The 71,136-nt window shown below is 46.7% G+C and overlaps 1 protein-coding gene across 1 annotated transcript; it reads left to right on the top strand.

Moving 5' to 3' along the window:
* Positions 1–15,009: 15,009 nt before the first annotated feature.
* On the top strand, positions 15,010–57,781 carry LATS2 (large tumor suppressor kinase 2). Its single transcript, XM_084288835.1, has 8 exons — positions 15,010–15,152; positions 19,455–20,035; positions 43,456–43,588; positions 47,082–48,622; positions 51,222–51,804; positions 52,390–52,572; positions 54,264–54,370; positions 55,144–57,781. The coding sequence occupies exons 2-8, from the start codon at positions 19,697–19,699 to the stop codon at positions 55,636–55,638; spliced, it is 3,381 nt and encodes a 1,126-aa protein (XP_084144961.1). The 5' UTR covers positions 15,010–15,152; positions 19,455–19,696; the 3' UTR covers positions 55,639–57,781.
* The last annotated feature ends 13,355 nt before the right edge of the window (positions 57,782–71,136 follow it).

Here is a 71,136-nt window from a genome sequence, read left to right as displayed (position 1 = left end):
CACAGCTCCTCTGGGCAGCCTGTGCCAGGGCCTCACCACCCTTACAGTAAAGATTTTCGACTTGCTCCAACAGCCCCATGTCCTTCTGGTGCTGGGGCCCCAGCCCTGGACGCAGCACTCCAGGTGGGGCCTCACCAGGGCAGAGCAGAGGGGCACAATCCCCTCCCTCCACCTGCTGCCCACCCCTCTGTTGGTGCAGCCCAGGACGCAGTTGGCCTTCTGGGCTGCAGGCACACACTGCTGGCTCCTGTTGGGCCTTTTGTCCACCAGAGCCCCCAAGTCCTTCTCTGCAGGGCTGCTCTCAGTGAGTTCTTCTCCCAGTCTTACTCATGTTCAGGATTGCCCTGACCCAGGTGCAGCACCTTGCACTTGGACTTGTTGAACCTCATTAGGTTCACGTGGGCCCGATTCTCAAGCTTGCCCAGGTCCCCTTGGATGGCATCCCTTCCTGGTTTGGTATCAACAGCACCACTCAGCTTGGCATCATCTGCAAACTTGCTGAGGGTGCACTCAATCCCATCGTCTACGTCATTGATGAAGACATTGAAAAGTGCCAGTCCCAAGACAGACCCCTGAGGGACACCACTTGTGACCAGTCTCCACCTGGACAGAGAGCCCCTGACCACCACTCTCTGGGTGCAGCCATCCAGCCAATTCCTTATCCACCAGAGGGTGGATACCACCTACCCTTCAAATCCATATCTTTCCAATTTAGAGATCAGGATATCATGTGGGACCATGTCAGAGGCCTTAGAGAAGTCCAGGTAGATGACATTGGTTGGTCTTCCCTAGCCAACTGATGCAGTCACTCCATTGTAGAAGGCCACCAGGTTGGTCAGGCGTGATTTGCCCTTGGTGAAGCCATGCTGGCTGTCCCAGATCACCTCCTTGTCCTGCATGTGCCTCAACATTGCTTCCAGGATTTGTTCTATGATCTTCCCAGGCACAGAGGTGAGGCTCACCGGTCTGTAGTTCCCCGGGTCCTCCTTTCTACCCTTTTTAAAAATGCCATAGCTTTTAAAGGAAGACTCCCAGACAAGATAAACCCTGCTTTCCTGGGTATATAGCAAACAAACAAACACGTTTAATGCAAAGCCACCTTTATTTACCGTCAAACAACAGACAACCCATCTGAGGGATCTCCTCTGGGAGCCTGCAAAGTGGCCCCAAGGCGCAGACCAGTCCTGCCACACCAGGGGACACCTGGGGACAAGCTGGAACGGAAAACTGCCCTCGCCGAACAGACCGTTCAGCTCCCGTGCTGTCCTCATTAAAGCAAATAGCACGGTTTTTCCACCTGAAATTATTTCACGTTTCCCTGAAGGGTTCTTAAAATATCTGTGACACAAAGCCTAAAGGAAAAACTGCTGAGGATAAGGTAACAATATGAAGGATGTGAGGCAAGGCACCTTTTCATTGTGCGTACTAGCGCTCATAATTGACATCTCATCAGCTTCAAGGCCTCTGCTGGTAATATTTCCTTCTTCTAAGAATAGAGGTTGAAAGTATTTTAAGAATTCTAGTTGTCGTGCAATTAATAGCGTAACACTTTGTTCTGAGTAACAAGATTTGCTTGTTTGGAGTACTAACAGTATTTTGCATGTAAAAAAAGGGGACTGGGGGATGTTTTATTGCCAGCACTTTTCCTTGCAGGGGGATGAATCACTTAAATTCTTGGCAACCGAGCTTAAGTTCACAAGAATGCTCAGTTTGATCAACTTCCTTCAAAACACTAAGCCCAAAGTAAAGAGGAAAAAAGAGAGAAAGAAACTTGGATGGGCTTGTATGCAGAAGACATTACAAGACGGACATCCAAGCAGGAAGACAATAAATCTAGTGTACAAATTGTTTTGCCCAAAGCAAGTCACTGACTTGCTGCTAAAGGATGGTCTAGCCTAAGTTAAGAGAATAACAGTGGAAGAAAAAAAAATAAAATAAAAAAGGAGGAAAAGAGCCAGAGAAAAGAAAGAAAACCCTCCCGATCTGGCAGACATGGCGGATGTTGTGTCAAACCTTAGTTTATTTGCTAACAAAACAATGTGATTTTTCAAAAAAATTGCCACCCTTCCCTTCAGTGGAAGGCTGCGCTGAGAAATTTAATGAGTGAATATGGTTAATTTGGGCGTGAAGAGACCGCTGCTTTCGGGCTGTGGTTTCACACAGTGAGGCCTTCATCGCAGCACCCATCTACAACACTTTTGTCCCAGCTCCTCGCTTCTGCTGAGAGGCAGCCAAATGGCAGCTTGGGTCAGACCAGCACAACTGCTTGTTGGCTGGGCTAAAAGCAGCCCAAGCGAAAAGCAAAACATTATTTCGTGTGGAATTCCCCTTTTTCTAGGTCGCCCTGAGGTCATGCAAAGAGCCGTGCCTTGGTATAAAAGCGTAGCCGTGAGGGATGCTGGAAGACAAGGAGGGAAGTACTGCCCCCAAAATCACTCGTTCTTCTGCCCATCTCACCTGGTGCCTTCTGGTTTTCCTCCTCTGCTCACCCCAGAGCTCTGTCCCCCCACACCAGTGGGGCAGCAGCACTGGGACCAGTACATCAGGATGCCTAAGGTGAGTGAGTCTGATATGGGGAGGAAAAATAATTGGGGAAGAAAGCAAAGGTTGAGGCCCCAGAGGGCTGCAACAGATGACTGGGGCTTGAAGCAGGGCACAAAACTGCGGTAATGTCAGCCCGTAAGACCCTGGGCACCACAAAACTGGTGTTGCACGTCTTTAGGATCGCAGTTTTGGTATATATTGCCTGCTCCTGTCAGGCTCTGCAGTGTCCACGCAGTAAACCCAGTGCTTCCCCTCGGATTCTGTACTCAGATTTGCTGTGGGGACGCCGTGAATTTGCCGTGTTTTCATCAAGCAACTGCATCGCGTAGAGTCAGAGCAGTGCTTCCTGGTCGGGTTTCCTGCGCACATGTTGGACAATAGGTCAGCACAGATCCTGGGGAGATGTCCAATTTTCCCAAATGCGTGGCCTTCCTATTCCAGCTACAGCACAGACAATCCTCAGAAATCTGTGCAGGCATTTTTTATTTTTTTTCTGGGCAGAAAAAGAACCCCCCTAGATATCTGTGCACGTAGAACCCTCAAACACAATGTGAAACACTCGACCGAGCTGCTGAGGAGAAATGCAAGGAATCTCCAGCGCTGGAGTTTTTAAGACCAGACAAAAATCTGCCAGGGTGAAGAGGGACAGCCTCCACTAGATCCTTCCCAGCCTGACATTCCTGTGATGCTCTGCGGGGAAGGACTGCGCTGACTCTCCCCTGGCATGAGGAACGGCAAGCACAGGCTGTTCTGGGCTCCGCAGCCTGCCCTCTTTCACCAGCCTCTTGCTGGGACCGATACGAAACCCAGGACAGGCACTGTGCTCAGCCCGGTGGGGCTGGGCATGGAGAAAAGGGAGATTTCCATTTCATTTCCCCCAAAAGGGAGATTTCCCCTTTATTCATGCACGAGGGAAATTGCGGCAGCAATGGTGTTCGCCCATGGTAATGGAGAGCAGGACGGAAACGCAACGAGGGTTGGGGTGGTTTGTTGTTTTTTTTTTTTCAGGATTAAAATAGGCAGAACAAGAGCCAGTTGTTGTTTGGGGGAAAAGGAAAGCAGTCGCTGTCAAAACGTTTCACCGACTTGGCAGAGCTGCCAGGCTGGCCCTGCCTGCAGCGTACACGCACTTCAAAGGGCTTATCTGGAATAAGGATTAGCGGCAGCCAGATCCCCGCTTCCTACACGCAGCATTCGGCCCGATATGCAAGCCAATCCCCAAAGGGTGTGTTTTCCTTCTGAGGCCAGCCAAGCTGCTGACACCTCTGGCAGGTTTTGTGGGATGGATCTAGCTTCAGCTGCATCTCCCCCTCACACACCGGCGCTCCGGGAGTGGGAACGGGCCGAGACGCACGGTCAGGCCCCTCACCGGCTGCTCAGGAGGGGCGTGTGGCTGGCAGACAGGATGCAGGCTGAATAAGCCTCCATTCCTGAGGAGGGTGGTCCCCGAAGGTCAGGGCTGCCTTCAATGGCGTGGCAGCGGGAGAGGAAACTGCCTCAGAGGGCGCTTTCATAACGCCCGGCCCGGGAATAAGTTCATTCCGCTGAGCTCTGGGTTCCCGAGGGTTAGTCACCAAAAACGTGAATAGGAGAGGATAAGGTTAGGGGAGGAACAATTCCCCGGCTGAACTTTCATGCCGGGATGAATGGGGTTCCTCCTGCCCCCACCCTGCTTCGACTTCAGACAAAGGCCTCTGCTGCCCACGTGGGAATTCTCTGCTGGATGGAGGTGCTGCAAAGCACGGCTCCTAGAGCCACGGACTATCTGAGGGGGGAAGGACCTCTTGAGATCAGCTTCTTCTAACCCCTGCTCAAGCAGGGTCAGCTCGAGCAGGTGCTCCAGGACCAGGCCCAGTCAGGTTTTGAATATCTCCATGGATGGAGACCCTACAGCCTCTCTGGACAGCCCCTTCCAGCTCTGACCGGGCAGGCGGTGACCAGAGACCTGATATCAGTGCAGATCCCCTTTTATCCTCATGGTAAATTACTGAATTGCTGTACAGCCTCACTAAATTTCCTTCATATTCGCTCACTGACTCTGGTTCTGGTGAGTCTGGGTATAACAGTGTGGGCCAAGGCTGACCCACACTTTGCTTAATTATGAAAACAAACAAACAAACAAACAAACAAAAGCAGCCAAAAAGAAGGCCGGGTGCTACCCGGGATTAACACACCATGGCCCTTGGGACCTTCCTTGGCTCGGGACAGAGGTGACCATTACCCAGCCAATGCTGTGTTTAATTCAGTGGAAGGAGGCCCAAGGGCCTTTGAACCTGTCGGAGCAAGAAATACAGAAAAAATGAGAGGGGTATTTCAAACTTTAGGACACAAAGAGCTTTCTGGAAACATTCAAGGCCCCAGAAGGTGAGGGGACAGACAGGGCCATGCTTTCTGTTCCTGCGCTTCACCATCACTGTTACCGAGGCATCCCGTCAGCTCTGGCAGGAGATCTTGTCTGAAATCTTAACCGAGGCCCATGTAGGCTATCCACGGCAGTTTGATATTGCTCAGGCTAAAGTCACAGAGATGTTTTAATTAACGAGCAAACACAGCCTGTCGCTTTCTTCTGCATGACGCACGGAAATCTGTCTGCTTCCTCCCCGAGCACAGCACGGCACGTCTGAGCTGCTGGCTCCTATAATTATGATGGGATAAGCACTTACACGGCACTATAAAGGTGAACTAATCTCATCCCCAAAGAATTCGGAGTCAAACATGGTCAAGAAAAACCATGAAGCAGTTGTCTTGGGAGAAAAAATAGATCCTGCAGGGACCAAGAATCAGCAGGGCAGGAGGCTGGAGGACGGAGCTGAGGAGGGAGAGAGGCCGGGGGCTGAAGGATGGGACGCTGCTCAGAAACACTGGGGTGTCTTTTCCAGCCTGCTGAGGACCTCAAAGATGATCTCAAGGAGTCGGGGAATCAACCTGTGCGTGAGTTCTCCTCCCTGTGAAGCTGCTGCTATGTCCCTGTATCCACACACAGTGACCAAAATAAATGCAGGCTGCCGAAGGGCAGCCGAGAGGAGCCGAGAGGTGGGGTGGGAAGTGGGCACCGGAGGGGAACAGGAGAGGAAAACTCAAGAGGAGAGAGCTCCCTGTGAGCAAGGAGGCAGGAAGCCAATGAAAGGATTAAGGAGGGAGACAGTGTCCTGAAAGTATGGGGGAGAAGGGTGCCGATTGCCCCCCTCTTGGTTAGGCTACGGGGACTCCAAGGGAGCCTGCGGCGCAGCGACGTGCGGATCACAGCAGCTGCGGCAAGGAATGGCCGGAGCACAGGGAATGATCGTAGCCATGGTGATCAGAAAGCAAGGGCCACTGCAAGATGACAAAGATACCAAGGCAGAAACGACAAGCTTCAGATCAGATCTGTAATGAGGGGCTGGTTATACGCAATGAAATGAAAGAAGTGAAAACAACTTGAGTACCAAGAGCAGATTTAGAGAGAACTGATACTTTTATACTATGAAAAAAAGACATTTGAGGCAAAATGAATATGTAATAGCAACAGGGACTTCAAGAGAAGAAATTAAAAATGAAACAAAACAGGAATGTGAGAATGGGCAGTCATGGACAGGATACAAAATCATTTCCCCACTAGAAAGACACAGCAGAAATGCCGGGGTGTGCTGGGCAGGAGGGCAATGGGCAGCCAAACATCTCCCGCTGCACTGATACAGCCGGGCACAAGGCTTCTTAAAAAGTGACTTGAGGTTTTTACACCCCTATTGCTTCGTACACCGCAGGCAGTTAGACAGACCCAGCGTGCAGAGAAACTCACAGCATTCTGAGCCTGCCCTGCTGCAAGGATTTGGCATTGCGAGGTGTTATAGAGCACTTGGAGTTAAATGTGATCGTATCGGGAGGGGAAAGTAGATGAAAGAGCAATTAGACTGAACTGGTGGGCTAAAAGGGGCACAGGGAGCCTGCAGAGTGACTGTAAACACCTGAATTCACAGCACCTGGAGCAAGAAAAGGCTGTGGCAGAGAGTTGTAGTCATGGTGACAGCAAAGTAAGGGCCACTTGAGGTGTTCTCACGCTGTCGCGAAAAACAACTTAAAACAACCCGTTGTGACGTGTGTCACTATGCACTGTGATTTACAGTACAATAACTCCACGATTCCTGTGTTTACGATATCCCAAGCCTCACAGAGGACTACTCATTTAAGTTACAGAGTCGGGCAAACGGTAATTCTCATTGTTAACCAAATTCTGCATTTTAATTATTTGCCAATCCCTTCATATCCATCCTGCAGTTTCGATGACTAGTGATGAATAAAACCACCCCTGCCATTCAAAGCCTTTTTTTTTTTTCTTTAATCACGGACTTCAGGTTTTACGAGCTCTTAACACAGTATGCAAAGGTGACGTACAGCACAGACTGAGAGAAAATAGCAAAAAATGGAAAGTCTGCCCAGGACTGCTGCGGAGCTTTTTGATAAGCCCGTGCGTACTCCTGAAGCGAGCTAAAAGCAGCGGCTGGTGTGGGAAGCGAGTTCAAAATAGATGTAGGTTGAAAGACTGGGTGGAAGACCAGGAGACAAGCGGTGATAATGACAGTCAGCAAGTGGGAGCCCGCGGCTCTGAAGCATTTTTAGAGTGAAATGTCTTTCGGTTTGGGCACTGCTTTCACGTTACGTTATCCTGTGCTGATATTCTAGTCAGGCATTACGGACAGTCGGGGATTTTTCTCAGGCTCCTATGCAGAAGTCACTCAGAATTTCCCCACAACAACATTTTAGGGGCCGTAATCCCAGGCCTGATTTCCATAAAGCTTTATGTTTTGAAGTGGAGGACCAAGTGCCAACATGCAATGTTATGTTTCTGTCGCAAAGGCCGTGGAGATTGTTACCCCCACTCATCCCAGTTGTGATTATAGTAACCGATCTGCAGGATTCAGGCCAAGGCATTTTATTTTTTATTTATTTTATTTTTTATTTGTGAGCAGAGCTCGAGCAGGGCAGTGCTGCAGCCCCACAGTGAGCTCCGGAGATGCTGGCAGCCAGCAGCCAGGCCTCGCCCCGCTGCACGGTACGGCTGTGACGGGTATGCCAAGGCAGGGCCAGCTCGCTGGGCACAATCTCCAAGAACAGCCGGTTTATTTAGGCAAATGAGACGCAGCGCTGGGCTTACAGCACACCTGGAAAATTACCGTGTGTCAAAGAGGAGAGGAGGATCGGAATTTCTACAGGCTGCCTAGGACAAGAGCTCAGCCTTACAGGTTTCCCCTAGAGCTTTGTGTCCAGGCAACAGCCCGGAACAGAGAGGCTGGACATCCCCTCTGACTCCTCATGCTTGGCATCCTTTTGTTGTTTTTTTACTGACGGTACCATCTAGTTGCTGGGCACAGAGATGAGTTTCTGGGTCCAGCTTTGCCTTTGAACTGCTGTGCTCCTCGTGAACGTTCATATAGACCAGTCGTGTTTCTCCCATCAACTTCTCTGTCCACCTTACCTGTAGAGATGTAATCTCTGCTCTGAAGAGGCGGTCTCCTATTATTTATTTTCCAGGAGCAATTGCTGTAATCACTTATAGCAAGATTAACTGATCCTTGACCCTCACTTGTCGGCAATGCTCTTTAGTAGCTGTTCCCGTGTGAGGTTGCCTTGTGGTAGCATGGTCTTAATTTATGGTCACTTCTGTCACCTATTTCCCACACGCTTTCATACAAAAGCAGACTTCATAAAAACAGAGACAAAAATAGTTGTTTGTTTGTTTGTTTGTTTGTTTTTAAAGCTCACCACTTCTGCCTATAGCTGACCTGTATCCCTGTTTCCGTGGTGGTCTTACTCAGCGTGTATGCAATATCTGAGTGCACATCATTCAACCTCTCTTACAGCTGAACTTTCTGCTTCTATATTGGCTCACCCTCTTTCCATTGTACGTTACTGATGTCAATCTGCAATCTGTCTAGCTCTCTTCCTCTGAACTGTGTGTCTTTCTCTTATCCGTGGTTGTACTTCCTTGCCCATCTGTACTATTATTTTAATTGTCTCTGAATACTTATTAATAGCACTTCACAACACATGTCCATGCCCATTTTTTTTATCCCATCCCTTCCTTTACTCTGTTCCACGTCCAGTTTTCTTTCAGGATTTAATCATTTGAAATTCTCTGTCTTTTTTTTTTTTTTTTTTTTTCTTTTTCTTTTTTGAGCTGATTTAGTCATAATAACAAGGCTTACAGGGAAAGATCCAAGTCTTGCTGAAAGATCTGATCCAACGCTCATTACCATGGTCACTATTTTTTTGATAATCCTCCAACTCCACTTCCCTGCTTCTGTAGATTCTGGCTGATCCAAGAGCATCTCAGAAGAGGAACGCTTTCCTCCAAGCCCCACATCTAGCCTAAAATGTGCATTACATTGGGAACCCAAAATGTGTTCAAATGATATCTGATCTGGCACTTTCTTTTTGGGATGTCCTTTTCTGCAGTGTTGCTTTTCCTTCTGATAAGACAGCCTGTTGCTTCTGATAAGACAGCCTGTTTAAAGCCTATTGACTTCTGACTCAATCCTACCCTTTAGCTGAGAGAGAACCATTTATGTGTTTGTAAGCTGAGGTGGTGGTAACCTGTCTAGTTTTAATTTTCAAGGATACTGGACTGACAGTCCTCGCTGTTAAAATCCTTGGTGAGTACCTTTATTCTCTCTAGCAACACCTTCAGCCTTGTCTTAGGACAAGGAGGATCTTACCAGCTTCTAAGACGTCAACACCGTGAGGCTTTCTGAAAAGGTCTTGGTGTTTTGCTCTGGGAAGGGTTAGGAGTAATCGTGGTTTAATGCCCGTGACTCAGTCCAGCTTGCAGCCAAATGGATGTGGGTTCCTAACCAACCCCGAGGATCTGAGCCGTGTGGTGGTGCGACAGCTGCATCTGTAGGACATTTTGCTGAGAACCTCCCTGCTGGCAAACTCCTGGCTGGTTTCTCTGGTGAGCCATCTCGTAGGTACCTTTCTGGCGGTGCTTTTGGGGAATGTGATGTTTAGCTTCACTGATTGGGCATTAATTGCAAGCAGCTAACTAACGGAAAGTACCTGCTTTCAAGAAAGTTTTGTTCACTTCTGTTTGGGGCTTCATTTGTGAAGATCACAGCCTCTGCCTCACGTGTCATCTTTGTCTCTTCTCCAGGGTCCTACCTAAAAACTCTCAGATCTCTCCTGTGTGTGTGCTGTTCAACAAAGTGTGTGTCATTGCATACCGACATAATAACTCGGGTCTGTATTCCCAGGGGAATGAGGCACCATTTTTTCTGATTTCCAGATTTCATGTTTCCTGTAAACCAAATCTATCACAGGGATTCGGAGGTTTCTTCTCCTGTACTCCAAGTCGGTAACAGAAAACAACAGAACACTGGCTTCAGGTTAACAGCTGAAAAACATCAAAGACATCATTTTCTTGATAAATTTACTTGAAGTAAGTGCTGTTTATTGCAGAGGTGGCAATATAAATTCCCTTGCAGTCAACAGTTTCCAAATTCAATCATTAGATCAGTCTAATGCAAATGGTAGTAGATAGAAACTTTAAAAAATGTATATTTTTCCAGTGGGTAGTGCTACACAGGGCTTTAATACCAGGCTTCTAACTAGGTACATGAAATTATCAGAGAAATGAGCACAGCTTTCTTTAAAATCAATGTTAAACTACGCTGCTGGGCTTTGAGGCATCAATTTAAAATAATGGTAGCTCATCCAGAGATTCCCTAGCCCTTCCAAGACGTGCTCATCATCCCCCTTCCCATACAGACAGGGAAGCTGAGGTGCAGAAGCGAAGCGGTTTGCTGACAGTCCTGAAGCGTGGTCAGGTACTGGAGAAGAAAGGTTCCTCGTTCGTTCCCCCAGGGCAGGCGTTTCTCCCAGCTCCCTCATTTTTCTCCTGCTCTCTCCCTCCCCACGCAGCCACTTTGCACGGCTGCTTTTGTCCTCGCTGGTTCCAGAGTCCCTCTCTTTCTGCACCAGCCCGGGGCCTGCATTCCTCCCACACCTCTTCTTTCTGTCTCGGGTGTGAATCATTCGGGTATCTGCGGCAGGAAGGGCAGAGCCCTGCTGGGGGTATTGTTATGCTGGGAGAAACTAACAGCTACCGTGCCAGGCCTCTGATGAAAAGATAATTACAGGCCAGATTGATGGCTGCTGGATGCCCTCGCCAGATGCCAGGGCTTCATGTGTCCTGCGTTTCCCCCTTCTCGTTTTCTCCAGGATCAGAAGGGCACTGCCTATGGATGCCTGAGAACATTTCCTAATGTTTTTGGAAGTGGTTGGCCGTGGTGCTCGACAGCCATCTGGGCTGCATCCGAAGGAAGGAATTGTCACCAGGCCAACTGCAGGGACTTGAAAATTTGGCTGATTGATTGGCAAACGGAGAGCACAGCTGGCTGGTGCTGGTGAAATTCCACACGGAGCCACGACATTCCTGCTGCCCTCCCAGGCTCCGGCCGAAGTCAATGATTGATACCAAGTCTGGGGGCAGAGTACGCAGGAACGCAGGTCCTTGTGAAATTCAGAGGAAATTCAGAGAAATCTGCATGAGGGCTGTACAGGCGGTCTGAGCATCCACAGTGCCCTTCCCAGTGAAGTGAGCCTGGGTTTGCGTTTCCTCTGCAAAGCTGAGTCAGTTTCAAAGCAAGATTCGTCCTATTTCACCCATTTTGTGTTGAAATCAAATGTGTTTCCAAAGAACCAGCTCTTAGATTTGCTACCCCCTTGACACCCAAAAGAAATGCTGTGATGGATCTCATAGACACAGTCCTGACTGAGAAGAAAAAAGGAAATCTAAGCTGTAGTTAGAATTTATTTTTTTTTACACTCCTAATTACTGAACAAATAAACCTGATTTTGCCTGTCATGGTTGTCATTTTACATCATCAGTAAGCATATGCATTATATTTACATACGGGTTGCATTGTCTGTGCCGTGTTGGACTTTGAATACCTCTTTCTAACTGGTTTAGCATTGGAGATTTGGGAAGAATGATTCCCCAGTACCCCTCTGCAAGCAAAATAGATGTTCTCATTTGAATACATTTCAGTGATGTTTACCTCAGTCTTCTTTCCCTGCACATCGTTCCCTGTGTATCACGGTGGTTTGTTCTAGACACATTGTCCTAGCGAAGGGTGTCACTGTCAGCAAATTCTTTGTCTGTCTGCTCGCACATACATGTTTACATGTTCCTCATCGTTCTGTGTGTGTGCTCCTCTGTTTGAAACAGACTGCCAGAGAACTAGTCATGGCTGATGATCCTGCTTTATCTTCCTTTTCTGTTTTCTGAATGGGTTCAAGGTTTTATTGACTACCGGTACTGTGCAGAGAAAAGTTCATCCACCCACATCACAATTATTTGGTTGCTAGGAGTATTTTTAGCAGCACAATTTGGTCGTGGGTTCCAAATATAATAGCTTAGAAGCTCACACCGTGGCCCAGCTAGCGGAGATACAGGAGAACAGGGAGGGGATGAGGAGAGGAGACTCACTGCATTAGAGGTGAGGGGATGGGAGAGAGCTGCACAGAGCTCCTGCCTCCCTTGCTGTCTCAGGTGGGAGCAAGAAGAAAAGATGAAGCTGTGGAGCTGTGCAGCCTCTCAGCATACCCACACAGTGGGGCAGAAAGCTGCTCGGGTTAGGGCTGGGTGCTGTAATGATCACCGAGCCAGCAGAGTAACTCATGCAAGTGGAGCCATGAATAACACTCTAACCCTTACACATGGCAGATTATGATCTCATGGTCTAGCCTGTAAACGGATTTGCTGGTGCAGACAAATTGTATTGTTCTCTTTACGTAGCATCTTTCCCTGCGGCAATACCTTGCACAGGCTGGGAGGAAAGATTTGACTGATACAGAGTCATCTCCAAAACCAGAGATCAAATCACGTTTTAACAGAGTTGTATCGTGCTACAGCCCAAGTGAATCCCATTTCTTTAGTGTTTTCAATGAACTTGATTTCTAATAGCTTGAGTTTCTAAAGGCAGAAATACTCTAAAGAGTCTCCTCATCTGTGGTGGACCAGCCAAACACGGGTACTTTGTGGGAGCAGATGTAACCTCTCTCTCTTGTACCTGCTGCTGCTGGTGGGAATTCAAACCCAGCAGTTCTGTGCAAATTCATGAAATTCAGAAAGTGCAGCTGGCTGGAACCGGGAGGTGAAATAGTGCAGCTGAGTTTCATTCCCAGGTGGATTGGAATGCTAAAGGAAAACAAACAGCTCCGATGGAGCAAAATAAATTAACAGATCTGTTTTACCTAGATTTGAGAATATGGATGACAACCAAATCTTACGAAAGAACGTATTAGCACAGAGTAAGCAATTTTTATCTTGATGCTGTTCCTTTAAGCCAGCCTGAACTTTGTTGGGAAAAGGTCTCAAGCCATTGAGCAATCTCTGGTTTGGGCAATCACGTTGCTATGCTTCATCGGTTAAGCACAGCAGTAATTCAGAAAATGAAGCCGTGCTGCATCTGTCGTATCATTTAAAATTTACTTCAGTTTTGCAGGTATTTGAAGATTGCAAAACGAACCACTTTACCCTGCAATACTCTGCCAACACTGGAATCTGCTCTGAGTCTAATGGGTTTCTTTAGCTCCCCAGAGCCAGAAGCTCCCTCCCCCCCTACTCCCTGCAATATATTCCAGTCAAGGACACTACTGAAATCCCGACAGTAATTTATATACAGTAACTGGCTGCCCTCAAATGAGACGCTAAACAATTTCCGTGCACCAGGCTGCATTTTTTCTCATGAAATATAGCAGTCTATTTGCAGTCACTTAACATTCACCCCCTTCTCCTTCCAAACCAGCGTCAATTATAAGCTATTGGCAGTTTGCAAGAAGAACGTAAAAAAAGGATGATAAACAATCGCAAAGAAATGTCCTTAGATAGGACTGTCCATAAGTAACATTACTCGCAAAAATAGTCCCCATGGCTCAGAAAAGCCAGTAAATATAGCTCCCATACTAGAAAGAGAGTTATGCACAGACTTCTCTTCATACATGCTCTCATTCCTGCTGAAGACAGTGGGACTGCTCATGTAATTAAAGATAACCATGCATCTTAAGTGTTCACAGGACCAATATTTCCCCTTCACACGACAGAGAAACCTTCCCAGGCTGAGCAGGGAGCCTTTGCAAGGAAGCAGGCATGGAGCTTCTACTCCCAGTTCTGCAAGAGGATTTCAAGAATTTTGAAGTTGTATTTCAAGACTGCAGTCTTCTTCCACGTTAATGATCTAACTATATACATATGTACAGAAGAGGTTATTTTCTTACTGCTCTTAATCTTTGTTAATGTTCTGTGGTTATTGCTAGTGTCCTGTCACACTGAGGGGGCCAAAGCCAGCCTTCTCACCTTCTTCCCAGATCCCAACATTGCTATATTTTTGGGGTGAGCTGTTTCTAGTTGACAATTGTCTTTGTTACAGACCACAGAGATATCTAAAATCAGAATATTCAGCCTTCCATGAAAAACAGGCTGGGATCCAGGCACTTCCATCTGTAATGAGCTCAAATATGAGCTCTGCATCCAAAAATCCATTGCAGCTTGGGTCTGAATTTTTGATCCAGATGTGAATTCCCTGGCCGTCCTCCTCTGGCACCTCATAACCCTCTTGTCTCCTCATAACCCTCTTGTCTCCTCATTGTTGATGAAAATAAATACATTAAAAATAAGCAATGTTTCCCCCCACACACACACACGCAACTAAGAGCCCACAGTCTTGAAGAAGGGAAACCTTGAAGCCCACACAACTAAGAGCCCACAGTCTTGAAGAAGGTGTTGATATTGAAGAAGGTGTTGATAGACATGCTGTGCTTTGTGTATGCGTGGAATTAGTTCAGAATGAAAGGGATAATGGTAATAATAGATCTTTACTTCAGAATTTTTTATTTAAAAGAATTTGGGGCATTCAGTGCGTTGACAAACACCATGGTGTGTTGTCTTCACACCTTTCCCAACCACCGCCATGGGCTGAGGCGGTGCCATTTCCCTCACACCTCAGCGACCCTCAAGCCCCTCTGCCAGCGGGCTGGGCTCCCATCACAGTGGGGATAACACCACCCATCGAGCCCACTTTCAGGCTTTATTTTGGGGCGGCTGGAGACGAGTGGAGGAGATGGGGGAAGCATCGTGAGGCAGGCTAGGGGAGGGGGGGAAGATGGCGGAGCGTGAAGGGGGGGGGGGCACGACGACTTGTTTGTGAGGAGACTGGAAGGGGAGGGGGGGGATAGGCGGAGCTGTTTATGAGTCAAAACCGAGATTTTGGGGGGGACAGAACACAACCGGTGCTTATAAACACAACCCCACACAGCCCCACACACGGAGGGAGCCGTAACGGCCATTCCCGCCGCCAAGCGCCTCCCCTCCCCTCCCCGCTGGTATGCGGCGGGAGGGGTGCGCTGACGCGGGCGGCGCGGTCACGTGTGGGGCGAGGAATGCAAACAATGCCGCCAATGTCCCGGCTGCGCCCCGCACTCGGCGCCCGGGCCGGCCGAGGGGGAAGATGGAGGCGAGCGCCCCGAGCCCTGCGGGACGCGCCGCCCTTCGCCGCCGCCGCCGAGCCGCTGCGTGACGGAGCCTCGGGGCGGGGGGGGGGGAAAACAGACCGGCTGCCGGGCAGCCCGAGGAGGTGAGATAGGGAGCGAAGGGTGACAGGGTGGCTTTATTTTTTATTTTTTATTTTTTTTTTTTTTTTATTTTGTAGTTTAACCGCTGCTTCGTCTGCCCCCCCCCCCCCCCCCCCCCCCCGCCTTTCCCCCGACGCTTTCTGCTGAGGAGAAAGTTGGCAGCGCCCCGCTCAGCCCCTCCGAAAAGCGCCTGAGGAAATATTTGGGATATTTGGTGTGTGTGTGTGTGTGTGTGTGTGCCGTGTCCCTCACCCCCCCCCTCCGTCCCTTCAGCCTCCCCCCGCCGCCTGCCCGACATTTTGTGCCCCCCCCCCGTGACAGGAGGCCTCTGTCCCAGCCCGGAGGTTTGGTTTTTGGGGAGCTCTCCCCACCAAAACAACGGGGTTGGGGCTGTAAGGAAGGGATTTGGGGTGTCCAGGCTGGGTTTGTGCCCCCATCCCGGCCCCACCGCCTGCTGAAGGTCACTGCCAAAATCCGGCCCTTCGGCCTCTCCCCGGGGCTGGAGGGTGGCCCCTGCCCTTCCCCAGGCACTCGCCCGAGTGACGCAAAAAAAAAAAAAAAAAAAAAAAGAAGGAAAAAAAAATAAAAATAACAGCACAAGTTGTGCGTAATGCCCAGGTCCCGCCGTGGGGTGGTTTGCTGGGGGTGAAGGGGAGCCGCTTCCCCCAGCGCTGGGCTGGGACGGGGCTTGGGGCTTGCACGGAGCTACTTTGGGGTGGTTTTGGAGTTACTTTGGGGTGGTTTTGTTACGTGATGAAGGGATGGTTTTGGGAAGGTCCTCGTTTCGGTTCTCCTCGCCGCTTACAGCGTGTGTTTGCTCGTAAAGGTTTGTATCGTGGTGAAATTGCTGAGCCCCCTTCCCTGGATCTGCCTCGGACCTTTGCTGCTAAGTGGCCAGTGTGTGTTTCTGTGAATTCACGAGCCAGAAAAACCCAATTCTATACCAATAAACTGAGCGGGAGATGGCAGCTGTGTCAGCTTCTTAAAACTTTGCTCCTTACTTCTGCAGGCATCCCTGGTTCCTCACCGCGGTGCCTGCAGAGTTGCACGCTCAGGAGCAGCTCACCAGCTCGGGCTTCAGGGCTTTGCTCTTGAAACACATCCGAGCTGCAGTTTCTTGCCAGTGTCCCAGCCCTGCCGAGCCACCAGCGTGTGCAGCCTGTTGGTGAGACTGCCTGGTGCTGCTGGGAGCACAGACCTCGGCATATAAATTCAGTGTGGTTGGTTGGTTGCTGCGAGAGCAGCTATTGCTATTCCTCAAAGGAGGGGGGAAAAAAAGATGCCAGTTATTCAAAAATTGTTCTACTGTGATGTAATTAAAGTGCTGCTACTCTTATTTGGAATATTCTATCTCTAGAGTAATGGATGAGCTTCTAATCAGCATAGGATATGTAACATTTTGGATAGAAAGCATCTTAGGAGTATCTAGTCAGAATGATTTGAAGCTCAAAAATGAATTTGAAAAATATATCTGATGATGACAAGAAGGCTACTGATATATTCATGCTGTAGGCAAGGTGAATTTTAGAAGGATTTGGAGTTAGCCAAACACAGATGTACAGTCAAATACTTAAACGCTCTGCTTCTTTTAAAGCATACAGCCCTTTTATTTGCAGGAAGATTTTTAAAAGCAGGCATCTTTGTACATCATCTGTAAAACTTTACGTTCTGTTTTCTTGGCTGATCTTGCATATCTAGTTTTACATTTTTTAAAGAAACAGACACAAAACTTCTGCAAAATATAAAGCACGCTTACAGTCAGCTCCAGGAGTTGCTGTTGTTGCTGTTCTCATTCATGCTGTCTAAACAATCCACGTTGCTTTCTGGGTTAGCGGTATTGTGAACATAAGCTGAAGAAGCTGCCAGCTGGCTTGACCTAGCATTATTAGCCTCGAGCCTAGGCTAAAGGTCAGCGAAGTTCTTTATGTGAAGCATGTGTGTAAGTGGGAAAGCAGCCCTTTGTGGGGAAAGGCTGGGGGGGCGTGAGCTCTTCCCGCACGTCCCAGGCCTGAGGATTGGCACGGGGGCTGAAAAGAGGAAGAACAACCCGGATTCCTAAGCCCAGCCATATGGTGCCTGCTGCTGTCAGAAGAGGAAGGACAGTTGCAGACCGGTTAATTGCTCTGTATCTTTTAACTCCTAGCTAGTTATGATGTCCTAAAAGGCTGCAATACCTTTGTGTTTTTTTTTTTTTTGTTTTGTTTTTTTAACATGTTACTGAGGTTGTGTACTGTCTGTTGCTGAACTCTAAGTAGATAAAATTCTGTCATCGTGATCCTTCTGTTGGTTTTGCTTTCACTGAGAATAGTGAAAACTTGATCTCTTCTTGACTAATAGCTGATTTATTATAAAAATATCAAAATATAAATGTGACAAAGCTGTTATTTCTTTAAAATAGGTCACAACCCCTGTCCAATGTGGATGTTTATGTCACTTCTAGACCTGTGTGAGAGTTAGGGTTGCAGGCAATCCTTAGTGCTCAAGATCTGTAGTACCTGAAAGTAACCTCTAGATAGCTCAGCCTTTCAGTGTTAGCAAGAGGCTGATGTGCTGTTCCCATGTGTGTGCCCTTCCTGGTGTGTTCTCTGGCAGTTTGATCCCTCAGCTTTCGGTGTAGACCTCTGCCACTTCCAGCTAAGGTGTGGTCCTGGACAGGGCTGGTGTTAGGCTGTGTGGAAACTTCCCAGTAGAGCTGTGCGTGGCACAGGTAGTTAGGAGCGTAATGTGGACAATACCTGAAGTGATTAGGCTGGGAGCCTTCATTTCCAAGTGGTGAGCTGCCATAAAGGAGCCTGGGGGCTGACCTCACTGTTGCTTTTCCCTTTTCCAGTGCTTGGTTTTAGAGGAAAGCTCGACCCCACCTCGGCAGACCCTGTGCTAGTGAGTAAGTGATGATTGGCTTCATGGCGTCCAGACCCTCAGCCTTCACCATGTTAAGCTGTTTGTTTGTCTGTGAGGGTAAAAGTATGGAAATGGGCATTTTGTTGGGAATGCTGTAGCTAGCACAGGAACGATTGTTGTGATGAATTGAGTTTGATTGTCAGGGTGTGAAAATAGAGGAAAATAGTTGCTGAAGAAGCTCTTAGTGATGCCAAAAATGCAGTGATCAGAAGTGAAGCCCCCTTCTCAAGAGGGGACGGGACAGAGAGAGAGAGATTTGTCAACTTCTGAGTGACCAGTACCATCCAGAGTTTGACCATCTTCTGCTTCTGAGGTTTCAGAACAACCGAGCAGAATTCCAGCCTTCTCAACAAAGCGGCTTGAGCAGCAGCGTAGTCACTTTGCAAGTGCTCTCAGCAGCAGCAAAAGTGAACTTGTGGAAGCAGCATCAATAGCACGTGCTGCTTCTGATGAGCTCTCTTAATCCTCTTCTGAAACGCATCCCTGGTACCTGTGCCACTGTGTGGTGATGCCACAAAGACTCAGGGAATAAAGGATCCTTTCTGTATCTTCATATTGCAGGGATATCACAAGCTACGCAGCAGCTCAGCCCCGCTGTGTGGTTGTGTAGCTGTCCTCTGCCACACACCAGAAGAGATGCGTGCAGCTGTATCTCAGCCTTGCCTTTTGTGTTTTAAGCTTAACTGAGCCGGCTCTGCCTTTCCTGCTGTTACTGAATAGCTCCTTCTCCATCTTCTCTTTCTTCCCTATTAGGCACAGCTGAGGGAAATATCACAGTCACGCCCCCCACCCCCTTTTTCTCCCCTCCTTCCAGTTCTGGGGAGAATTCTTACCTTCAAACGTCTCCAAGATATTCATGTGGAGTGGCAAAATATCTTGTCTTTCTGTTACTCACTTTGTTATTGAAATACTAGAAGTTGCTATGGTTGGAGTCATCAATATTTCCATTATAAATCTTTTTCATAAACTTCTGAAACTGAGCTCAGCTAGTGTAAAACAAACAAAATGTGAAGTGTGGGGGGAGATGTTTCATGAGCATACTCTTCCCTAATTATGAAATCGGATAGGCTTGTCCAGGACTTGGTTATGCAATTGGGTGGGAATCTTGCCACGGTTAGGTAGTGTATGAAATTCCTAAACTTTGTAGTTTCTGAGGTTTTTATTTTCCTTTATTTTCAAAATAGAACTTTAAAGACAAACGCTTCTTTGATTATGTTGAGAAAGCCTTTTGAAATCCTATTCTTGCAAACAGATAAAGTGATAATAATTAAAGGGAATCCAGCTGTGACAGCTTAATAGGTTAACCTGATTCACTTTCACTTGATTAATTGTCATGCTGTCCCTTCAGAGGCATTTACAATATCAACTTAATTGCATGTACTTTCTATTTTCTTTTGTTTCAGACACTGTCAGTCTGCAAAATGATGATTCCAAGGATTTTCGTTTTCTGTAGGAAACGTGAAGATCGTGAGCTGAAGTAAAACGTTGGCAGAGATCTCTTTGGGATTTTGCCTTTTTTCTTTTTCTCTTTGAAGGATTATGTTTACAAGAAATTGATACCATCAAGCGACACTTTGTAGAACTGAAGTAACTAAAAAAACTAAGAATAAAGCTGTATTTATGCTCAGAGAAAACTGGATTAACAATGAGGCCAAAGACTTTCCCTGCTACGACATACTCTGGAAACAGCAGACAAAGGCTACAAGAGATTCGAGAAGGCTTAAAGCAACCATCCAAATCTTCAGGTCAGGGGCTGCCTCTCGGACCGGGCAGCGAAACTTCTCTGGACCCGAAGCTTTTAGTAGGGAAGGATGCTGCAAGGCAGCAGCAGATGAGACAGACGCCCAAGTTTGGACCTTACCAGAAAGCTCTCCGAGAAATCAGATATTCTTTGCTGCCCTTTGCGAATGAGTCGGGCACTCCAGCAGCTGTTGAGGTGAATCGGCAGATGCTCCAGGAGCTGGTGAATGCGGGTTGTGATCAGGTACGTACGAGTTTGGAGAGGGGGGATTGGCACTGGTCAAAACAAGGTTATAGTTGGGGCTGGGGAAAGGGTTTTCTGGGTGACAAAATGCGCTGATGCTTCTGGCAGCAGGAGGTGAACTTGCAGCTGAGAGGCGTGCCTAACACGGGGGTGAATCCATGCTAAAGATGGCCATGGTGGCCTGTGGGAGTTCTGTGACTTCTCAGCTTGATGCATAAGGCTTAACAGGCTAGTTTGGCTTTTTTTTTTTCTCCTCAGTACTGTAAGAGGCTCTAGCTACGAGTGTTAGGGTGGGATTTTGTCTAGCACATCTAAACGGCACTCGCTGTCAGGAGCACATGGAAGAAATGACAGACACTGTGTGGTCTTTGGAGAACCTCCCTTGCTGTTTGCAAGAAGCAGGTGGAACTGGCTGGATGTCTTTTCATCTCTGCTTCTGTCAAGGGCTGGTAGCCCTGTCTCAGAGAAGAGCCTCAGCCCAGAAATACCTGGTTTTGCCATTCTGGGATTGAGAACGTGTTCCAGCACCAAGTCAGAAACCATTCACCCGGTGCAGAACACGGGCTTTTGGGGTTAAGCCGCACATACCAGTACTTCCAGTTCTGGTATTGGCTTTCACCTCTGTCCAGGAACAGTTCAGCATTTCTCTTTGGAGAGCGTGAGTGTGCTGTTTCTGGTCCAGGTTCTGCTTGTTGTAGAAATAACACTTTTCCCCCATGACTGAATGGCAGTTGTTTGTCAAGCTGAAGTATTTCGGTTCACAGTCGTAGACGTACACTGGAGAGACTTAAACCCAGCGTGCTTTCAGTGGCATTTCCTTGATTTCAAAACTTAACCTTTGTTCATTCATGGCAGCGTCTGACTCTCGTAGGTCATATTCTGAGCCTGTGTAACAAGGCTCACGTCAGGCGTTATTACAAACAGGCAGCATTTCTTTGGAGCTGTGCAGACGTTGATTAGGGCTGCTCCTGTTCCAAAGAGTTTATGCTCTGGGAGATAATCGGAGCCAGAGTAGACTGCAGATCCAGTGAAAACTGCTGCAGCACACCTGAACGCTTCCTAGCCCCGTGAAACAAGACGCTGTGGTGAATAATTCAGCTGGTGGAACTGAGGATTTTCTCTGTCGTCTTAAGCATGCCCTGAAAGCAGTGTTTTTCAGAACTCTACCCCCTGAATTTCCCCAGCCGTTGGGGATGAGAACACTCCCCGTGCGTATGAGCCAAGGTTAAATGAGCACAGCTGGATTCTGGATTGGAAATGTACATTTGGTAGGCTGCACGGACAAATCGTTCACACACAGAACAAGCTTGTTGGACTGGAGGCTTGGAAAGCTCCTTGAGCACACTGCAGCCATCAAGCCGATGTATAAAACAGAGATACCTGAGCACCTGCTAAAACGTCTCGCTGTTAAGCGTGGTGTAATGCGCTGTACGTGTAACATTTCTAATATCTTTAGCTGTTTTGCCTTGAATACTGCTAGAATGGCATTAAATGTTACAGAAAACGAGCACAGTTCTGATGTGGAGATTTCCGCAGCCTCCTTAAATTTGGTTTTGCGTTTTTGCATCTTCCCTCACTGGCTGTGACTCTTCCATCCTTGCCTTTAGCTTGCTTCCCTCGCTGTCACTTGTTGTGTGGAAATGGAGCTCGTGGGGCTATCCCTCAGGTGCGTTTTGAGTTCGAGCCGAAGCACGAGCAGGATCATATTTGGCTGGGGTCCAGACAGGGATTCCAAAACTGCAGCCTGGTGGCTAAAAGCTCTCTGTTTCCTCCTGTGGGTCCAGGCCGTGTGAAGCCTGGCTGTTTTGGAGGGCTGTGAATGAATGAATGGAGCTTCTTGAGTCGCTGTGAACAGGGCCTGGCCCCGGGGATGGCATGGGGTAGGGTGACAGGCTCGGTTACTGCCTCTAGAGTCTTCCTTTCCTCCCGGTGCCAGAGCTGTTTTGAATTAGCTGCTGAGCTGTTGCAGAGCATGATGTGGAATAAATTCATCAGCCGGCCCAAGCTCCCTCGCCCTGCTTGTGAGCTGAAACTTGTAAATCCTCGCTGCGGGGACACCTCTAGTCCAGCAGGCAGCCATCAGGTCTCTGGCTGAGCAGAGCAAAATCAGCCTCGGGTCCTTTGAGGATGGTTTTAGGCCCCTCTGGGCCAGCAGGTCCATGCAGGACCTGCTTGTTGGTTGGGTTTCTGGAAGGGTGGAGGGGGGAGCATAAACTATAGGAAATGGGGAAGAATTTATTTTATCTGTTACTCCTAGGAGCCCTGCTCACTCAGTGTACCTGCAGTTAGCTTTCCAACAGCAGTCTCTGGGTGTACTGTGAGAGATGCTCTCTCTCGGGTAACGTGAAGGCAGGGTTTGTAGCTCCCCGTTCCGCCCAAGGACTCAGCGTTGTGCCTGTTGGGTGGGGAAGGTGTGGAGGGAGAAAGGATTAAGATCAATTTGAAATTGGCTTAATTAAAGAAAAAGGAAACATCGTAACGTTTTACTGCTTTCCTCGCTCTCTATGACAGACTCACGCAGACAGGAAATCGGTTACGGGCTGGCTGCTGAACTTAACAAGGATATAAAATGCAGGGTAATTCACAAAGTAAATACAGGACTCCTGTCTTTCAGTTGCAGTCATCAGGGATGTTACAGGTGTTGGCAGACTCTTAAACTGCTCGGGGAGTCACAAGTGTCCTTTGAAATGGCCCGGGGGCCTTCACGAAGGTAGCCTGTGACATTGTGGTGACATCTGGCCCCAAAGGCTTAACGGGGACTTGGCTGTTGACCTGAGAGGATCCTGGATTACACCCTTTCTTTCTTTTTTTAATTATGAAGATACAAAATTGCACACGTAATTAGTCGTAGTTGTTCTCAAAGGCAGCAACTTGCCCCTTCTTTGCTGAAGTCATCTTTTCGACAGTAATTATTTAGCGAGTTTCAATCAAAAATAATGAGCGCGGCACAAATTGTTTTGAAACTCGTCAAATGCGACTGCAGAAGGCCCGACCTTATATGTTGCAAAAGCTGGAAGCCAAAAGCACTGCTGATGTGCTGCTCTTTAGGAAATAAAACTCCTTGGCCTCCATGGTGTTGACGCGGAGGCATCAGGGCTGCAAAATCGCTGCGATCTCCTGGGGCAGCTGGGAGATGTGCTTGTCACTTCTTTTCCTCAAGCAAATGCTCTCTCTGAGCAGTGGTGGGCATTCTGGGCGAAGCTCTCCAGGCAGCTGGCTTTAAAAAACAAGGATGTTTTAGGATATTTCACAGGCTGCATAGCTCCAGTAATGTGCAACTGCACCGTGAACAACAGTGAGAATGTGAGGCTTGGAAGTCCTCGTGCTTCACTTTTTCTAGGGGCTTTTTGAAATAAGTCTGTAATAAAACATGTACGCCCCACCTGTGCCAGTATCAGCACGTTCCTAAGGGGAAGCTCTGGCCTTTGGGCACCAATTACAGGGTCCTTGAAGGAACTGGAATGGTGTTTGTGGCTACTGTAATATATAAGAATATCAAGCTGACCATCTTCTTGTCTGACTTACGTTAAGTTCTTGGAATTGGGTTTGGAGAAGTATGTGGGTTTTTTTCTTCTTGCATTCCAGGATTCTTTTGGTCTCCTTATCAGGGATTGCATCCTCCTTGTTTAACCCATTTGGCAAGGATTCCACCTTGCTTTGTGAACTGCACTTGACTTGGGGAAGCTTTTGGGATGGGGAATGCAACATTTATCTCCATTTAAACAAATATTTGTGCTCCTTTAAGTGAGGGAAATTCTCCTACTGCAGACAAAGCTCCAGCAGAAAGCATTCTTGTTACGCATGTGGAATTAGTGTTCTGCTTTTTCTTTTCTGTATGGGGTTTTATGTCCTATATATCCTCATATAATCCATGTGGTATCCAGTAGTGTGACTTGACTCTTTTTATCCCAGCCTTGGAGCAATGAGAGGAAGCAGATGAAGCACGGCGGCGCTCTGGTTTTGTACAACGTTACAGACTGTTCCTGCCTGCAGTGCTGCTTGTAGTAAAGTTCCTCCTGCCATATATTTGCTGAAGAGGGCAAGGCTAGGAAAGGCAGCATGCCTTCAAGGTGGAGGTCAGCAAATCTCATAATTGTCCTGAGCAAATGGGGGGAATTAATTTTGTCCCACTAGGCTGTCCCATGGCAAAATTCTCTCCAGCTTGGATGAGCTTCACCTGTGCTGAGAGCTCTGCTTGCTCAGTTATGTACCAGAACCTCCAGGATGAACACTTTAGGCATCTTCTGGGTGTTTTGGGTGAGATTGAGTTGTCAGTGAAAAATGACTGAAGAATGAGCTGGTAGAAGATTACCTGGATTATTTTATGGGGCATATGTCAAAGGTGGCAGCAGAGTCATCTCGAGGTATTTTGCAGGTCAGGAAGGAGTAAGTATTTTTGGGTTATGAGGAAAAAAAGGGCCTCCAAATGAGGGCACTCAGTGCTGAATGCAGGGGGAGGATTTTATTTTAGCAGCTGCAGTAGATTTCATAATTGAGGCCAGTAGTCTCTGGTGTGCTCTTTCACTACCCTCATTCGAAGGTAGGTTGTTCCCTCTGTCTTCTCTTTGCTAGCTATGTCAAGAGCTCGTTTCGTAACCTTCTCCTTTAATTTTTCTATTTTTTTAAGTTTCTGGGAAGCTGCTGGTATCTTGCAGCCCTCTTCCATCAAGGCCTGTAAGGGGATGTGTTCTCCTATCCATTTGCCCGAAGTTGGCCACTTAAGTAATTTCAGCTTTTAGCTGCTTCGGGGAAAAAAAGTGAGTCCTGGCTTTCCAGGGGCTGAAAGCGAGAGGCAGGGGTTGCTCCTGAGCTGATACCTGCTGGCATCTCTCTCTCTCCTGTACCATTTCTCTTGTCTCCAGCCTTCCTGTGCTGCTATTACTTCTTGATGCTGCTGCCTTACTGAATCTACTGAAATCCTATAGATGTTACGAGATGGTTCCTGCAGTGTATTTAGGAAAGCTGCTCTGTGGATCTCTTCTGTGCACGTGTGACTTAGTCCTGCAGGAGGGAGATAAAGAATTTTGTCTCTCCTCTTGAATTTTCATGGTGGACGAAGCGTTCTTCAGCAGCAGTAGGTGATCGCTGCTTCTCACGATGAAATGTAGTTTCTTGGCAGCTGGATGCTAACGTGGCACTGAATAAGACCACAGGAAATTTTAAATTCTGCCTTTTATTCTTGTTGGTCTCCTTTCGTCTTTGGCAAATGACATAGAATGAATTGGGACATCCTTGTAGGGCTGCTTGAAATGACAGAGCAGGAATCAGATGTCAGATTGCAACTGTGGGTCCATATCAATCCTGAGTTACATTAATCTGTTACATTAAACCCAACTCATTCTTCTTGTCAGGTAATCATTGTAGAAGCTTGGGGTAAGTAGAACAGAAAAGTTTTGTGTTGCTGTAGCAGGGTACGGAGTTAGCTTGTATTTATGGAAATGTGATTGCTAGGAAGAGGCCGAGCAGTTAATCTTTTTAATAAAAAAGGAAATGGCTTCATCACTGTCAGTAAAAATTCCGCATAAGCATGAAGTTCAGCCTCTGAATAGCAAAGCCCCTGTGGCCAAAAGTAAAGGTTGCCATGAGTGTAACAGGAAGCTGCTATCACAATAGTACGAGGGTGTAACTGTTCCTTTCACAGGTTTTGTCACTCTCAGCTGAAATCTCTGCTGAGAGTAACCGGTGTTGATTTTATTCCGAGCCTGAAAATAAAAAATGGAATGAAGCTTTTAAACTCGGAGAGAGGTGGCAGTAGGAAGGCTGAACGCGAGGGCCTTTGCGTGCTGCAGTCCTTATGGTAGAGGTAATCTAAGGGGTTCGTTATGGAATTCATTGAATTCAAGCTCCCTCAACTAAATCATTTTTTTTGATAGTTGCTAAACTAAATGAGTTTATGTTAAAGCTGCAGATTGGCCATCAGTGGAAAGCAAATAAAAGTCCCTGGCTACTTCTCACATGGTGTACAGGAACGCGCCGGTAGCGTGGAGTCATTTTGCTACAGCATGGCTGAGTATATGTAAAGCAACTTAAAACTGCAATTCTTCTCTTCGCCCTGTTCCCCCCTCCTTTTTTTTTTCTTCCTGTATCCACAGGAAAAATATTTTGCAGACACTTTGAAGTTATTTGATCAGCAGAACTGAAACTAGGTTAACACTTAGTTGAAGGGGAAATTTCATCGGTGTCCTGTGTAGAAATGGTAATGCTCTTGCCATATTCAGTTGCATAAGATAACCTAGTACATTGAAAAGGACTAAACTACTTTTTTTTCCTGTATTTTATAAATAAAATACAATTACCAGATCTTGTCATTCTTGCCTGAGGGCAGAATGAAGTTCCTGTGACCCTAAATGTTCTGAAAACACGGTACATTACAGCTGCACGTCGATTTTCTTGCGATGCTGACCGAATTCTTACCAGGGCACTGCTGGAAGGGCAAGCAGCGAGCAGTGTGGCCGTGTGCGGGAGGCAGGGGCTGAGAACTGCACCGTGGGTGCTCTGGAGGTGGGTGAGCTGCGTGAGGCAGCAGCAGCAGAGCTGTTGTGTCGTGGTTTTGGTCACATCACTCCCCAGCAGACCGCAGCAGACCTCTGTAAATCCAGCTGCAGCCCAAACACCCCTCGGAAAGGTTGGGCGTGGTGCTTGGGGACGTGGTTTAGTGGGGGACATTGGTGGTAGGGGGGTGGCTGGACCAGGTGATCTTGGAGGTCTTGTCCCATCTTAATGAGGCCCTGATGGGGTCACCCAGCTGTGGTTGCGGTGCAGTAAAGCTGATTTTGTCCCGATGGTGTTGTCCTGCCAGCCAGGCTGGCACTGGCAGGTTGTCAGAAGCTGTTGCCGTATGGGAGTTGGTATGCAGAAATCAGATTTCACCCAAGAGACGCATGTGCTCGTGTACGTATTGTGACAACTGCAGAGTCTGCGTGGTACCAGCTGTTAACAAAGAACTTAATCCACGGGATTTGTCACTGCTCTGAGGGTTTCTTTTTCGGTCTGAGTAAATAAGATACTGATGGTTGAGGCTGTGCGCTGCTTCCCTGCAGCGCAGGAGGTGGACTGTCCCCGGTTAGAAACTTGTACTCCTCGTTTTAACTGAATCCAAGCAATTAAAAATAGTTCCCCGGGAGGGAAAGGAAGGAGAGAACAGGAGAGGATATGGAAACAGTTTTGTAAAAACTTTCTAGGTCAGTTACTTTTCAGAAGGCTGAAGCCGAGGAACGCCGCGTACCAGGAACTCTGAGCCAGGTAACAGCTGCAGCAGGACAGCCTGCGGAAGGGCTGTGTGTGCATGGAATTGTTGCTGCAACACATCATTCTCTGTGCATTTGGAGAAAAACGAATGCAACATGTGGAAGAGCGAGCACTGAAATTTAAATGTGGATTGCATAAATGACTGAGCATCTTGCAACTGTTACCCATACCCATCCTTCTTCTAATGCATGATTTGTAAGGAGGTCATTTCATCAGAAACTTGCACAGATAGTGTGTTACTCCTTACCTGCATAAAATGCTGGAAAGAAGGCTACTGGTGCCAGGTGACAATAAGGGTGAGTTCCCACCCTTCAAATCGACTGACTTCAGGACAAAGAGCCATGTAAAATTCCTGCTGTGGAAGCGTTTATGTGACTAGGTCTGGATTTTTATCCTCTATTTATGAATCGATGCACATCCACTGATTTCGGAACAAGAAAAATGTAGGTATGGGCTCACGTCATTGTTGCTGCTGCTCTGCAGCTCCCTTCTCTTGGTTTTCTTCTTCCACTGCATCGAATGTTGAATATCTTCAAGGCTTTTCAATTCTGCACCTTCCTCTACTGGTTGTTCTGCTGCATTGTTTTTGCTCGACTGGTTTGAATAGCTAATATTGAAGACCTCCCTCGTGATCTTCTCCATATACCTCTGGATACACCAAATTAATTTCACTTTTATACTTGTGAAATATCAGGAATGAACTCTTCACTAAAAGAAGACTTCAACTTTTTTAAGGTTCAATGTGACATCTTAAACAGTTGTAGATGCGACTGGACTTGCACAGAATGTCCCGTATCTTCATTTCTCCATCTTCTCTTCCATTTGGTGCCATAGTGTGCTTAAACGAGACACAGGTACTGCAGTTATTCTCTGCTCCTGCCTAATAAGGTGTCAGCCTAATAAAGGTGCATAATCTCATCAATTAATGTGGCTGGAACCTTGGGCATACTAACACAGGCAGGAGATCTTGGTTTGTTGAAACAAGTCTTTGTCCCAGGTAATAAATTCGAGTGAAGACCAGTCCAGCCTGTACTGAGCTGTTTTTATCCTGGTTCCGTGTAGCTGTTAAACAATGTGTATTCTGCTTGGCTGAAGCCTGTTTTTGGGTTGCAGAGCTCATTTTCTTCACAGTGCCTTCAGATGATCCCCTGGCTGCCTGTGTGATGCTCGCTGTCCAGAAGCAGCAGGGACCAGCTGCCTGGCTGCTGGAGCAGGGCTGAATTCTTTTCTTTCAAGTGCTCCAGCCATTGCTACGCTGGAAACTCACTTCTGCCTCCTTTCTGGGGTCGCTCCTGCCCCTTGACAGGCGCTCCCATTCAGAAGATCATGTTATATCCCCTAATGCAAGCAGGAAGTTCGAGTGCTTGCTTGAAGGTGGCTCTGAAGAACCAGCAAAACAAGTGTGTGGGGTCACAGTCATGCACCTGGGTCGAAAACGATGATGACCTCAAAGACCTGCAGCACAGCAGACACTGACAGGTGGGCAGAAGTCATCAGCTGGTTGCAGGGCACGCGGCGAGGCCGTTCCCCGTGCTACAAAAGCAGGACCTCGCCGGGGAATGCCAACAAATTCAAAAGCAAGCCACAAGAATTCCCTTTCGCGTTGGTTTCCACCCCCCTCCGCCCCCATCTCCGTTTATTGAGGAGCCAACCTTCAGGGCTTTGAACCACATGAAAGCAGCCTAGAAGAAGCATTTCTCAGCGCTGCTTTGCCGTGAAGCCTTCTGCAAGCCATCGGTTCCACTTCTCCAGGAACTTCCACGCGGCACGGCAGCGTTAGGAGCAGCTGGAGGCTGAGGAGTTGCTGTAGCAGGTCCCGCTCTGCGTTTGCAGGTGCTCAGGGAAGGGACTGTCCCCTCCTGGGCCCGGAGCACCTCCCTCAGGAGGAGGAGGGCACGGGGAGCCGCAGCACACGGGCTGTGCACAGCCCTGGTGCCAGAGGTGGCCCTGCCTTCTGGATTCCTGGGAAGGTCAGGACGTCCTGCTGCCTGCTGAGCATCTCCAGGAATGCTATTTTGGGCAATTAGCAGCCCTTCGTGCTTTACAGAAACTGAAGAATACCATGAAGGGACATTTTCTTTCCTTCCCCTCACGGAAGGGAGTGGCTGTGCCCCCGAGCAGGCCGCTGCTTGCTGAGTGTCAGCTCGGTTGTCCCCTGCCTGCCTGGGCCAAACAGCTTCAGCTGGAGCATCAGCACCTTGTTGAGGGGAGGCCGGTTGTGTTGCTTCCAGCTGGGCATAAAATCTCATTTTTCTCTGTTCTCTGTCCTTGGAACAGGTTCTCTATCCCCTGCCGCTAGCCCCCAGTTCTGAATTGTTTCTCCACTTTCACGTTGGGAGTTTTGTGGTTTCCCAGTCCGGGAAGAGCTTTGGAACTAATTCTTAATCCCTCCTTTTTTTAATTTATTTTTGACACCGAGAGAGGCCGTGGCAGCTAATGGCTAGAGGAGCTCTTACTGCTGAGGAGGATGAAGCACCTGCCTTGAGAACTGGATGCCGTTTAAGGATGAAAATCCTAATTGTGCTGAGGTCCTCCTTTGGTTTCGCAGCGCCGAGGCTGCTGCGTGCTCAGCATCAGCTCGTGCTGCGATGCTCTGGCCGGTGGGCACAGCAGGGACAGGCATCTTCCCCCACCTGCCCAGCTTTTGGGGTTTAAAGGCTCCGGGTTGCTCCCCATTTCCCTCTGTTGGGTGTTTTTTGTGCGCTCGCTGTGTAAAGTCAGGCTTACCCACTCATCCTGCCCACGTGCTCAGCTCTCGTGGCTTAATTGCTGCTTGTAATTGCGGGTGACTCCCTCCTCTATTCCAAACATCTCGCTGCCGTGCTCGTTGCAGTGGCTGCTCTGGCTTTGGGGGAAATAAAGGATTTGCTTTCCATGTAAAAATAGCCTTATTGCTTCCACGCACGAGTAGCAACGGGGGCAGGCGTGCTTCCAGCACCATGTGGAGATGGGGCTGGAGGGCGAACCCCTCCAAAAATGGGCTGATCTGGGTGTGCTGAGCAAAACGAACCGGCTGGGAGAGAAGTAGGAGCCCTTTTTTGGGTGCATCCTCTGCTGGGGAGGGGCAGCGGCGGAACGAGTGTCTCGCTCTGTCGAGAGCTTGGGTTATTCTCACGTTTTTCTCATAATCCTCTTTTTTCAGTAATAGTGGGCGTGTTGTTTTTTTTTCTTAATAAAAAGGTTAAAAAGGAGAACTTCTCAGGGCATAGTCTTGAAAACTCAGCTGAGCATCGTGCCTGTGAGTGGTGCTGAGTACCGCAGAGGAAGGGCAGTTTGCAGGAGCAGGCTGTGTCATTCCACAAACTTGTGCTCGCTTGGGTACTGAGTAAATAAACAGGCAACGTGCAAATCTTGGATAACGTTGCTCCGTGCTTGTTTAGGCAGTCCAGCTGCACTTTGGATTTTGTTCTCTGCGCTGTCTTCTGAGTCTGCCCTGGCCCGCTGCCATCGATTTCTTGGTTTATGTGAACACGATAGAGATCTTTTTCATCTTCGTGTCGCGCTAGTTCATGTTTTTACTTCCTCCAGTTGTATTTTAGGGGTCTGTTTAACGCTTTTAAGAACCAGCGAGCTCAGATTTTCCCTTTATCTTCATAAAAGTCACTGCAGCAGTCAGGAAAAAAAAAAAAAAAGCCCAGGAAGGGAATTACAGGCACCATTAGAAATGTTCCTTCGGAGCAGAAAAGCAGATTTAGCATGAATTAAAAACTCAGCTCTGTTTCAGAGTTGCAAAAGCTCTTTTATTCACCAGAGAACTGTTAAAGCTAGTCATTTTTGGCATAGCATCGGTCAGGGAAGCGTGACAAAGCGCAGAGGAATGCGCCGAGCCGCGATCCAGCTCGTAGTGGTGCGCGACTGGAGCGTGTGGAGCGCTGCAGGAAGCGCTGGGGGCGGGGAGGCCTCTGCATTTCATCAGCTACTCGAGGAGCTGCCTCCTCCTCCCTCACGCCCCACCTGCAGCAACACGGGGTCCCTGGGATGCTCCGCGTCAGGAGACAAAAGGTGAGAAGCCTGCATGAGCTGAGTTGTTGTGCCTCGAGCTGGGAAGAGCAACGTGTTGGGGATCGCAGACCTACTGCACCCATCCAGACTGGGGCTGCGTCCCCAGCCCCACCGTGCTGGAAGATTCCTGTGCTCCAGTGCTGTCTTCTTGGAAACCACTAGGGAAATCCCCTTTGATTTCCTCGGGCCGGAGGAAATTTCCTTCTTTCTTGGAGCAGTGGGAGTCCTCCTGTTCCACCAGCACACACACACCAAGTCTAATTGGAACTAGGTTTTGGTACAGATTTTAGCCTTACATGGAAATCTGTTCAAAGTCATTTACTATCTGTAGCTCGCATTTCAGATTACACAGTTAGTTACCAGCTGGAGCTATGCTTAATAACCAGTTAAGCTACTCCTCTGTTCTGAAATGTGATATTTTCCTTCTCTGAATTATGACATTGATGCCCACAGTGTTTCTGCCCAGGGAAGTGGTGGAGTCACCATCCCTGGAGGTCTTTAAAAGATGTTTAGATGTAGAGCTCAGTGACATGGTTTAGTAGAGGGCTGTTAGTGTTAGGTCAGAGGTTGGACTGGATGATCTTGATGATTCTGTGAGCTTTCCAAGCACTTGGAATGATGCATGGGAACATGATGGTACCTTTCCTGGCTGGCCAGGATCTGTGCTTTCTGACCTGCATGTCAGAAACTGGGGAAAGTTTGGTGTGGTACCGGTCACCTTACCCATGTAAATGGCTAACAGGAGTTTGCCTTCGCCTAGGGTTTTACATTTGCAACACAGAGAAAATAAAAGGTGATGATTTTTAGTGTGTTTTTATTGTTCTGCATGGATCTCTCTGCCATCCTACTCAATATGCTTGAAGTGGAGAGCTTGAGGATGTATTGAGAACACAGGAAATGTGGGGAGCAGGAGGAATAGTGAGTAAAGCAATAAATGGTGAATAAATAGGGAAAAAAAAGTAGCTGGTGGGATGTCCCCACTGAGTGCTTTGTGTGTGAAGGAATGCAGAAGTAGGTGGGCAGATAGGTCACTGGGCTGTGAGCACTGTAATTCTGATTTAAAGCCCATTTGGCATTTATGGCACAGATCCTACATAAAATGTAGGTGTCAGGTTGTTACGGGAAGGGATGGGGCACACATGGAACTGGTGTGACTGTGTTACTGCTTTCCTTGCAGGGCAGCCCTTCACGTGGACTGTTCAGAGTTTCAGGTACTGCGTATTCTGCAGTATAAATCCTGCAAGTTTTAGTTGTAGAAGTTGCCTAAATTCAGGTTTCCCCAGGTGCGCCTGTGTTTGTGTGTGCATGTGTATTCCAAGCTCGCTTACCCCCAGCTTCTGCAGTTGGTCTCTGAAGGTGGTTGCTGAGAAGCTTGGTTCACAATTAACTGTTATCGCAATGATTTTAAGAGGTGGTGGATGCCTTGAAGAAAAGGATTTGCAGTTGCAATGCTAATTGCGAGAAGTGAGTGCTGACCTTGGAAGCAAAGTGGCATCTCGGGCGTCGCTGTTCAGGGATCAGAAATCTGTAATCCTGCGCCTCGCAGCATCACCAACCACAGCGCACAGTGGCAGGAGCCCACAGTAAGACACACGTGGTGCAGGTGAGGAAAACACATTTCTCTGGGGCTGCACAAATCGCTCCAGGGTGGCCTCTTGGAGCTGACTGTGTTCTGATGGCTGAGTTCACGCCCCCAGAGAGCACTTCCTGGTGGCACTGCCGTGGGTGCTAAGCTTTGGGATTTGGCTCCAGGAGTGTGAGCGCAGCTCTTCCCTTGAACCCAGTGTGGGCTGTTCTGCTTCTGGATAGCTGAGAGGAGTTCTGCTCAGGGTGATGTTGCTGCTATAGTAATAATCATAATGAGGCCTGGAAAACAATCACTGTCTTCCTATCACGTGGCGTGGGTTGAGAGAGTTGGAAAACGAGTTTCCTAAAAGTTTGGACAACAGATTGGAAGAGGGAGGTGAAGAACATCCAGCCGCTGCCAGGGTTACTGGTAAGCAGAGGTGTCAGCGCCGAGCTCCGTGCTGGAAGGAGCTGCTGCTCGTGGGCTTGAGCCTTCGGAGACTTCAGCCGTGGAGGAAGGATGAGGGGAATCGTGTCCTCTGCTCGGCTTTCCTCCACCTCTTTCCTTGCAGTTTAACAGAGTCAAATTCAGACCTCTTAGAGCTCAGAACACTATTTTCCTAAGAAATAGAGTTGTTATGGAAGAGGTCCAATATCTTCTAGAGTCGGTGCTGCAGGGTTTTTATTGGCTTGATACAGTGAGGTTTTTTTTTTTCCTTCCTCCTGTGGTTTAAAATCGTCTAACGTGTTGATTTATATCCTGTCGTGTAAGACTGTTTCCCCTTGGCTATATCTTTTTCAGATGATCAAATGCAGTTTTGAGAACTGCCCTGTTGTTGCCGTGAAATATTAGGTGATAACTGCACGGCTAAGAGAGGGATTAGCTCGTTAAACCTAACGTGACACCGGCACACAAAATGCTGCAATTAGGAACTTTCTGAAGGCAACAGAGAAGGGAAAAAGAAGTCTCATGATCTGACACCACAAGTTTATCCATTTGGCTGGCGTGGAGGAAGGAGAGGAGCCCCTGGGCTGGGGCCCTGGCGGAGCTGCCCTCGGGTGCTGCTGGAGCCGCTGCTCTTCTTCTTCTGTTGCTGGGGTTGATTTTGCTGATGGCTGATGGCAGGTTGGTGAGGAGATAACGTTAAAGGGATGGCTTCGAGGAGGATCTCGGAGGAGGATTTCTCTTCTAGCAGCAGCCTAAAATAGCCGACAGCCTTTGCATGTCAATGGAGCAGAGCAGGAAAGTTGAGTCTCCAGTACTACGTGAGTACCACGCGTGGCTTGGTTATTGAGGTGTGCCACTGCAGCTGCAGCCAACAGAAATGACATCCAGGTGAACTGAGTAATGAGGCTGCTAAGGAATAATAAGATAAAAAAAAAAAGGACAATTTATGTGGGTTATTGTAGAAATATGGAAAGGGAGGGATTTGTACTTGCAGGAGATATTTTGGAATTACACAGTAAAGAATTAGGCAGTAGAAGTGAAGCCAGATAACAAAATCACAGAATTTCTAGGTTGGAAGAGACCTCAAGATCATCGAGTCCAACCTCTGACCTAACACTAACCAGTCCTCCACTAAACCGTATCACCATAACGATGAACCATAAACCATAACGATTCCTTTTAGTTGTCCTGCTCAATATTATCTGCTATTTCCCCCTCTTCTCTCCCGTGTTTAACCAGATTTGGGTGTCTGCTTACACAGTTCCTCCAGGCCATCAGTGACACTGTTTGTAACCAGCTGGCTTTGTGTGTTGCACTCTGTGGAGCAGAAGCAGCCTTTCCTTTTCTTCCCACTCCTCGTCCTTTTTGGGGACCCTGGCGGGCACTCCTCCCTCCCCCAGCAGCTCGGGAGCCGAGGAAGATGCAGCTGCTCTCTCGGGCGAATTGTTTGCCTCTCCTGGAATCTCGTCCCGGTCAGTTATGTGCTAAGAATGTGAATAATGCTGCTGCGGCTGCTTTACATGTAAAAAGGCTGACCTTAAGATATTTTATCCAGCTGGGGGTTTTCTTTTCTTTTCTTTTCTTTTTTTTTTTTTTTCCCCCCCCTCTAGCACTGTTAGAGGTGAGTTTTATCTTGTGAGTGCAGAAAGCTGCAGTGGCTAGTAGTCAGACAGAGCATTTAGCACAAAGAGGGGTTTTGTAGTCTTAAAAATGATTAGCAGTCAGTGGTACTGAGCAATTCCTGCCTTTGGACCTTTAGTTGTGTGTGTGTGTTTGATAGAGTTGAGGGAACTATGCAGAGACTTCTGGAAAATGTCTGATGAGATCCTTAGCGCTGCGGGGCTGGAGTACCTTGTAATACGAAGTCGAGTATATTGATTTTAAACTCTTAAAAGCGAGGTTCCTTTTCCATATATTCGAATGAGAATTAAAAAAGGGAAAGAATTCCAATGAATAAATAAATAATCCAAACTGCCAACAAATCTTAACGCTCTTGCAAGTCAGAATCCCAGCATACTTCTTCCTCCTCTTCCAACAGCGACCGCGCCAAGCTGTCCTGCCTGACACGCACTGTGTGTGTGTGTGTGTGTGTGTGTGTGTGTGCTGAAAACTCTGAGCAACCTCCAGATAAAACCCAGATGTTCCTGCAGTCACGTGAGCCCTGCTGCTTTGGGCTGGGAGACGCAGCCTCCGTTGGCCTCCCAGCGGAGCTACATTTCTGGGATTATTTCTTCTCTCTCTCCGAGCATGCGTTGCTGCTGGGTGGCAGCTGGGGTCCCACGGGGTATAAATCCTGTCTTATATAAAAGTTTTTCTTGCCTTGGAGAAGAGTTTTCAAACAACACCTGAAAGTTGGCAGCGCCAAAAGCTCGTCCAGTCCCTGACACAGATCTCTTCTGTGCTTTGGGGCTTTGTTCCTGGACAACAAAGCTCATACATAACTCATCTCCTGACTGGGAATACCCACCTTCCAAGTCCCTCGTATCCAATTTGACCAAGAAATCGTTTGCAAACTCTGAATATTTGTAAAAATCTTTTCTATATAATTCACTATGTGTGTAGCTATATAGCAGAAGGAAGGAGCAGTGAGAACCACTCGTTTTAGTGGCTGTGGCCACAGAAGAGAAATGCTTGGGTACGCAAATAGCAGCGCTGTAGATGCGGTGCCAGACAAATGCATTTTGGGCTAACACGAGCAATAAAATTAGCAAACACATCACTTGCTGCTAATGAAGGGGAATAAGCTCATCATGAAACCTTCACTGAGCTGCTATTCTAGCCAGCTTGATTTACTTGCCCTGAGAGGGTAAAAAAAAAAAAAAAAAAAAAAAAAAAAAAAAAAAGAAGAAAAAAGGGATGTGGGAAGGAGCTGTGGTGTCACTGACAGCTCGGCATGTCAAAAATGGGGCTGGGGGAGCACAGGGCTGCCTGCTGCTCTTGCAGAAGATGTGCCTGGCTGATGATGTAAAATACTAAGGGTACAAAACTGCCCACGTGGGAGAGAGAAGCTGGGGGAAAAGAAGCCCAGGAGGCAGCCCTTTTTAAATAGCAGCTGGCCTTTGCACAGCAAGATGCTGCTTTTGCAGGAACTGCAGCCTTAATGCACCCTGAGTGACTGAGTGGGGACTGGGCTGCTGCGTGGGGTTTTTATTTAGGGCTGCGTGGGGTTTTTATTTAGGGCTGCGTGCCCCGAGCCTTCGGGCGCTTCTCAGCCCCCCTGAGCACGGAGCAGCAGACACCACTTTTTATTTACAGGACTTTGTGAGACTGGAGTGGAATCGATGAATTCCTGAAGGTAACTTTTACCATCTCCTTCCCCCCATAACTTATTTTAGTCCTTTGCTGCTGCAGCGTTTGTTTATTTCCTCAAATCAGCTTTTAATCCTCAGGATGGTGTTAACTGTGGGGCCAGGGCCAAAGCAGGTGAGGAGCAGGCAGTGTGGCTGAGTTCTGCCCGTTCCTCAGCCCTGAGTGCACTGATGAAGCACACAGCACCTCTCCTGCTCCTCTGGCGCTGTGAGTACCCCTCAGTGCATCGGAAAAGCGATAGAAAAATGTTTCCTGTTTTTCTTCTCAAGCTGAATTTTTTCCTTAAATCGACCTTCTGGATGCAGCGTTGCTTTCTGGATGTAAGTTACACCAATCCAGAGGGAGGTTTCAAATGGCAGAAGAGTATTTGAAGATCCTTGCACCGCGTGTGTCCTCCTCCTAGTTATAAAAGGATATAAAGTCTGATTTTTATTATTTTTTTGGTCTGCTAATGACTTTTGGCAAACCCTGGCAGCCCTCTCAGTGCTGCTGCTGACAGGACTGAGGCCGCTCCCTCGGGGCAGGGCCTTTTCGGTTCCCTTCCCAAATCCTTGCTGTGCTACCAGGAATGCTGCACTAAATGTGAGTGTAAATATATAAATGAAATTACTTGTCTGCTCTGATGGGCGACAGAAAAGCCTTCTTTCTTCGTGAAAGTACGTGTAGCGCTCTGTGGCTGGAGCTGCCTTGTTGAAATACTCCGTTTTACGAGCATTTGTTTGGAAGTACGCTGGGCAGCCATGCTTGGTGCCCTTCCAAATGTCTTATCTTGGGGACCTTGGGCTGACTTAGAGCCCGAAGCCCCTCTCCATGGTGCAGGTAAAACACCAACGCTACGTGCTGCTCCCTGCTGCGAGCTGCAGGGGGTTTAAAAAAACTGTATTTGGATGCGGCTGCTGTCTTGTGAGGCACCTGCTAGGGAGCTGTGTCGTTCTCCCAGTTACTGTCTTCAGCTCTTGTTGCTTTCCTTTCATTTATTTATTTATTTTTATAGACTCACTTTGGCTGGAAAAGACCTCTACTATCACCAAGTGCAACCCTTAACTGAGCACTGCCAAGTCTTTCTCTAAACCATGTCCCCAAGCACCACATCCACCCATCTCTGAATCCCTCCAGGGACGGTGACTCCACCACTTCCCTGGGCAGCCTGTCCCAACGCCTCACAACCCTTTCTGAGCAGAAATGTCTCCTAATACCCAACCTAAACCTCCCCTGGTGCAACTTGAGGCCATTCCCTCTGGTCCTATCACTGGTTACCTGTGAGAAGAGGCCGATTCCCCAGCTCCCCACAGCTCCTTTCAGGCAGTTGCAGAGAGCAATGAGGTCTCCCCTGAGCCTCCTCTTCCCCAGCCCAAACCCCCCCAGCTCCCTCAGCCGCTCCTCACAGGCCTTGTGCCCCAGGCCCTTCACCAGCTCCGTAGCCCTGCTCTGGACACGCTCAAGCACCTCGATGTCCTTCTTGTGCTGAGGAGCCCAAAACTGAACCCAGCACTCGAGGTGCGGCCTCACCAGAGCCGAGTACAGGGGGACGAGCACCTCCCTGCTCCTGCTGGCCACACCACTTCTGATAGCAGCCCTGTTCTGATACCAAGATCTCTTTCTTCCAGGCAGCTTTCCAGCCGCTCTTCTCCCAGCCTGTAGCACCGCATGGGGTTGTTGTGCCCCAGGTGCAGGACCCAGCACTTGGCCTTCTTCAGCCTCGACAATCCTACCTCTTGCCCTTTCTAAGTTGCTGGGGATGTTATGGTGACTGTTCTTTTGAAGCGTACCCTGCTGTTAAGTCTATAGGTCAATTATTATTTTTTTTTCATTTGGAACAACTGAACTAGCTTTGATTAGTCATGATCTTAAGGAAAAGCAGCTGGGGAAGAAAAAAAAAAAGAAACAGTGGAGAAGTGTCATGATGGTTGTCTTATTTTTTCTTTTTCTGTAATAGCTCTGAAAGAACGTTGTGTATTAGCTGTAGGGCTAGTAAAACACAAACTAACTACTACAAAAACTTGATAAATTTCAAATGTTTTTATTTGTCTTGTTTGTATTTTAATCTTCCAGAGCTGTTTTAAATCTGGAAAGATGCTGGAAACGTTTTGAACAGCTCTTATTTTCATCTTCAAAAGATGCTTCTCGATCTCCTAATTACTTTTGTTTAACTTTCCCTCATTCCTTCCATTAGCCACGGTAAATGTGCCGTGTCCTGTGGCTTAGAGGATTAAGGTAATCTTCCCGAGCTGCTCTGTGGTGGTGGCAGCACGAGGCTTTCTGTCCTGGGACCCAGGAGCACGGACACGTCAGCTGGGCAGCATCTTTGTTGCCTCCTACTCCGAGCTGAATCTGTTGGGCGTATTTCCTTACTTGAATTCAGGAGCACGAAGGGGAGAGGCCTGCAAGCAAGATCTACAAGCCATGATTGAAGCCCTAAGCTCAAACTTCCTGCGCTGAAATCACCGAAGACAAAGAATGGCTTCACCTCAAGGGTAACTTCACCACCGTGGGCAGCTCTTAGCAAAATCCACCTTGCAGCCTGACCCCTGTTGGTACAGGGAAGGGTCGCTGCAGCGATCAGGAGAAGGAAGAGCCTGTGTGACAGGAGAAAGCTGAAGGAATGTGGTCTGTTCAGCCCAGGAGGCCAAGCAGCAGCCCTAAGGATGAAGGGGGTTTCCTGCAGATAACAGCAGAGCTGTGGAAGTTCAGTTCCCTCTGCCTTTAGTTTAGATTGTCTTCAACTGACCATACAGAATAAGAGGAGCCTACATAGCCTCGTGTGCCTGGAATATTTCAATTAGGATTTCAGTTACACGTAGGGATTTGTGGGCGAAATGGAGCCCCTCGTACTGGCAACCTGAAGTCAAACAAAGCAGTAGATGAAGTGTTCAACCAGAGAATAATCACGGCCAGGGAATATTAAAAGGCACAATTCGCTGCCCTGTGGGGCTGCAGTAATCCCAACGAGGCGCATTGTGCACGTGGCTTCCTGAATTTCTCAGGTTTTGCATGTTTAAAATCATGAATGAAATTTCCTACGGTGGCGGGCTGTCTCTGAAAGGGTCGTAATCAATTCTGGATCATCTCTTCTGGCATGAGCCTGCAGTTTTCTCCCTTCCGGAGGGAACCTGTATCTGTTTCCTGCATCTGTTGCCCATCCTCCGTTGTGAATGGAAAGCAAGCAATTAATTTTTTGTTGCTGTTAGCCATTAATCGCCCTTGCCAAATCTTGGGAGGACCTATTGTCTCTTTCAGACACAATGTTCTTGGGAAAAAGGCTTTGCTTATTGTAACCTCTTGTGCAATCTTCCCTTGGATGATAAATCCATCTTGGCAACTGGGAGCTTTCTGAATGAGAAATGTTGCTGGACAACCCCGGAGCACAGCAAGAACGCCGGCCGCTGCCAGCGCTGGTGGAGAGCAGCCAGGCAGGAGGGTAAAACGGGGAAAGCCTTTCACGTCGCCTCCGGGGCGAGAGGGAGCCTGCCTGCTCGCACATCCAGCTAGCTGTTTACCATCAAACAAGGATTTTCCCTGGTGAGCAGCTGAGCTCGAAGGTGGCTTTCCTTCTAGCAACATCTCAAAAGGTCTTGGCGAGCTGCCTGCCGCCGGAGCAGGGATGGGAAAGTGACCGTGCAGCTCTCTGCTGCAGGTATTGGCTGGGGAGCAGCCCCTCTCCCCTTTTTCTCTGTGAACCCACAAAACTGGGATCCTGCGGAGTTGCCTCAGTCTGCAAAAACAGAGTCCCTACACCGGTGTTCTTGGCCTGACGCTGCTTTTCCATCCCATCTCTCCAGAACCACAGCTGCCCACTGAAACCTCATTTTTAATAGCGCAGCTGTCACGTTAATTATAAAATGAGAGGTATCTGTAAAAGCTTTCCCATCGCAGTTTTTCCTTCACTTTTTTTTTTTTTTTCTCTCTCCACCACCAGCTAGCAGGATCTGGAAGCAGAAAGGTGCCTGGACTCCCTGCCCAGAGATGCTTGAATCCTCCGAGGGGAACACGCAGAATGCGAAGAATGAGCCGGGGCCGGGCGCGCTCTGTTCCCTCGCGGTCCGTGCGTGCTGCCAGGGGCTGGTGCTCTGCTCGGAGCTGACAGCTGGCCGCGGGCTGAGCCCAAGGCAGCCAGCAAGCAGCCTGCTCCAAGCACGCCGCGGCCCACAGCGTTTGGCCCGGTGAAAAGGAAACAAGCAGGGACAGAGGGCCCGACGCAGTGCCTTGCGCTTCGTGGAAAGCTCTGCCGGCCTCAGGGGGAACTGGGTTTGAGCCTGTGCCTGCTGGAATGTTTTGGCATTGGATACGGCTCCAAGTGGATCTTTTACGTTTACCCTTGCCCAGTGTCTGTCCTGTTGTCTCCCCATTCTTTGTGTCACCTACAGGAGTGGTTTGCAAACTTGGCACTGGTTTCTCTCCCTGAGCCCGTTCTGCTGCTTCTCACCAACAGCCTCCATCGGACTCAAGTCTCTGCCCTCAACCTCCAGCTCTCCTATGAGCGTAATTGCTGACACTGTTTAATCCATCTTCTGCACTCTTTCCCCTACCTTAAACCAGGCTTTATATCGATTTCCATAAATTCCTGTTATATGTTTCTTTTTGGTCATTCTTCATTTGCTGAAAGGCAATGCAAGACTTTAGGGAAGCTGTGTCACAAACAAGGGTTATTTGTCTCATGCTGTTTATGGGAGGGAAAGGCCAAAGCTATGGGATTTGGGGAACACAGGAGTTCTGCTGAACCACAAAAAAACTTACACTACCACTGGAAAAATGTAAGCAAGTGCCAAGCAAACAGGGTGGGCAATGAGGAGACGTTTCTGAGAGCGGGTGCAGGCTCACGAAGACAAGAGGCTTGTCAGTGACACATCTGCTGCTCCTGAGCTCTTAGCAGCTCTCTGAGGTTATCACGCAGCCCTGAGCTGTCCTGGGCTTCTCCCCTCCCATTCTTCCCCCAGAAGTTGACACCTGAAAGCCCCATCCTGCCTGCTGGAGGCTGGGCGTGCAGCTCTGAGTGGAGCCGTTTCAATGCTGCTGTGCTGGCAGGAGCAGTGGCAGAAGATGAGAACAGCAGTGCCAACGTAGGGGAAAAGTTTGCTTTTTTTGTGTGTGATAGCATCATTACGGTGGTGATAAAGGCAAACCTTTTAGGCTGTTTGAGTTCTGTAGTACTGACACCCCCGAGAGGGGGAGAAGTGCATTGTGTGGGCTGGTTTAGTAATCACTGAGGCAGTTGTTTACCAAGCATGTATTCTCCTGGTACCCCCTTGCAGACAAAACCAAAAAAGACAATGTGGAATCCAGCACGCAGACGTCTCGGTTTTGCACACTGAGCACGTTTGATTTAGGAGCGTGGTCTTGGGGGCCAAGGCAAGATCCAGCTGGTGTAAATGGGAAGAGCGCGAGCAGCCCAGAGGCCCTCGACAATGAGAGTGCTGAGCGCTAGGATGCGGATTTGCTAATGCTTTAGAAATGTATCCAGAAGAAGGAGGAAAAAAAAAAAAAGAGGGGAAAAAAAAACATTGTGGGAAATTCTTTCCTTCATACATAATAGTTTTTGTTGATTTAAAATTGCCCTTAGTAATGTGTTGATGCCAGTGAAATAATTCAGCTATAGGAAATGTGAAACCAACTATTGCCTTTCTATGAATTATGAGTCATAAATTGTATGAAAAATATTCAAACTTGCTCTGCTCCCCGAGCAGAACCTCTGAGTAATGGAGCAAATCCTGCTGTTTGGGGGGAGTGGGAGGGCGCTGAGCTCAGCGCAGCGAAATGCCAAGCGCCAGCACGTGGCTCCGTGCAAAGTGGGAATTGGGGTCGCCTGAGCTGCTCCCCTGCTGCTGGCAGCACGTTGCACACGCCTGCACTTTGCAGAGGCCAAGTTGGTCTCTGCTCCAGATGCCCTGGAAAAGGGGTACACGTGCTGGGGCTACCTGCATGCTCTGCCCCCAGGAGAGCCGAGTGCCTGTGCCAAGCCACCAAAGGTCAGTGTCTGTCACCGAAGGTCAGTTTATCTCCTCTGAGATCTATTTTATCGATTGCCTTCTGGAGAAACTATTGCAAGGTTCTCAGCAACTACTTCGAGCTAGTTAATCTAGCTGAGATGGCTGAAGCTCAGTCAGATGAATCCAGCGTGCAAGCTCTGGATATCAGTTCCTCCGTCATCTCAGAAAAGACCGCGCAGCCTTGGGAGGATTTGTGAATTTTACTTTCCAGCCAGAGGCTCGAGTCATTGTTGAAAACTATTCCGTATACTTAAGCCATAAGTAAGTGCATAAACAAACTGCAGGAGAGTGAATTCCTGGCTGTAGACCAGGGGACACTAATGGTGTTGTGATGGAGTAGGTCAACTGGAGTATTCATTTCTGTCCTGGTTTTAGTTTTGGGGTTGTGTCTGGCACCACATTATTTTTGTGGTCTTCCCCCACTGACCCTAAATGGGGCCAGGATTTGCTCAGGAGAAAATCTTGCGGCATTTAGAAAGTTTGAAGTTGTGCTTATTGTGTGGGGACATGCAAGTGTGGCTGAGATGCTCTCAGATACCAAAAGCTGAGTCGTTCACTCTGTTTCACCCTAACTCAAACTATGCTGCCTTTCCCAGATCTGACCCCAGTTTATTTTAAGGATTCTTAAAGTGCAGGTTTCAATTTGATACTTCGTGAGCTACAAGAAATTGGGCAGGCGGAGTTATTTTTTTTAATTTTTGAGTTGTATGAAGCATACAGGTGTTTCCAAAATACCAGTCCGTTTGGCTTCAGGCAGCTGTTACCTGGTGGGAGTTACAAAACGTTCCTATAAACGTAAGAAAGCTCGTTGCAGTGCCTGGGGTTGGCCTGAGTGCCATTCACCTCTCGTTTGCCTTGTGCAGGAGATGGCAGTCCGAGCACTGAAGCAGACGGGCAGCAGGAGTATTGAAGCAGCTCTGGAGTACATCAGCAAGATGGGCTACTTGGATCCTAGAAACGAACAGATAGTGCGAGTAATTAAGCAGACCTCACCAGGTAAGCACGAACTTTTCTTGAAGTTGTGTTCTTTTTCACAAATAAGCCAGTTTTCAAAGTGGACTTGTTGGAGGAAGGGGATCAGCAGCGTTTCATAGCAGCCTTGTAGGAGTCCGGTTACATGAAGATTACCCTGCAAGCTGAACACTGCTCACTTAATCACAGCAGTTGTCCACGTGCACCTTGTTCTCCACCTTCCTAACTCAAAGGCAGTTATCCATCAGTGCAGGACATCGCAACCATCCCAAATTCACCCCAGGGTAAAAGCTTGTACGTGGGTAATCGCTGTGAGATGGGTCACTGCCCAGGGACTCGTTCACTTTAGCATCTGTGTAAGTAAGCACACAGTGGAAACAGCTCAGGCCAAGACGGCAGAAGCTGTCTGCTCATCCTTACTAGTCTCCTTCAGCTCTGTTTCACGTAAATTAAACAGGAGAACTTGTCTCTGCGTGTCTGATCACAAATATCAGACCACAGCAGACAAAAGGCCTCCCAGGGTTGTTTCCATTCAGGTATTAACACTTGCGGCATGTCAGAGTGCTTTAGATCTGTGATGGGGATACATTCTAGCTCAGATAGTTTTACTTTTCTCTTCTTTCAGTTTCAGAAGGTGGCCAAGCAGGGAAATAACCACCCTCTGGCTGGCTGAACCTGCACAGTTACACTGTAGGGTTATGTGCTGCAGAGGGGATAGTGGCAGAAGGGTTGGGTGTGTTGGGGAGCTGCTGTCCGGAGCGTGTTCTGTTGGACACGAAAGCTCTCTTATGGCAGTGGCAACATTTAAACCCTTAAGGGTTTATCCATCTTGGACCTTTGTGTGCTCATAAATCGAGTTTGCCAAGTGCAAGTGATTTCCATGTGACAAATAGCTCTTGGCCACTTCAGCAGCACCCTCCTTCTTGCCTCTTGATCACATTGAAGATCTGTGTTGAGAAGGATGTGAAATCTGGAGTAGCTGTTGAGGGACATACCCAGAAATGAGGAAGACTGGGGAAGAACAAACCTATTCAGTTTACAAAGAAGAACTCCTGGGCAGGAAGGAAGCCTTCAGCAAAGCCATTTCTTTCTTGGGGAGCCCTCTAGATACAAATATATAGGGAAAATGGGAAAAGTGAAGGATTGCATTTTCCATGTGTTCACTCTTGGGAATAGAGCTTCACATGTGGTTTTATGCAGAAGGCAGCTCAGCTGCTCTTTCTACCAGTTTTAGTTTTCCAGTTTTACTGTTTGGGAAAGTTCTGGAAAAAAACTGGATAGAAATAATTTCCTAGAGTTTTACTCTGCAGGACGGCCACCTGACAGAAGTAGCAGTACTGCCCAGGTTTGGTATTCAGAGAGCTCTTCTGTAATACATGCACAAATGTGGCCTCAACGGGGCTTTAAGGAGGAGTTAAAGTAACAGAATTTGTGAACTATATTTTGCTTTACATTATAAAGGCTTTGTTCCTTGAGTAAGTGAAAGAACACACCCAGTCCTGAAGAACGGACATTTCCTTTGAAAGGGTTGAAAAATCTTTCATTTGCAGTTTGACAATTCAGAACATCCTTTTGAATTCCATATATTGACCCTATGGAAATAGATTTTCAAATTACTCATTGTAGTCCTACTTTAGCTTTAAAGCTGACAAGAGTTTTAGCATACTGCCAAACTTAAATAAAACTTACCAGACATTACAGTTGGACACAGACTATGTATAAAAGCAGTTCATCTGATGGGTATAGTTGGTAAGTCTCACAGAATACACTCGGCTCTAAAATGTTTCACAAGCAAGAGATAGTTGCAAGAGTTGTCATGTTGGATAGGAAGGGGGTGGGATCATCTGCAACTATTACCTTAAAGGAGGTGCAATTACCTTAATATCTAAAATTAGATCCATCTGATATAACCAAAATTGTAGTTATCTAAATATCTACAGTTACCTTAAAGGAGGATGTGGCATAATGGGGATCGGGCTCTTCTCCTAACACCAAGTGATAAGAAAATGGCAATGGCCTCAGGTTATGCCAGGGGAGGTTTAGGTTGGACATTAGGGGAAATTTCTTTACTGGAAGGGTTGTGGGGCGTTGGAATAGTTGGCCCAGGAAGTGGTTGAGTCACCATCCCTGGAGGTCTTCAAGAAACGTGCAGATTTGGAGCTCAGTAGCATGGGTTAGTGGTAGACTTGTCAGTACTAGGTTAAAGGTTGGACTAGATGATGTTAGAGGTCTTCTCTGACCTGAATAATCCTACGATTTTACGCTGTGTTTGGTATCTTCACAATTATGAACATTCCTCAGCCAGACCAGAGCAGACTTGCTGGTATACAAGTCCAGGGAGCAGTTACAGGTACAGCCTTGATAACAGTGGCCTTGTGTTATCATAGGAGAAGTTGCTGCTGCTTAAGGAATTGTTGTTCTTTCAAGATTGCACCTGAAAGAACGTCGATAATTTGTCCAACTTGACTTCATTTCAAGACATTGCATTGTTCATGAAAGTGCCATTTAGTATGGGGACAGCTTCTTCAGTGTGCAGAGACCTGTCGTAATGAAGTGTGTGCTCCTGTGGCCACGGATATAGTAGGGCTTGTAAGTGTGCAGGGACGTGCTGTAGTGGAAATAGCTAGAAAAGTTTGCAATCCAGTGTTCAAGTTCTAGTCCTGAGAGCCTTGAGAAGGTTTTAAAAGGCAGTTGATTAGGTGTATGTAGGTCAAGCACAGGGGCAGCACAGAGTGTCTCCCGGTCTTTTTAGCACAGCCAGTGCTTTCCACACCCGCAATTTGTCCGTAGATCAAAGAACTGATGAAATGTGCCCTTAGCACATCCAGCGTAGGAATGCTGCTATCTTGTCCCTGTGTATTCTTCAAGCTTCCAAAGAGGAGGCAGATAAGTCATGTGTGGCGACACTCCGTGCCCAACACATCGGAAGAAACACAGGATAAGCTGCATGATGCCATCATTGTAAATGAAGGGAAGCAAGGAATTTGAGACTGATAGAACCGAGACACAAGCAGATCCCCAGCATGAGCAGTGAGCTCACTGTGCAGAAGACTAATTGATTTTAGTAATGTTGTCTGAAAGTTGTACTGACAGTCCTTCAGGGAGCTTTTTTTTTTCTCCTGTTGGTGCTGTACTTAACCCCTGCTCTGTTGCTTCCTCCTCCTGTCTGTGAGTAATGCCTGGTAACACTGGTCTGGCTTTAAAAAAAACGAGGCTGAAGCGTAATCTGATGATTTCACAGTACAGGAATCCGCGCTTCTATTTTCATGATTTGGTAGAACTCCCTGATGATTCCTGGCATGAGCAGTATTTTGGGCCAGTAGCTCGTTATCGGTAGTAATTCTTGGCACCTATCACTCACTTCAAGTGTTCAGAGCGCTTAATTTAGGTTTCAGATTATTTCTTCTGTAACACATACTGCAGGCTGTGTGTGTGTAAGGATGGATGGATGAGTAATGCAAAGTAATTGCTGCACCTGAATCGCTTCCTAACGTTCTTCTGTGTTCTTTTTACAAAGGAAAGGGTATTGTGCCAAACAACGTAACCCGCAGGCCAAGCTTCGAGGGATCAAACGAATCTTTTCCGTCCTACCATCAGCTCGGTAACGCAGCCTACGAAGGGACCGGCTTTGGGGCAGAAGGCACAAATATGCTCACTGAAGTTCCGAGGCCCTACATGGACTATTTAATCTCTGCTTCGCAGCCCGCGGCTATGAACGCTCCCGTGCAGCGGCCCGCCGGCGTTGGGACGCACAGCACACCAACGAGCCATCAGCAGAAAACGTACCCCGCAAACATCGAGCCTTCTGTCATTAATTACCCCGTGGCTAATCACAGCGGGCCGGCCTTGCAGCTGCAGGCCTCCCATGGCTCCAACAGCCAGCACTACAGCCGGCAGCACATGATGGTGCAGGGGGAGGCCATGGGGTACGGCGTTCAGCGGAGCCCTTCCTTCCAAAACAAGATGCAGCAGGAGGGAGGATATGCCAACCTCCCGAACAAAGGGGCAGTTGTTCAGAATAACTCTGGGCACGCATTTCAGCAGGCACCGGCGAGCCTGTATATATCCCACTCCCATCACAAGCAGGCAAGTCCTTCCTCTCATCAAATGCACGTGATATCCCGGGGTCCCGCGTTTGCTAATGATTTTTCAGACAGTCCGCCACAAAACCTGTTAACTCCGTCTAGAAATAGCCTGAACATGGATCTCTACGACATGAACAGTCCTCAAGTTCAGCAGTGGCAGGCAGCAACGCCGTCGCGGCGAGATTCTTTACAAAACCCAGGAATAGAAACGTCTCCCCGGCAACACGTACCCTTCAGACCAGATGCCGCGGTGCCGAGCAGAACAAACTCCTTCAACAACCACCAGCAGCAGCCCCAGGTGACCGTGTCGATACGCCAGGTTCCTCCGGGAAAACCCGATCCTTCGATTACGTCTCCAAATACCATCACGGCCGTCACCTCTGCTCACATCCTCCAGCCAGTGAAGAGCATGCGGGTGATGAGACCCGAGCCTCAGACGGCGGTGGGACCTTCCCATCCCGGCTGGTTACCTGCCCAGACACCGGCTGTGGATGGCTTGGAGATGATGGAGCAGCACGTGCCAGCTGTCGGAGCGCCCAACGCCTACCAGCTGGAGGTGGAGTACGCCAACCAGGAGCTGCGGTGCCCGCCGCCGCCGTACCCCAAGCACTTGCTGCTTCCCAGTAGCTCCGAGCAGTTCGATATCAACTGCTTGTGCATGGGCGTCGAGCAGACCCTGCGCGTGGTCCCCAACCCCCCCTGCAATAAGGCCGAGGAGAGCAGCGAGCGGAATGACAAAAGCAGCAAGAACAACGCTAAAGCTGAGAAACCCAGCAAGGATAAAAAGCAGATCCAGACGTCTCCGGTGCCCGTGAGAAAAAATGGTAAAGATGAGGAGAAGCGAGAATCCCGAATCAAGAGCTACTCGCCGTTTGCCTTCAAGTTCTACATGGAGCAGCATGTAGAAAACGTCATAAAGACCTACCAGCAGAAAATTAACAGGAGATTGCAGCTGGAGCAAGAAATGGCTAAAGTAATTCTCCTTTTTTTTTTAAATCCGATGGGGTCAAGTTAATGATTACTCTCATTCCAAAATGTATAAAGGTATTCAGTACCTCCCCGTACCAGACTATTTCACTGAGAAGCCTGGATGTGCGTGTGTATGGGAGGCTGTTTAAAAAACCTGAGAGAGGAAATAATACACCTTCATACCAGAACAGTAAAATGAAGCAAAAACACCCTTAGTAGGAAAGTATTAGGTTTGCTTAGGAAAGAACTCAGAAGGCAGATTTGAGGCCAAAGTAACACTGGCAACATCCAGCTCCTGCAAAACTCTGGAAAAGGTTTTCTCCTTGCTCCAGCTCTTCCTACCTATTCCATGATAGCAACTGCTTATTCACCACAGCCACAGTTTAACTTGGCAGTAGATTCACTCTGCCATATTTTCAGATGAAACTAAAAGTTGTCTGTTGAACACATGTTAGTAATAATATCATGCAAGTAATCATGTCTTGGCCAGCTTGAAATGGCCCTGGGACCCTTGCTGGAACTTGTTCTAGAGGCAGGTCTCAGAGAGATGCACTTTGAGAGAGCTTCTTTTGTGCCTAATGGTAGCACTCAAACCCAAGCCGATTCCCTGACAGGGCTGTTTAAAACAAGGCTGCCAAGTTCTGATGGTTGCTCTGGCAGTGCTGTTTTAAATCTTTAAATGTGGATTTTTTTTTCTTTTTTTTTTCCTCAGGCATGACTAGAATGTGACTAGTCTACTTTTGTATTTAAGGATAAACTCTACAGAAAGCTGTTATTAATGCATAACGGATAATTAACTACCTGATCTTCCCTAGCACAGTCAGTTTCCAGAGCTGATTAATGTGATGCTCACGTTGCTTTAGAAAACTCAGCAATTCGTTTGCTGAGGTTAAGATTAAATGAACGTGTCTCTAAAATCTCCTGAAAGGTCAATATATTTTAGTGACAGTTCATAGTGTGCCCTCACCACGAGTATAGATGATGTTGTGCTGCTTGGATTTAATGAATGTTTTCCTGAGATTGAGAACAATCTCCAGAGAAGTAAACCAGCAGCTAATTGCGTTAGTTCTTCTCTTTCCTGGCTCTCCAGCTCTCCTTCACTTCATAACTCAGACAGCTCAGCCATAAACACAAACAGCTCCTTCCCCGAGCAACCTCATCGCTGGCTGCAGTAACGCAGTGAACTCAGGAGATTTTGGCTATCTGAATGTTGCGTTGTTCTAGCATTATCCCAGAACACAGCACACTAATTAATTTACCTTAAAACAATAAACACTTCTTTTAAAATGTGAGGAGAGTACCCCGATCTGTAATAAAAACAGTATGATTAGTTTTGATTCTGTTTTTTGCCTTCGTCTGAAAATCCATCCTGCCTGTTGTGCAAGTTTCTGCAGACCTCCCCCATCCTCCGTTCATACAGATCTCGGTTTTGTACCGTGGGGATCTTGCTGCGCAGTCTGGCTGCCCACATTCATCTTCAAAGGCCTCGGCTACGGGTGTGAAATGAAAAATTCAGTCAGAACAGCAGCCTTGTGGGTGAATGCTTGGGACTTTAGCCTGCTAATCAGTCAGCTTCAGCCCCATCCACAGCCTTCCCCATTGCCTCTTCTCACCAGGCACTAATCTTCCTCTCAAAAAGCTTTTGTTGATGTCCCTCAATTCAGGATTCAGGAACCAGGTTATTCAGAAAGAAGAGTAGGAACTGTCAGGGGATCCTGGGGATCAGCCCAGGGGCTTCTGCTGGTGGAGTCCACCAGTGGCCCTCAGGAGAGGGGATGGGCACTGAAGACAGAAGCGTGCAGGCTCTGTCTTGAAGGGTGGAGAAAGTCTGGCTGCATACTTCTTCTTCTCCCCTTTTCCACGAGGTATCTCCCTGCAGCCAGGTGAAATGTTACCTGCAATTGCTCAGGGGCTCTCTGGGGGTAGGACCAGAGTCTAGGCTGCAGTAGCTGGAGGGAGGCCAGAGCTGAGGGTTAGATGCGTGTATTTTGTGAGGGAAAAGGGGAGAGATCTACAAAGCTAGTGAGTGGAAGCTGTATATGCTAGAAGAAGAAAAATGGTTTCCGAAGAAGAGGGTTCACAAAGCACGAGGGAATGTGTAGGTCAAAAGCAGCTTCTAAATTACCATGCAAAAAGCAACAAGCAACCCGCACGGGGAGGTAGGATCATGCGAGTTCCTCTAGAGAACCATTAATGAACCAAGCGGGCTGCTGCGCCTGGATTTCCGTGTAATTTGTGCTGCGTTGTGTGTATGTATAGCGCAGCGTGGTGGCAAAGAGCACAGGTGAAAGGTATAAACCAAACCCCGTGACCAGGTTTGTTCTGTTCTGTTCCCCTGACAGCATTGCCCCATGCCTCGTAGCTCAGCAGTGAGAGAGAAAGGATAATGTCAGAGACAATGCAGGTAACCCGGCAGGGCAGATGAATTTGCAATTATTTCAGAAATACCTTGGCAGACAGACAAGAGATGATATCTCTCATGAGTATCTCTTCTCTGGTTCTTGGTTAGTTTTTCTGAGACGTGTCTTGGGAATGCGGGTTCATTGTTCTGTTGCTGTGAATGTAACCTCACCAGCTCTCGTGGTTTGCTTTCTCTTATCCAGGCAGGCCTTTGTGAAGCAGAACAGGAGCAAATGAGGAAGATTCTCTACCAGAAGGAGTCCAACTACAACAGGCTGAAAAGGGCCAAAATGGACAAATCCATGTTTGTGAAAATCAAGACTCTGGGTATCGGTGCATTTGGAGAAGTGTGCCTGGCCTGCAAAGTGGATACCCACGCCCTTTATGCCATGAAAACGCTGCGGAAGAAAGATGTCCTGAACCGCAACCAGGTGGCTCACGTCAAGGCAGAAAGGGACATCCTTGCTGAGGCAGACAACGAGTGGGTGGTTAAACTCTATTATTCCTTCCAAGATAAAGAGAACTTGTACTTTGTGATGGACTACATCCCTGGCGGGGATATGATGAGCCTACTGATTCGGATGGAGGTCTTCCCGGAGCGTCTGGCCAGGTTTTACATTGCAGAGCTCACTTTGGCTATAGAGAGCGTGCACAAAATGGGATTTATTCATAGGGACATCAAGCCTGACAACATTCTGATAGACCTCGATGGGCACATCAAGCTGACAGACTTCGGGCTGTGCACGGGATTCAGGTGGACTCACAATTCCAAATACTACCAGAAAGGTACTAGGCTTCATTTGCTCTGTTTGTCTTGAAGTAGTTCCCTCTTGGCAGAAATGTCAGGTGAATTACGATGTGTTTGTCGCTGGCAATTAGTTTGTTTCTAGGCTTTTGTTTCCTTTTTTTTTTTTTTTTTCAATTTGTTTGCTCAAACCCCTATCAGCAGTCTGGCTGACCGCTGCCATAGCTGTACTTTTCCAGTTCATGCTTGTTTGGTGGGGCTCTGATGGTGAAAGAATTTAATCCCAGATTTAAAGTAAGCCAGGCACCTCCTGTGCGTGCCATCGAGGGGTATTGGAGTCTATCAGCGAGAACATTGTACACAATTGCCACAGCTCATCTAAATATGCTCCTTTATTCTGTATCTCCCATGTGGGAGCGTGCTTCCCTGCACTGAGACAGAGACACTCTGCTGGCTGAGGAAAATTAGTTGTGAAGGAGAGGGCAGAAGTAATCGCCTTGGGTTTAAAGCTGAAGTGCTGTTCTTTAGGGATAGTGGAAGAGCAAAGCTAGATCGAAATCTATTCTTTCCTCTTTGAGTGTCGTGTTTTATGAGTTTAAATGTAAACTTTCTCTCCCACTTCAAAGGGAGCCATATCCGACAAGACAGCATGGAGCCCAGTGACCTTTGGGATGATGTGTCCAACTGTAGGTGTGGAGACAGGCTGAAGACATTGGAACAAAGAGCTAAGAAGCAACATCAGAGATGCCTAGCTCACTCGTTAGTTGGAACCCCTAATTACATTGCTCCTGAAGTCCTGCTTCGTAAAGGTAGATAACCTGGATTTTCCGCTGTTTAAATGAACACCGATGTTTTGAAATACCTTTTTTTTTGTTTTGTTTTCCTTCAAAAGTTTGCTGCTTTGGAAGCCTGATGTTCCGAAGTCCACGCACTCAGCTCAGATTAAGGAGAGCAGCTTTCTGTACGTGCTCCAGTGATGAGCTTCATATTGCAGACATTGAAGGTTGTCGTGCTTTGTCTGTCTCCATCTCTCTTCACTTGGAGGCCTTTGATGAGACTTAACAAATCTGTCAGATGATGCTGGCAGCTACTGTTTCTAAAGTACAGAGCAGATTATCTGTGCTGATGACCACTATGAGGATGACTGCGGCCACGAGCAAGCTTGCATAGACCAGCAAGTAGCCAGCTGATGGTTCTGAGTCACTGACAGATTGGTCACTTAAATATGGCTGATAGAAACTTGTGGAGGCATTCACCAGATTCCTGTACAGAATCTCAGGGAAATAACAGCAAAAAGTCTTGTACAGATTACATAGAGCACACTGCATTCAAAAGCTCTGCTTCAGGAATTTAGGCAACATTTAGTGGCTATCCATGAAATACAGACACAGTCGCTCTGGTAAGGAGATTAGAACCATAGAATCATAGAATCACAGAATATCCCATGTTGGAAGGGACCCATAAGGATCGTCAAATCCAACTCCTGGCACCGCACAGGTCTGCCCAAAATTTTAGTCCATGCGACTACGTGCACAGTCCAATCACTTCTTAAATTCAGACAGGCTTGGTGCAGGGACTATGTCCCTGGGGAGCCTGTTCCAGTGTGTAACCACCCTCTCGGTGAAGAACCTCTTCCTGTCCAGCTTAAACCTCCCCTGCCTCAGCTTAACACCGTTCCCGCGGGTCCTATCACTGGTGTTTACAGAGAATAGGTCACCTGCCTCTTCACTCCCCCTCGCGAGGAAGTTGTAGACCACAATGAGGTCCCCCCTCAGCTTCCTCTTGTTCAAAAATTGTCTGCAAGCCTGATCCTAGACCTAATCTTAACTCTTTCCCAGTTCAAGAGATTTCAGACTAAATCCTACCTCATCTAATGACACAAATCTCCATTGAACTCAGTGTTTTAAGTCCTTCGTTCCTTTTGGAAGTCTCAAATATATATCTTATTTGTTTTATCTGAGCAATTAAGTGATTGAAATTGTTCCTCTGCTTAGAACTTGCTCAAAAAGTAATCCGTATCTTTCTTCTGTCTCTAGAAGCAGGCTGTACCTTTTCAGCAGCTTTTCAAACCCGTGGTGCCACGTCCACTGAACCAAGGGGAGGGCATCAATCACTAAGACTTTTTTGACTTTTTGTTTGTTTGTTGAGGGCCAGTCTGTGCTGTGTAGGGATGTAGCTGTGGGATGGGGCATGAAAATAAAACTTCATTTGGTCCAATTATACGATTTCCCTACTCACTATTATTGAGAATTAAATTTATTCAAAATGATTCCCAGACAACACTATTAGATCTTCCCTGACAGCAGCAGCTTTTAGGTCAGCAAGCAGAAGCAACTTGGTGGTGAAGGTGGATTTCGAGTCCTTTTGGTTTTAGGTCAACTGTTTGAGAAAAGACAGAAGTTTGTGCTGTATGGTTTGATGCTTAATTGCAAGAAGAAGTAGTAGCTCTGTGCATATTTTCCTTGGATGATGGAGGACAACTTTTGGATTTGTCTTTCAGGATACACTCAGCTCTGTGACTGGTGGAGTGTCGGTGTGATCCTCTTTGAGATGTTAGTGGGACAGCCTCCTTTCCTGGCTCCTACACCCACAGAAACCCAACTGAAGGTAAGATGAAGCAAAATTCCAATCTGTAGTAGCAAAATGTTAATCTTATCCTTTCCCTCCTCTTCTATGTACAGACCCATCCCCTCTGGTTTTACTAGAAAAAGGAACAGGGATTAGGAAATGGTGATTTAAAATAGCTTTACACCAGGGACAAACCCTTTTCCAATCAGTGAGGATTGTGAATGTCAGACCAGAACTGACTTGTCCAACCCACATAGATAGTTACCAGCTTTATGAATCTTCTCGGCACAGTTTTGGTTTCTGAAGCCCAAGTTCATCCATATAAGTATTTTTAGCATGCCCATCAGATCTGAGTAAGCTGATACACCAATGATTATTTCAGTTGGCATTGTGAGTGTTTTAAAGCCGAGCAGTGAGTAGTACTTATTAGAAAGAATGCATCTCATAATCACTTTCCTATTTTTACATTTTGGAGGCTAAACGAAGCGACTCCTTGAATTCATTCCATTAAGTCATGTGTAAACTGAATGTATTCTCAGATCTGGCAACAGGAGCTTTCCAGAGGAAATAACGTCTTTTATAAATGTAATTGCTTCTTCTATCTACTATCTGGTGATCTTTCTTGATTCATTAAAGAAACCTATTAACAGCTGATGCAATCTAATCATTGGGCTCTTGAACCTCTAAAGTAACTGTACAGAATGTGGCTGGACTGGTTACGTGTATCATTCTGTACTGCTAGTGTTGACAGAAGGATCAGAAGGATTCTGTTTCCAGGATTAGAAGCCATTTAATACCTTTCTCATCTTCAGGTGATAAATTGGGAAAGCACACTGCACATTCCCTCACAGATCAAGCTAAGCCCTGAGGCAACTGATCTCATCACCAAGCTCTGCTGTGCTGCTGAGGACCGGCTTGGAAGAAACGGAGCAGATGATATTAAGGCCCATTCTTTCTTCCACTCTATGGACTTCTCTACCGACATCCGCAGGCAGCCAGCTCCCTACGTTCCAAAGATCAGCCATCCAATGGACACTTCAAATTTTGATCCAGTTGAAGAAGAAAGTCCGTGGAATGATGCTAGTGGTGACAGCACCAGGACATGGGATCCGTTAGCCTCTTCCAACAGCAAGCACACAGAACATGCCTTCTACGAGTTTACTTTCCGAAGGTTCTTCGATGACAATGGGTATCCGTTCAGGTATCCCAAACCTTCTGGAATGGAAGTTGGCCAGTCTGAGAAGTCCGATGTAGAAGACAAAGATGTGGTGGATCAGACTGGAGCTTGTCAGCCTGTATATGTGTAAATTATTGTATAGAGTACTCCAGATAAGACTAATCTCAAATCCAGTAGGGCCTTTAGCTGATCCTTTAGGAGTTGATCCTGCAGTGCTTGGTCAGGTGCAGCTTCGGCTGAGGCTGAAGTCATCCTGTGGAGTCAGAAACTTGCAGGGCCAGGTCCTAAAAATGGCACTCTTGAAAGTTCAGGTCAGTTTTACTGTAAATAACTTTGTTGATAATTACACTTGAAATCCTGGTCTTCACCAAAATCTACGAGGCCAGAAGTCTATCATTTCTAGGCCTATTTTTGTTTGAGGTCAGCTTCCCCCTACTCAGATAAACATTTACAGACTTCTGCAACTGTCAGCGTTATTTTTTAAATGAATAAAGAGCACTTATATTTTGTTTATAGCAGGGGTTTCTTTTCCTACTAAATTATAGGGATTAACTTTGACAAATCATGCTGCTGTTCTTCTTTTCTACATTTTTATTTTATCCATAGCACTTATTTCACATTTAGGAAAAAGCATAAAGCTGAAGAACATGTGATGAAAGGTCTCTGTGCAATAATGTAAGAAAGAAAAAAAGAAAAAAAAGGAAGAAAAAAAAACCTCCACTCTCTAATTTTCTAAATTTACTGATGCCATTGTATTCGCACCATGATTTTTGTTTGTTATATGTATTTTCCACATTTCAAAATTGTGACATAACCTTAAAGCTGCTTTATTTCCTTCTGCTTATTGGAGTGTAATAGAAAGTGTGAGCAAGTGACTATATGGGTGTGATTTCTTTGTCTAGTGTGTGAAGAATGTTGCATGAGCAGTGTTTTTTCTATATGAAATGGCCTTTTCTTGCCATTCACAGGCAGGTCCTGTGGATCCATTTTTACTGAGGGTCTAAAATTAGACCATTTTAAACCATGTGTTCATAATGTATCGTGTGGATGGTTTCCTCTTATGATTGTATCCAATATTAATTTTGTAAACCAGATTTGCAAAGACTATAACCGAATAGTGATTTTGTGGTCTGATGTAGTGGATCGTTTTAGTAACCATTGATCGTTGGCACACACATTTCCCCACGAAGGATCAATAGCCAAGACCATCACTACAAAGCTGATTGGTGACAACAGTCTAGACCTGGCTCATTCACGTAGCACGCAGCACAGTGTTCGTCGCCTAACGCTATCAGCAACGCAGAGCACCACTACTAACACGTAGCTCAGTGTCTTCAAGCCAGAATGTCTCAAGCTGTGCTCCTGCAACACACCGAGACCCTAAATGAGGTGAGGCTGATGTGGTGAGTATGTGCAGCCCCTCTGATTTCTGTGGAATCGGGAGGGACGTGGCTTTTCCAGACATCGGATCTCCGCACACAACTGTGTGTATCCGTGTAGGATCCTAACGTTGCAGGCACTGATGTCTGAAAACGTTGGCGTTGTTCATAGGTCATTCTGTCCTGTTGTCTTCAGATGAAAATGTTGCTGTGGTGGAGCACAGTAGTCCTTCATTTCTGTCAGATTATAAGCATACTTTGAAATATCAATTCTTAACTATGTTAAAATAAGCCTTTTTCTTATATGTATAAGTGAGACTTATTCAAGGTGATATCAGAATACTAAAGTAATTAAGCCATACATATTTGCATATATATTATATATAACTAAGTAAACACACACAAAAATCCTTAATTCAGATTAGTGTAACAGTCCTATTTAAAGTGATTGACGTAATAACATTTGAGGAAAACACTCCTTTAATGTGTTTTTGCTTTATTTTATTTTTAAATCTGGAACTTCATTATTTTTTCCGTATATTATTCCACATATTATTCCTTAATGTTTTAGCATATCCTATCCAGTGTTTAGATATCTAAGCAACAACATATAAATTCATCAGCCTAAACTAAACAAAAATGATTGTGTATTTGTTTACATTTGTATGAAAGGAATGTTTTGAGGTATGCAGTGCTTGTGTTGTGACAGTTCATGTAAGATTCAGTATTACTGCTTTTTTATATAGTAATGCCATTTTTTGTTATTTACATCTATCTGACATTCTTTCATGTGGTAGGTTCTTTCTCAGGAACTCAATTTAACTGTTATTTATTGATATATCATTGCCTTTGAAAGCTTCTACTGGCACAATTTATTAAAAATCTGAATCAAAATTGAAACTGCAGTATGTGTTCTTTGAAAGGATAATTTCTACTTACTTCAAGGCAGAATTTTTAAGGGGTCCAATCCAAATCTCGTCTCTCTTTGTAGCATTTGGCGTAGAATTTCTGGATACATTAAGATGATTTTTAGCATAACAGAGTCAGTAGATGATGTAGAATTCAACATTGTCGCTTCCACAGCAGTGGCAGCTCTGCCAGGACAGCCACAAAGAGGCGTGCCTGCCCCTCTGGCTCTTTCCTCTGCTATGTTTCAAAAAGGCAAGGATTTCACCTTCAAATACAGTGTCTTTGCAATCAAGTGAAATGAGAAAATAGCCCCAAAAGAAACCAGTAATTCCACACCAAATGTATCACTCACTTAAGACCTATGCTGCAGGGAACAAAAGCCACCTCCCATTTCACCTAAAGAAGAACTGAACTGGAAAACAAACCTTTTCAGCTTACCAGGTACGGTTTCTAGAAGGTTCCCATCCTTCTCGTACATCTCAGGGGTGAACAGAAAGTTGGGAGTAAGTTTATGAAACTTGGACAGGTAGCAAATACAACAGATACTGGGACTGGCTCTCGGCATTCTAAAATCTGTCAAGCTTCCCACAAAAATAATAAATAAAATATTAATAATAAAAAGTTATTCTTTTTTTTAAAAAAAAAAAAAAAAAAGGCTTTAGATGTGTGTATTCCTGATCAAAAATAAGGAGTTCGTTAATCTGGAAGTAGTGCGCCACTTGAGATGTAATCCTACCTTGACTCAGCCAGGGTGAACCTGCCGCTGGTCTCAGTGGGGCAGGAGTTTCACTCCTGGCTGTCAGCAGTGACACGCGCAGCAACAACGCATACTTTGTGTGCAAAAGTTTAAATAATCGCCTCTGAAAATTTAAGTAATTGCTGTTTCCAGGATGGAAACTTCGTCTTGTAACAGCGCCAGCGGCACAGACACAGAAAGGGCCTCTGCAGCCCATCACATCGCCGTTCTCTGGGGCGGCCAGATCGGCCAAGGAACAGCAGCAGCCCTCAGTAAGCAATATTAGTCCTGGTTCAACGTGAAGGAATTGCCAGTGGAGGTTACAAGCTAAGAAGTTAGAACCTAGCTTGAATAACTTGAAAGCTAAATGAGGGAGAAAAGCATTTGACTTTTAAATGGCAATGGAAGAATGAAATTAGCTATGCAGGAAGCGGGGCTATTGCCTGGAACTGGATGGAAAATCAGGCTCATAAACTGCAGAGAATTCCGTTCTCTTCCCTGAAGCTTATGAGGTATGAAATAACTGCTTTAAAAGCCTTCCTAGAGAAACTGCAATGAGAATAGGAATTTAGAGCATATAATTTGGTCCTCTCCCAAAATACAGAAACGTTGGCAGAAAATAGCAACTGTTACTAAAAATATTATTGGAATTAAAAATATTAAATCTTTCCCACAGGAAATAATCTCAGGAATAGATAATGTAGGAATAGCAACCGTTAAAACACACAAAGAAAAATGTGTAAAAATGTTTTTCCTGGCAAAGAAATCCACTGCAGCACGAACATGGAAGTTGTGCCGTCCTCTGGCTTCTGGTCTGAGCAGGGAATGAGCCACGAGCAGCATTTAGTGCAACCAGTCCTGGGCCCGTTCTTATCAAAATAAACTCAGGATCTGATCCGTAAAGCTGTGGTCACCTTCTGCAAAGGCAACAGTAGCTCCCAGCCCCGCAGGAGAAAATGGAGCCTGGTGCCATGGCCAATTTAAGTTGTAATGGGCCGACAACTGGTGTTTGAATCGTCAGCTCCTACAGCTGCCGGGACGGCGCCGTTCCTTCAGCAAGAGGAAAAATACCCGAGCCCGCATCTGCTCCTTTAGGGATGTGAGGAAACTGCTCCTGGCATCCCTGATAGCCAGGAAAGCCCCAGGCACTTGGTCTGAGCAGCTCCTCTGCGAAAGGGGGATTGAACGTGTGAGGGGTATGAATGGGCAAGAGACAATCGCTGGTGGCACCAGATCACGAGTGGGAGCCAGGAAAAAGTCTTCAGAAATGGTCCAGCCTTGCTGTGCTCTGCAGTGGTTACCCCATGGGTGTTGGTGTGTGTTGAGGGGAACATTTATATGTCAGGTCTTGTATTTTGGGGAAGCATACAGCTGAAAACACCCTATCTGAGAGTGCTGCTGGGCAGGAGGGAGCCTGCACGTGTGCATGGAGCGAGCCAGACCCGCAGCTACGGGGTCACACTATGGGGAGGAACCATCCACCTCCACCACCACCTCCAGCCCTGGGCTGCTTTAAAGGAATTCGGGGCAACAGCTCACTGCAATGCTCCACCAGCTGCCACAAAGCGGCTTGCTGTGTGCCGTGAAGTACTTCCCAGAGACAACCATTTTTTCCCCTAAACTCCTGACCATCCCTCTGAAGGCCACATCAGCCATCCTATAATTATCGCTTTGTCGCCTTGGCTGCACACCTGCTTGCTTCCAGAGAGAGCGCTGATGGCTCTGTGTGCCTCCAAAGAGCTGCAGTCGTGGCACGAGACCCCCCCGGATATCGCATCTAGTTCTGGGCTCCCTGGGAGAAGAAAGATGGGGACCTGTTAGAGCGGGTCAACCGTAATATAACCATAAAAAAGGAAAGAAAGGAACGCAGATTTACTTGTTATGTACATAACTGCAGCAGGGTCATCATCACAAGGACAAAGGTTCATTAGCAAATTCTTACGAAGCAGTCATCAAACAAATATACACATACCTTGCATGTGAGCATCAGCTGTACGTATAGTTTGGGTTTTGTTCAACATTGCAGGGTTAGTAAGTTTTTGTTTTGTTTTTTGTTTTGTTTTGTTTTTCAGACGTTTAAGTCAAAATTTTTGTAATTTAGATTTGCAGTAAACTGCTTCAAAATCATCTGAGTGGAGCGTGGCTTGACCCGATGCTGTGATGAGTCTCCTTTGCTAAAAGGAGGAACTCGCTTGGGTGGAAAGCAGGGAGGCAGCAGGTACCCAAACCAAATGGGGAGTGACAGAAACAGCCGTGGACATTGAGGCTTTTCAGCTGCATTTGCTTTGGATGGGAGCAGGGGCGAATAAAAAGGACCACACAAGTGCTGGTCAGCAGGCACCTCTGGAGGTCCTCAGTCTGAATTCCTGCTCCCTGTGGGCCCATGGCCAGTGCTGGCTTGTGCTGGCCACGGCTCTGGGCTGGCCACGGCTCCAGGCTGGCACATCCCATGGTGGTGTGAACTACAAAGTTGTGTTTGTTGGCCAAGAATTGTGCCGGAATGGTAGAACTGCTCCAAGAGAAAGTGTCCACCCAAAAGCCTCTGTAACAAGGTACGGCTGAAGGGCTGCAGGATGGGTCATGAAGTTGTTGAGATTTTGGCACGCGTGTGGGAGCGCTGGTGGTGATGGTGCCGGCCTCCTGCAGGCCTGGAGGGACGCGCGTGGCATTTTAACAGCAGGAGCGGAGCTGTGGCTGCGCTCAGCTTCCCAACGCCTTCTTTGGCCGGGCTGCGGAGTAGTCCTGGGGCACTGACACGAGCTGGGGCTCTGCCCCAAAGCGCCTAGTGCTGGAGGGATCAGTTAAATAAAAGGGAGTCTGTCCCAGAAGACACTCATCTTTCCGTTCCCAGGAAGCCAGTGGGGACGGGCTCCTTTCCTCAGGGAACTCTATTTGTGTCGCTGAAGACCAAGCCACTGGGGCAGAAAGAGGCGAATCCAGATCAGTGACTTCTTTTTTTTTTTTTTTTCCCCAAAGAAAATGCTTCTCAAATGCCAAATGTTGGTTTGACAGAATGGAAACAGTTTTGGGGGAACTTAGTGGTGTGTTTATAATTATACATTCAAACAACAACAAAAATATTTTGTTTCCAAAAAAAAAAAAAAAGAAAAAAAAAAAAAGGTAATAGAAAGGCTGAGGGCTTGTATTGTATATATCCCATTATATTCAAAATTATAAAAATAAAAATGAACTGCTGTGAATGGGTCATTTTGATGTTTCCAGAACAGATTTTGGAAATATAATTTCTTGGAAATTTCCAACTGTGTGTTCCAATTTAAGACTAAAGGATTTTTTTTTTTTTAATGTTCAATTTCCCACATAACAGCACCTGCCAATTCAAACAGGACCTACCAATTTAAACTAGCTCTAAAAATAACAGGAGAGGTCGAGCAAACTGAGTAATATCTGGAATAAAAACTAGCTTAATCGGGAGCCTCATCTCGCATGCAACGCTGATGCCATCGGTCTTCCTGCCCTGCTTTTAAATCCAATCCGTATCCCTCCGGGGCTGTAAATGGCACTCACAGCAGGTTGGCGAGGTGCCGTGTCGGTGTCTGCACCATCCCTTGGTGGAGGGCACCGTGTGCCGGGGGGACACCTCCTGTGCCCCCACCCCAGCGGTCGGTACCCGTGGCCATGGTCAATTCTGCTGGTGCTGGACCTCCTGCAGCGTCGCTTTGTAGCCTGCCAACACGAGATGGGCTAGGGCCAAGGAACTGACACCGCTTCAGTTTACTGAAACACCGTGGTTTGCTGATTTGCAAGTATTTTTTTTTTCATTGTTATGTTCCAGCTGGGGGTAATGATGGTCACTGGAATTAGTGTCCCAAGTGGCTTCGTGTTTGAAGCAACGCAGGAACATTTTGTTCGTGTTGTTTCCAAGATGAACCATGGCCCAGTTCTGGTTTGCTGCCGCACGCAATGCAAGGTAAAAGCCGATACAGATGACAAGTAGTGGTGTGAAAGCATTTCAGGGCCAGTCGGTTTAAGGCTCGCTGACCTCAGGCCACAAGCAGACCTGCTACCACTGCTGAGCACCACACACCTCCTGGGCTGCCTCGACTGAAAATGAAGATCATGGTCATGGCCACCAAGAGCAACCCCTTCTGTATGTAGCTCCCTAAAAGCCAGTTCCGTGTTCCTAACTGTCTTGCTCTTGGCCCTGGTAATTAATGCAGTCACGACCTTGAAGCCTAATTACTCAAAATCACAGTAAAATGAAGACCCTTGAGCAAGGCTGAGGGGATGTCCTAACAGCAGTCTGCTCAGTAACCATGGTGGCTGTGCGTCTATAGCTTGTACCCAGTGCTCAGCTTCTACTAAATTAAGTCTACTTCAAAACCTACACAAGGTGAGAAACCTGGTTGGAAGCTGCAGAACTGTAATTGCTCGGTGTGGAGATTGCTTAGAGGGATTTTTAACAGCTGGTTCAGTAATCAGCTGATTTTAATGAGTGGTTTTGCCAAAGCAGACTGAATTGCTTTCAGCACATTCCTGCTTTGGTTCCTGCTCCACCTCAGCTGTAAGACACCTTGGGGTGACCTGAGGCTGCCCGAAGCTGCCCGGTCTGAACTCAGTATGGATATTGCCATGAGCAGGAGCTTGGTCTAGAGACCACTGGGGCCTCTTTCCAGCCCAGAGGAGCCTGTGGCTCTGGGCCAAGGATGGCCAGGACCTGCTGCAGCCCTCCCCGGGCAGAGGGTACAAGCCAGAGCAGCATAAAAATGATGGAAAACATTGTGTCTGGAAGGAAAAATCCTCTTGTTTAGGAACTGAGAACCAATGGGGAAAGTGAAGGATGTCTGTGCCCACCAAGAGGAAGAAAACAGCGATGATCAGTGGGCTCAGGAGTGACTTTGTGGTTCCCTGCTGAGGACGAGTCGTGCTGTGGTATCGACAGCCACAGGGAGAGCAACTGAAGTCCACGGGACATGGAGGGAACATTTGCAAGCACATTGCAGACCTATGGCTTTATTTCCTCTTTCCTAACACATTTAAATTCATTTTTGCAGATAAATGACTGACTTAAATTAAAAGATTAACAGCCTTACTATTGCACAAAGCTTCCTCATCCCCTTATTATGAATTTAAATGTTACTTTGCATTTTCTGAGTGTCAACATAATCAGGCTTGAGTTCCTTTTGAGAAATACCAATAAAATAACAGCTTATATTGTTGGGTTCTGGCAGTGTTCCCAGTTATTGAGCTACTTGAAGCAATGTTTCTCATTGCTGAAAACCATTTTTCATTATAACACAAAATAGGCCATAGGAGCTCGACTGCTGCCCTCTTTTGGGTAGGATAATTACTGCTCACGTCTGTCAAGATAATACCACCAACAGCTTCTGAATTATCTCAGCTGGGGAGCACGAGGATGGGATGGTTTTACACGCAGCATAATGCCCTATAATAACCCAAACCCCAAATGTTTTTTCTCTTTCTCTTTACAATTCGCAGTGGCTTGCCTATGGAGAACTTCAGTCACTGACAGTTTTCTGCCCCCCCCGTTCTTCTGCGGTTCCTGTGGGCACCAAACAACCCCACACCGCACAATGCTGTGGATCACAAACCCGTATTGTCAGCACGTGTTTTAATTGCTTACAGAACACCCGGCAGAACAGCACAGCTTTATCCAGTTTCCCCAGCCCGATTTGCGGACAGCTTTCTCCTGCACTGGGAAGCCCAGAGTTAATATGTACTTTTATTAACACAAACACATTGTGCTTCTGTTAAGACTCTTGCCCCTAGTGCCTGGATTTATTTTTAAAGCGAGTAACAGCAGATAAGTGGTCACAGGGGGGATACCAGAACCTGACAAAACATTTAATGGTAAATGTCCCAAGACAAGCAGTGGAAACACATAGGCAGAGGATGTTCAAAGCCTAAGGGAAAAGACATTAAAGAATATCTATGTCTTTGCAAATGAGCTTCTAGTTTATTTTTAAATCCTGGCATTTAGTTAAAGGTGAAGCATTTCCCTTTGAGGGAATGCATGGAGCAGCTAGGGCTGGTCAGCCCCAATGAGAACAAAGAAGTGGCTAGTACAGGGCCAGCGGAGATTTTTGGGGAAAATGCCCATCACTGGTGGCGTGTTCTGCTTCCTCTTTCACCCTTGCTGTCAGTGGACACAAAGTGATATGAGGAAAGATAAAGGGTCAGAAAGCACATTGCTCTGTGATCCCTCCAGTCTGCCATTAATTTTGGCTTCATTTTTTAATTCATGCCCAGAAGAAATGTGAAAGCTTGTCACTGGGGTTACATTCCTTCTCCACCACAGCTCTCCCTAACACATGCTTGAGCAGTGGGTCAACAGATGTGCGTCTCGTGTCATACCTTTGAGTAGGAACTCAGTTCCTAAATGGTGCTCACATGCAGCTGAGTTATCAGTTGCCTCTTGTTATCACTTAGCTAGCTCTGGCAACTCTCAGGTCGCTGCACAGTAATCACAAAAGCCCCCCCAAGTCCAAATCCCACAGGATCCTTGAATTCCTGGGATGAAGACAAGCAAACACCAAACCCTGCTCCGCTCCTTACAAGCTGCCAAGGGCCCTTCTTCAAGCTGATGCCAGGTTGACACAAAATGAGATTCCCAACCTAGACAAGGGAGTGAGCACTTGACCAGCAGAACCCACTTAGATATGTTCTGGGTAGCTCTGAGACAAAGGGTGGCCAAATGCAGCTTGCTCATTAGGGTACTGGAGTAGGATGTAGGGCGAGGTTTCTGCTTCAGAGCAATAATTCTTGGTGTCTTTCCTCTATATCTGAATGCAAATGCTATTGTATAGTCCATACTAATTTATATGTTTTTGCTGTTGTTGTTCTGTTTTGTTTTGTTTTGTTTTAAGAAGTTTCCCTTTTTAGGGGGGAGGCTGAGAGAGCTGGGCCTGTTTAGCTTGGAAAAGAGAAGACTGAGGGGAGACGTCATCAATATCTGTATAAATATCTGAGGGGAGGGTGTTGAGAGGATGGAGCCCAACTTTTCAGCTGTGCCCAGCAACAAGACAAGAGGCAATGGGCACAAACTGAAGCACAGGAGGTTCTGGCTGAATATGAGGGGGCACTTCTGTACTGTGAGGTGACAGAGCTCTGGGACAGGTTGCCCAGAGAGGCTGTGGGGGTCTCCTTCTCTGGAGATATTCAAACCCCACCTGGATGCCATCCTGCACAATGTGTTCCAGGTGATCCTGCTCAGCAGAGGGGTTGGACTAGATGATCTCCAGAGACCCCTTCCAACCTCGGCCACTCTGTGATTCTGTAAGAGAAACTTCTGGCTCCAGAAGAGGCTCACCTTGCAGATTAGCCCTCCAGCCATGATTGTCCTGACTACACTCAAGTAAAGCAGCTTCCTATTTGCTCACATGCAAGAAAGAGTGGTTTTGGATGTCTACTGTCCACGAACAGATGCCAGTCTCTGGTCAGAGGTACCAAATTAGTGACATAAGTGTTTTTCTCTCTGTTTAATTTGGCTATCTCAAGTGACTTCCCAGATCGATCAATCAATCAATCTATCTATCTATCTATCTACATATGCATACATATATTATTCATATTCATATTCATATATATATGTATATATGCATAATATAGTATATATATTATGTATATATAATAAAATTCAAATAAAATACCCACCTCACCCTAAGAATTAATTGTGAGACTTAGCTATGTAATTTAAGGCTCTAGAATACAAATGACTCCATAAGTTCAGGCACTGAAGTCCCCGTTGTTAATCTGCCCTTGGCTATCTTTCTGGTTGAGGTCTGGATGTCCTCAGCAGCCAGGGGTACTAATGAGAGCTGAGAGCACCCTGTGATCTCACTAGATTAAGTGCTAACTGCTGATCTAACTGTTCTCACTCCAGCAGCCAAGGAGACAAAGAAAATGTTCTGGAAACTTAATTTCATCTCTTGGGGTCAGTGTCCGGCGTGTGGCCTCTTCCCTCCACTGGGCCCCGTGCTCTTGGACTGCCTCCTCACAGAACACCTCAGCCTTCACCTTCCTGAAATCTGTTGATAAGGGGCTCAAATTTCATCCTAAATCTGATTATTTTAGACATCATCTAGTCTTCACGTAACCACAACAAAATAAGCTGTGCGAAGTATTTAAAATTGTGGAGGCCAATCAACTCTTGAGCAGGGCAGAGACTGCTTGGCACATAAAATTAAACTACTGTGGAGCCAAAGGATGATTGCTTCAAAGAGGCTTGATAATTTTGGACAGGCATTTCTCACAGGAACACTTTATGACAGTAATTCCTGGATTCATCAAGACATGGAAGGGAGCAATCAGCGTCTGGGTGCTCAGCAATGCGGCCTTCATGCATGTGAGCCGTGGTTGGTAGGGGCCATCTTGTGGTAAGACTTTTGCACACTCATTTTAAACCAAGCTGTAAGTAGATGTTGTTGGATTTAAAAGAACAATTTGAGCCTCCCCCAACCTTTTTGACTTACTGACAGTATTTCTGAGGTGCCTTAAAATGAGAAGAGAGTGTAATAAGCGTTTACTTTAAATGCAGACTGGGCAAGGGCCTGCCAGAACTGCCAAGTAAGTCAGGGCCTGGTAACAAGCCTGGTGGGACTGAAAAGAAAAATCAATTTTATACTTTTCGGGTCGATTTTAGAAACTTCTGAGATTTTAAACCTAGTTGCCTAACAGTTTTAAAAACTGTGACCAAGAATACTTTTATAAAATAAATATCATAGTTACAATGACTCCACAGAAATGCTGAAAGAAAACTGTAATGGATTTGCAAAATTCAATCTGTTTTGACCCCAAAAGACTACTACAGTCAGAGATAACATCCTTGTGTCAGAGCACAGCATCCCAGACTGTTGTACTGACATTTGAGGAAGTGAAACTGGTGGTGTCAGACCTGAATGAGCTTTGAAACTGTGATGGAGATATTCCACTGCTGGGGATTTCAGCAAAAGAGGAAGGACACGTATAGCTCACCTTCCTCTGAACGAGAACCAAGACACCTGTCACCTCAACGAACAGGGGCTTAAAGCAAAGATATACTGTGCCAGAAGCAGAAGTAAACTGTTTGGAATTTTCCAGATGTTTAAAAGTTGTAAAAAAATAAAATAAAAATTATTTTCAGCTTTAATTTCTTGAATTGTGCTCATAGAGCCTTAAAATTGAACTATGTTGTTTATTGTTGTAATACATTGCTCTTTCTGTTGCACAGGCTGGATCATTTCCTACAATTTAACTTACGCTGATGTCTAACAAGTGGCACATATATCTGTTTTTTAACTAGTCAGTTTTCGGGGAAGCATCCATTTATGAAGCTGACTATCAGGTAATCCTCTTTTTCAAATAACTAGCAACTGCAAAATGTTCAAAAAAGAGTTCCATTAAAAATAAATTAAAAAAAAAAAAAAAAAGACACTGACACCTGGAAAAGGCATCTTATCTTCCTGCCAGAGAAACTGGATGAATCACTGGCTGACTCTGGCAACTGCTACTGCTAGGTGAGTCAGCCCTATGCTGCTCTTTCCCAGTTTGGAGCACAGTTCTGGGGTGATTGTGCCCACAGTACTCCTTTTCCATCCATGCTCATAAAGTCAGAGAATCATGGAACGGTTTGGGTTGGAAGGGGTCTACCTTAAAGCCCACCCAGTTCCAGCCCCCTGCCATGGGCAGGGACACCTCCCACCACACCAGGTTGCCCAAAGCCCCATCCAGCCTGGCCTTGAGCACCTCCAGGGATGGGGCATCCACAGCTTCTCTGGGCAGCCTGTGCCAGGGCCTCACCACCCTCTGAGGGAAGAATTTCCTCCTTATAACTAATCTAAATCTCCTCTCTTTTAGTTTAAAAACATTTCCCCTTATTCTATCAAAGTGGTTGATAACCAGGCTTGATCAGTCCAGGGTGCCATTGATCAGCAGGGAAGCTTGCATGGCTCTACCAGTGAGGGAGGCAGTGTTTTGCTAAAACTGCCTCGTGAGTGTTAAGAAGGTGCACCTGAGCACCCCAGGATGTTACCTCTCTCTGAATAGTGTCACGGCAGTGTTTCATGAGAAGTGGCCTCCAGCAATGGCAGCTGTTGAATTAATCTTTGTGCTCCAGCCTGCTTTCTCCTTCTTGTTCTTGCCTTTTGCACAGTGTCATTTAGTGCAGTTGCCATCCCTCCAAATGCCCTCTCAACAGCAGCAGCCAGTCCCATTTCATTGACACCATCTTCACCTAAATAGTTGGGTTGGAGAAACTAGATGCGCTCCCTCTAAATAAAGGTGGATTTATTAGCAGGGTTGGGTGGAAAAAAAAAATGCAATTGGCTGTTCTGAGACTAAAGTTAACGTAGTTGGCATCGTTATGCCAATATTTCAATGACACTGAGTAAAGCTGACCGATACATACAGCTATGTCAGAGTTGGCACATCAGCCTCCGGCACTTTTCCTGCCAACTTGGTAATAACCACTTCCTGGCTAACAAACACGGTCTCAGAGTGTATTTGCCTTAATCACCTTGGCCTTCCGCTTCAGGGTTCATCCAGCCCAAAACAATGCTGTTGCATTTCTTTTTGTGTGGGCAGTTCTTTGTGTCAGAATGACGGCTAGCAGGGGGACAGGAGGGAGGACATTGCACCACCGAGTCTCAGAAAAGGGAGCTGCTGCTGGTGGCCTTGCTTCAGTGCTTGAAAGGTTCCTGTGCTGGATCCTACAGACCTGCTATTTCCCATTTTTCAGCATATTAGCATCGATAAGCTTTTACCTTAGATTACTCTAAATGAGTTATTCCTAAACACAGCTGCTGATAATAACGACGGCAGCAAATAGAAGCTGTTCCATATGAACACCTTGCAAGAATGGAGTTGCCAAACAGCAGCACTAGAGCAAACCAGGCACAGTCATAATATGACTTTTATCACAGGTGTCCAAACATACAAGTAGAAAACCTCCTTCAGCATTTTGTCCAGCACATAAATCCCTTGAATGCCCACCAGAAACAAACCCAATCTGACTCAGCATGACACCTTCTTGTTGTATGTGCCATTTCCCCCTCCTTTACCCATACCATGGTTTAGGATTTTGCCTTGATGATACCATTTTCTTACTCTAAGACAAGGTAAAGGACAAATTTCAGTCAGCATTTCTGTGCTAAAAATGGCACTGCCAAGCTTCAGAGATATCTGGCTCCTCTGCCACCCTGAAACTTGTCCCCCTGTGCCCTCTCGAGCGCTTAGTGCCTGAGGGAGACCCTCCTCTGAGAGCAGCAGCAGCAGCACTATTGCTGAGGCTGGCGAAACTGTTTATTTCAATAGCTCCAGTCATTTAGGCAGACTGTTTACCCTGATGCTCACTTTCAAATGACACTTTATGCAGAATTACTGAAAAATGTGCTGGCAGATGCTACAGCTAAGAATAACGTGAAGCAGTCAGGTGATTTGCATATGAAAAATTTCTGCTTGTGAAGATGAGTAACGCCACAGATCATTTCTGTTTACTTAAATTAAAATCCCAATTCGAATATTTTCCTGATGGCAAATTATTAATAGATTATCGACTTGGTTTTGAACTTAAAAGTTTTAAAATAAGCTGTTAGAGCACTTACAAGTGATGTACAGAGACTGATTATAAATTAGGATCACTGCCTTCATTTCTCTGAAACAGGAGCCTTATCTACAGTTTTAGATTGCATAGGACAATTAGTTTCACTGTTAAGTTTTGCATTGATTGTTTGCTCATGAAGGTTTTTAAATTAAGAGTTAAGCTGACTTTAAATTTGGTATTTTTTCATATACTCTTATCATCAAGCATGCTTCTAAGGGTAATGTCCCCAGAATCCCCAGACCAAACCCCATCTGACCCCAGATGAGTAACTGGGACACTCATGAGTACAGTCTAGACCGTCATGAGTCCTCAATCCCCGTGTTGAGTTTTTCCTTTGGAACAGATCGTATGCTGATTTCAGGTTATCAGCTCTCATCTCTGCCCCCACCCCGTGCAGGGACTTCCTTGGGGATGACACCTGAAATAGGTCCCGAGGTCTAGCACGCAAGACGAGCAGGTCACCAAGAAGAAAGGCCAGTTCTCGGATTCAATATTATGGATGTTGTCTTTATTCGCAAAATGCTTGCAAGCAAACCACAATTTTAGCACGCCTGGTTCGGGAAGGTGTAATCCCAGCAAATTGACTTGTTTACTACAAATATTGCTTTGAGTAGTTAATAAAAATCTGCTCAGCTAAGAGAAATGTTGCCTTACATCACAATGTATTATTTCGGTGTGTGACTGCCTAAGCAAATTGTTAAGTATTTGCCTTTCTGGTCAGTGCAAGTGTAATCACAAAATAAAACAGTTCTGTGATTAAACATACCTGGGCCTTCATCCAAAGACACAAATAAACGTAACTTATTTCATCTGAATTTCCCTGAATAACCATGTGAATGTAACTTCACTGACAACATCAGACATGGACAACTAATAACAAATCATTGCTGAAATACTTTTAAACATTCATTCCTTTAATACTCTAATTGGGAAAGAAAATTGGGAAGGCTATAAAACATGCATCTTTCCACTTAACAATTCTCTTTGCTCCTTTTTTATTTGACTGAGCTTGCTAACATTTACCTAGCATGCTTTCTGCACAAGACA

The sequence above is a fragment of the Netta rufina genome (assembly GCF_964035555.1).
Source record: "Netta rufina genome assembly, chromosome: 1".
In the NCBI taxonomy this organism is placed as follows: domain Eukaryota; kingdom Metazoa; phylum Chordata; class Aves; order Anseriformes; family Anatidae; genus Netta; species Netta rufina.
Note: the sequence above shows the minus strand (reverse complement) of the source record. Positions and strands in the feature narration are given on the sequence as shown.

Coding starts and splice junctions, on each gene's coding strand:
- LATS2 (XM_084288835.1), top strand. CDS start 19,697: ATGAGGCCAAAGACTTTCCCTGCTACGACATACTCTGGAAACAGCAGA. Junction 52,573..54,263: donor TGAAGTCCTGCTTCGTAAAG/GTAGATAACCTG, acceptor TTTGTCTTTCAG/GATACACTCAGCTCTGTGAC. Junction 54,371..55,143: donor CCACAGAAACCCAACTGAAG/GTAAGATGAAGC, acceptor TCTCATCTTCAG/GTGATAAATTGGGAAAGCAC.